Source organism: Malaya genurostris, chromosome 3 (assembly GCF_030247185.1).
Source record: "Malaya genurostris strain Urasoe2022 chromosome 3, Malgen_1.1, whole genome shotgun sequence".
Classification (NCBI taxonomy): Eukaryota; Metazoa; Arthropoda; class Insecta; order Diptera; family Culicidae; genus Malaya; species Malaya genurostris.
In genome coordinates this window covers 268,280,583-268,352,671 of record NC_080572.1, presented here as the reverse complement: position 1 = coordinate 268,352,671, position 72,089 = coordinate 268,280,583, and the positions used below count along the sequence as shown (strand labels likewise).

The following is a 72,089-nucleotide window of genomic DNA, read 5'->3' as shown; positions in this document are numbered from 1 at the left end:
ATAATTGCGATATTTTCGATGGACATCAATATGAACAACAATATTCCAAACATTGATTATATGCGACAAAAGGTTACTTTAATTCCAGCTGGTCTAAATAGTGCAGTGTAATCTATTTAGAATAAACCGAATAAAACGCTATTTAGCATGAATTCGAATTATAGAAATGACAGGAGCGCAGCATTGTCAGCATGTCTCGAACACACAGTAGCTGTAGCGTTAGAATGGCGTGAACCACGGTAGTGCTGTATAAATTTCAAATACATCACCACTATTGATTCAATTATCAACCACCCTACGCGCACTGCACAGAAAAATTAATTTTTTGTTCATCGGCAAATTTATTCATCATGTATTCTGTAAAGGGTTGAGAGATAACGGCAATGAAAATTCATTCCCCAAAAATCTCGAGAAGCACATCTGACATATTTGAAGTGCGAACTTTTTCCTCAAATATCAACGAGGAGAATGTTCGCTAGTGAACTTTTCACATCTGATTTTTTGTCATGTGGAATCAGCGTCAGTGAGAATCGCGTTGTCAAAAAATCAGTACTGAACTTTTCTGCAGTGAGTTTCTGATCGATGATTTTTTTGTCTGAAAATCATTTGTGAAGATTTCAGTTTCGTTTTTCGAAATTTTGATTTTTTTCCTAACACTGAGCATTAACTGTACGTTTACTTAGCGGTTTAAAAATGGCACAAACAAAAAATCTGTTCGCACAAAATGCATTCTTCGTTGATTAATTTTATCACTAGTGATTTTCTTATTTCTAAGGAAGTATTCTAATTAGTTCTTTAAAATTTATTTATCACCTTTTGGAATAATCTTAGTTCTCTGTGATTGATTCACTGATTCTCAAAAAAATCAAATAATTAATTTTCCCGGCGGAATATTGGTAAAAAACTTTTCATTATTACTTGTTTGTTGGGTGCTTACTTTTTTGGTTATTTCGATTCATCTGTGTCAAATTAATAATTCATAACTGCATGAAAAGACTGTGTTTAAATATCAGCCTCACCATAAATTTTCACAATTAAAGGCGGGAATGAAATTGTCGGATTTTCCTAGTTCAAAATTTCGATTGTTTTTTTCAAAGTTATAAGAGTTATATAAATGTATATTCATTTTTGTCATTTCGCAAAACTATAGGGAACTTCGAATCGAAGATATAGATAAAAACGTGCTTAATCCACCTATCAGTGAGATGATACCTTTTTTTATCAATCCGCATGTGTTTTTTTCATGAATATTCTTCGGTTTTCATGACATTATTTTAATGACCGTCGTTTTAAGCAGCAATTTAACATTTTAATCACTCATTACTCTATCTAAAAAGGTTACAATCGATTAAACTTTTCATGATATGTCGAAGTGAGTTCCACTTTAGAATTTATGGTAATTTAAGATACTTCCAGAGCCGGTATTCAGGAACCAGCATAAACCAAACCGTTTCGTATGGCCATATGACGAATAAATTGCAATAGTTTTAAGTCCAACTTTCAAGCTTTTCGGGATTATCATCTTCTATATCGGTTTAAATTTTAAAAATTCATCCTCCTGTAATTCTAGAATCGGAAGTAAGCATTGAATAAAATTAATTAATTTTGTGTGGGACTATAAGTTTATTTTAATTTGCATTTTTTTCTGAAATTTGATTTGGCTTTATTTGAGAAAACGATTAAGCTTTGAGAAACGATTCGATACTGGAGCCGGAATTCGAAAATCGGTGTAGCCGAAGTCAGACAAATTCACCTGATTAGTTTACATTTGTTTCAATATGTTTAAAAATCAGTATAGACATCTTTGAGAAATCGTAGTACTAGTTAAATTGTTGGGTGCCTTCCGAATCGAAAACTGAATACCACTAAAACTGAAATAAGTTTATTTGGTTGTCGACTATTCAAATCAGCAAATCTTAGATGATTCTTAGATATCATTTGAATCTTAGATCGGTTCAGCCATCTACGAGGAAAATAAGTTACACAATTTTAATTTCGTTTCACATATCATCCTGTAGTTCCGGAACCAGAAGTCGGATTCAAACATAATTCAGGAGCCTTGTTTAGGAGCATACGAATTTTCATATGAATCTGAGTTTGTAGAAAACGGTTGAGTCATCTTCGAAAATAAGGTAAAAAATTGAGTGAAATTATTTGTCACATACGCATTTGCTGATCTCGACGAACTGATTCAAATGGTATATGGGTGTTTTGTTCTTCCAGCATTTATTGCTGTAAGCAGTTTAAATCAATATAATTATGAAATGTTCAGAATTCGGAAGTACTGCCATCTTTCCAATATGTCATATTCGAACGAACGAACGTGCTAAAATTGGTCCGAGGCAAAATGTCATGAAAAATAATGCTGTTCACAGTCTTTTTGGTACTTAGAAACTATTGTATGTAACAGTATAAAAAATCGTGTTTTACGTTGCTCCCAAGTCTTTCTTTGCCATACAGCGCTCAGAACTTCTACTGCTGGAATATGGGGGAAAAGTCGCTTACACAAAAAATTCGATATCTCCGTTAAAAATGGACGGATTTTAACAATCTATGGCTTGTTGGATAGCTATTACCGTGCGGAATCTAAGCCTGAAAACATATTCTGTTTTCAAGGTCAATTGTGACAGATACTGTCAAAAAACCGAAAATTTTGACATAAAACTTCGTATAACTCAAAAAGTGAACATCCGATCTCAAAACCATTCAATAGCGTTCTGGGTGACGGGGAGACCTTTCATTTGCGACTAGTTCGATCAAAATCGGTCCAGCCATCTCTGAGATCTCGACCTCTTAGTTGACAACTCACATACAGACACACAAACACCCACACACACACACACACACACACACACACACACACGCGCGCACACACACACACACACACACACACACACACACACACACACACACACACACACACACACACACACACACACACACACACACACACACACACACACACACACACACACACACACACACACACACACACACACACACACACACACACACACACACACACACACACACACACACACACACACACACACAGACATTTGCTCAGTTCGTCGAGCTGAATCGATTGGTATATGACATTCGGCCCTCCGGGCCTCGGAAAATTTTTCGAAAGTTTGAGCGAATTTTATACCTATTTTATATATATATATAAAAAAGGTAAAAAGGTAAAAATTGATTGATGTTTTTTCGGAGCCGCAGTTTCGGATTGATCATGTTTTTATATGCAACCCGGCGGTATATTGGCAATGATTTATCAAACAATACATCCAAAACTACTTGATACTATCCATAATAAATTGTTAATTTGCAAGCAAAATGATTTAGGAGCATAGAAATATATTGAAGATACACAAATACAAATATACCTAGTGGTTCAATATTCCCCACAAGCTATATTCTATGCAAATGACATGCAAACAATTTTTGTGTTGAGTGTAAATAGTATGATTTTACGTTCGAAAACCAATGTAGTTTTTCAAACACAAAAACACTTTTGGAATCTCAAAGATCACTTGGTTATCGTTGAGAGCGCAAAAAAATGCCTAATCGGCTGAACTGCTAATGAAAAAATGAGATGAAGCTAATTTAATACGACGACAAAAGTTTCGTATAGATCGATGTCGGATAACGACAGATAAGATTAGCGGTTCGGAATATCCCATGGTTCGTAATTCCTTACTTTCCTCTAAATAAAGCCATTCCTATTGACCAAATTTCTGAGTTTAATTAAACAGCGCTTGTTGTTGCCGTAGAAGATAAAAATAGATTCACAACATTCGAATCCCGGCTTCAAAAAAATATAATCATCAAGCTTTCAAATCTACCTACAGTTTCGATGTTTTATATAGGTTCTTTCTTTAAGCGTGTTGAGATAAGTTAAAAATCATTGGTCTTTTGTATTAAGTCTTAAGAATGAAAGCGATCCTGGCGGTATATTCTCGTTCACCTAAAGAGATTAACATCATGCATTCAAACCCTACAGCAACAGAAATTTCAAAAAGACTTGAATCATAACATCGATTTGGTTAAGATCACATTTAGCTATTACTAAAGCAAATCCGCCCAATTGGCAAGTTCATTTTCACACTCGGGATGATTCGATGTGTGAAATTTTCCTGTCCAATGACGATCGTTGAATAGCACCGATGGTCACTAAATTATTCGGCTGACGATGGCCAGCTGCAAAAGTGCATCACTGGAGGACACTCGGATCCGATTAATTGGTGCCGGTTTGTCGATGACAGCAATTGTTTACTGTTGATTAACAAACGGACGCGGAAAATGAGTTACGTTTCGACAGCTAGTAGTGTGAACGAAGTAATTACTTGCTGCGATTTATTTTTTATTTTTTAGTTTGATGGTGACAGAAGGTAATCCGAAATTAGTTATATATAGCGCGACTGCTGTTTGTATGAAGGCGGGCGTTTACCGTGCAGAAAGATGCAAGATTGAGTGAAATTATATATTGCAAGTTGATTACTGATACAAGCCATCACGGATCGTAAAGTTTTTGGGACAATCACGAACAAAAAATGAAATCAGTGTCGTATATGTTTTTGTTCCATGAGAAATGAAGGTACAGGTAATCGTAATAACCTCATGGCGATTACCCGCAGGTTCGGAGCTTCCAGAATTCCTAAAGTCAACTGTCAGCTTCTGCTAGCTGCCGACAGAATTTTGGCGAAAGTCAATAACAATGTAACAACCGTTTTCGGCAGAAAATTTAGCATAACGATTATTAAAGGTTTTATCTCTGTCAGCCTGTAGAATTGTTTTGAATCGGATCAACATTTATCGTCTATTTTGCTTCGATTACCATTTCCCCCATTAAAAAACTTTGTGGAAGGTGATACAACACATTGAGGTGGGTTGCGAGTTCAGCTCCATCAAGCTTTTTGTGCTCCTTTTAGGTCCCATATATTTTCGCGACTTAAAGTAGTAGTTTAGTAAGGGGAAAAAAAGTATGGAATTTAGTAAGGGGAAACTACAAAGTAAAGCCTTGGTATTACATTCCTGTAGTGGAATTTTACCTTCTGTTTCAACAGACGTCGCAGCCGATTCAGGGTGTACAGAACACCATTGCATGGCTGGTGCTACGATTCTACTGACACTACAAATCCTCCCAGGTCGGGGCTGATTTGTAAGACCAGTGCCCTATGCATTGAGCCGCCAACCCGGGACAACTAGGGGGAACTGACTTATCACAAAATGTACTATTTTTGTAGAAAACCTTCGAAGACCGCAAAAGAATCATTAGTCCACTAAAGTCACTGCACGGTTTTTTCCGCTCGGTTTTTTACACAGGGCTTTTTTACACGATTTTAGGAATTAACGCGATTTTCTTTCACACGGTTTTCGCAATTAACACGGTCTCAGAGAAGAACTGAGAAATTACACAATTTCATAAAACGACTTTTAGGAAAAGGCTTTTTCTTGGATCGATTATATAAAAGTGGTGACATATCAGATTAAAACAATAAAACTATAATTAGAGCTAATAAAAACACTTATTTGAATCAAAATCCAGGATGATTTTATTTTTTTTTATTGTGCTATAGCGGTTGATCTGAGTTGTTTACACTTCCTGGGAATCTCTCAACGGGTGAGCGTTACTTTTGGGTAAGTTATAAGCGTTACGGCGTTATTTTTTTGTAAGTTATAGGCGTTACAAAATGTTATATGCGTTGCTTTTCTGTGAATTGTGACGTTACGAAGCGTTACAAGCGTTACTCGTTTTAAAATTACAAGTGTTACCTGCGTAACTTTTTATAAGTTGTGGACGTTACATGCGTTACTTTTATGCGAGCTATAGATGTTTCGAAGTGTTGGATGCGTTTCTTTTTATGAGTTATGTAGTTACGAAACGTTACTCGTTTGTATGTTACAAGTGTAAGTTTTACACGATACGAAGAGTTATCTTTTGTAAGTTACAGGCGTTACGAAGCGTTACTTTTTGTAATTTACTGGCGTTACGAAACGTGACATGTGCTAGTCTGTATAAGTTTTTGGCGTTACGAAGCGTTACATGTGTTTTTTTGTGAGCTGTGGGCACAACGTGCGTCATTCTTTTGTGAATTACAGGCGTTACGAAGTGTTACATTCGACACGTATTTTTTTATTTCAATGTGGTACGTGGAATTTTCGAGATATGATTTTTTGAAGCTTCGCGTTTACAAAAAAGAGCCTTTTTTCAACAGCCTATACTGTAAAATCTAACAAAGATGAAAAAATTCGTTAAAGACATGAAATGTGTGTCTTTTCCTTAGCTTTCAAATAAGCTATTCCATAAAACAACCTTTAAAGTTAATTTAATGAAAAAATTTAAAAATTGATAAACACATAAAAAAAATCAAACTTGGGCCTAATTTCTTTTCTTTTTTTAGTTGAAAAAAGAAGCCTTAGGGGTTTAACTCAATCTTGGCAAAGTTTCAGAGTGGAAAAATTAATACTTTCGAAGCAGTGAATTTTTCAATCACGAACCGCACGCGCGGAACGTATCGCAGCGTAACTCGCTCGAATACGGGCTTAACTTGTCGACACATGCCGCACCACTGATTGAATTCTAACTTTGACAGTTTATTGTTAGCAACATTTCAGTTAAGATCGTGGTTTAAAAATGAAAAACCGTTGCTGCAATCCGTTTAACTTTAAGACTCATGCTGGCAAAAATTAAAAACATTCGTTGTGTCGAGTTTCTTCTTCCCTTCTTGATTTTTTGCAACTAAATGATGTTTTGTGTGCAAGTTTGATTCTTTCATTTGTTTATCAATTGTTAACTTTTTTCATTAAATTAACTTTGAAGGTTGTTTTATGGAATCGCTTATTTGAAAGCTAAGGAAAAGACACACATTTCATGTCTTTAACGAATTTTTTCATCTTTGTTAGATTTTACAGTATAGGCTGTTGAAAAAAGGCTCTTTTTTGTGAACGCGAAACTTCAAAAAATCATATCTCGAAAATTCCACGTACAATATTGAAATAAAAAAATACGTGTCGAACATATTCGAGTTCTTTACCGAAAAAAATAGATGAAAATAAAAATTTTGGGTGGCTGATTTTGCGTGGAATGCCCCATATGTTTCATTTTTAAAAGATACAAGCATTACGAGGCGTTACATTCGTTACTCTTTTGTAAGTTTTGGATGTAATGAACTAGAAATGTCAAAATTATGAAATGATTAGAAATGATCCTACAACGACATGTAATACACTAATCAAAATTAGTACGATGACATATCCGATCAAAAACAAAAAAAAAGTTTGAGAAAACTTATGGGGCTGTTGATCCTGTAAATTACACCGTGACATAGAGGGATTGAGAGTTACGTGATGGCCAAAACTCCACTGCCGATAAAGCACACAGCGGCAGGTCCTGCGAAGCAGAACAGAGTGAAAACTACATAAAATGGAGGATGAAACTGGAGTAAACATAACAAGGTGCGCGAGCATGTCTTAGTTAAGCAAGATTCTGCAGATGAGAAAGATATCCTGCCGCTAGATCCCGCATAAACTTATTAAGGGCTAGAAAGATGAACGCAAGCGCACTTTGAGTACATGTTTGGCTGAATCCATTTTTATACACCAAAGAACAGAATGATTACCAGACAATAGACTGAAGTCAGCACGAGTGTTTTGAAGCGGCACGTGTGGGGCGTCATAATAGGACGAAAAGTTCACAATGTCGGTGTTCTGGGAAAAAAGTAAGTATTAGCGTGCTTTAATAAAGCGATTGAAGACCGAAATCGCTGTGAAATATCCTTACATGAAGCACATGAGCATCACTACCATGGTTAAAATCAGCGGTTTAGGTTTCCATTACTTGGGCATCACCCTCGTCCACCTGATTCGACTTCCTCGAACTATTATCTGTGCTCAAACGTCAATTTATCCCTGAAAATTTTATGTAAGTTTCGCTTTGGTATTTCAGACCACTACTTTCAGAACCTCAATCCGAAACCTGTATGGCCAAAGTAAATTTGTATGACCATCTACTAATATGACCTATAAATTTAGAAGATGTTTTCCACTCTTCGTGAATCGGCTGTGCTACTCTATGCAGTGAATTGTCGTCATTTAATGTAGGAATGTAAATGGGGAGCGGGCCATTTTGCCGAAAGCTATTTCGCTGAAAGTCGTTTCGCCGAAAGAGTCATTTTGCCGAAAGGGTTATTTCGGTTTAGTTAGTTTCGAACGAGCGGTAGCGATGTCGGACAGCACATGAACCAAAACGATGTGGCGTAGCCGCATTAGATTTTTTTTTCTTTTTCACCAAATAAACGGAAAATACCACATATATGCAATTGCTTTGATGCTTAGTAGCTAAAAGTCAACAAGTTTTCTTGGAAATTCCTTTCTGAGGTTCATGAATCAATCTTTATTCAAGAGTACAAGAATCAATCTTTATTCAAGAAGTACAATTGTAGGTCAACAAAACGGACGATAACCCTTTTGGCAAAATGGCTTTCGGTGAAATGGCTTTCGGCGAAATGACCCTGATCCATGTAAATGATCTCAGAATATATGCCATCATCACAAATCTTCTGGATTGTTGTGCTTGTTAGAAGGTCTTAGACATGTGTTACAGAAATAACATGACAGTAAACGTAAAGAAATGTACTACAATAACCTTCTCTCGAACACAGTCACAAATTTTATTTGAATACTCCATAATGACAGTTCCAGTGGAAAAGTTTAAAGTGTCGGTTAAAAACGCCGGTAATTAGTTACATAAGTAATCTTCAGTCACATTATTTTTTTATCTGAATGCCCCTCTCGAAACGAAATCCTGGGTACGGGCCTGGTATCTATGGAACCTAAAAACGATATTCTTATCAATTTGAATGCTGGAAGTTTCTGATACATACATATACTTGTAAATTTACGTCTCCCAATGTGGTACAAACAGGTGGGGCAAACACAATTCTTTTGTGTTAGTGAAATTAACTTTGCTTCAGCAAGCCAAGTAAAATTAAAAACCACGTGCTTGCTTTCGTCACATCTTTCGGACTAGTTGGCATTGAATCAAAGCATGTTTATTTTTCATGTATGTCGTCATACCGAACTATTTACAAAATTTTAATTACCAACGCAAGCAAGCCATGTGCTCTGCCACACCTGTTTATATCACATTGTACGTCTCCATAGATGTACATAAAATAGGCGTCACCATTCACTCAAATTTGAATTCACGGAAGTTGACATCAAAATTGATGCTAAATTTAATTTTATATGGTAATATAGAGTGCCTAGAACCAATGTAACGACATCTCATTCGTAGTGTTGGCAAAAACTCGAAACACTATTTGAAAGAGATTTTTGCTCGTTTGGAACGGTACTGTCAAAAAGATGAATACATATTTCGGTAATAGTTCGCTTTTTCCGCTACTGTGATGATTGAGCCATGTTACTATTGAATCACATACACGGATTACATTACGAACTATTCATCTAGAATGGAATATTGCATTTTTTGTCATTCATTTATAAAAATTTGGTTACGCAACAAGATGGGACCCATATGCGAGTACTTTTGTTAACGAACGAAAATATACTCGCATACCGGTCCCATCTTAGCATGCTATGCTTCTCTCACATGTGGCAAAATTTCATGTTTGATTTTTCATTCGTGTTAAACCTTAAATCGTTCCATATAATTAAGTTTGTGATATCATGTCAGACTCTTCCGCGGAAGACAGCTCACACAGTGGCTTTGTAGGTATCAATGCCACTAACACCCGAGAGAAATGTTCTGAAATCTCTCATTAAGCACAGTACGTTCGAGATAATTCCAATTTGAAATATTCGCATATGTCTACATCTGATTTTGGTCAAAGTCTTGATAAAAGAGCTTAATTTTTCCCAATATTGGTGCTTCGGAGGATGAAATTGTGTGTATGAATGGGAGCAATACGCTTGATTCTGAAGGACGCAATTTAGGCGAGAAACTGAGATCGGAAAGCAAAATATCCAAGAAGAATTATCCAAAGATCGGTTCAAAGACAGTTTATCTCACATTATCTAAATTTCTGCATGCATTGCCAGCGCTAAATATTGATACAGTGGCCAGAAGAAAAACCTGTACGTTTTCAGTTACTAAAACGTGATTTTTTTATGCGTGGGACAGATATGCAGGGCCATCGAGAGGGGAGGAGGGAAGGGAGGAATTCCTCCGGGCCCGGACTTTTTTGAAAAATCAAAACTGTTTTGAATTCTTCATAACAAATTTAGCTTGCGAATTATTTTGTTGTATTTAAAAATCTCTTAATTCGATGATATTCCTATGCTCATAATGATTTTTAATTCTCATGTTTAGGGGCCCGGAATATTGCTCGAATTGTCTTTTGGCGGTCCTGCAGATATGCGAGTACTTTCCATATGGGTCAGACCCGACTTGATATGTTTTTTTAAATTCTACTGAATGCAAGTAACGTAAAAATAGAAAAGGGGAACCGCAGAGAAAAAAATATCTCGAATCTGTCAATGCTAGTTTCACAGCTCAAAACTAATTGCTGCCAGCATGCAAATTGGCCAATATTCAAATCTCACTTTCAAGGCAAATTGCAAATAATACGGTGTTGGCTCTAGAGAATGTTGATATAATATTAAATGGCAACCTATGGCACAATCACATATCAAAAAGCATAAATTACCGTAACCTATGCAGCTGAAGTCATCATTTGACAGGATAATGATAGTAAGATAAACATTGCATCATGCTATTCTGAACCGGAGCATTCTGGTCACCAAAGCACACTTTTCACTTGTTTGTATGACCAAAGCTTTTTTTTTACCAACTTAAAATTGACCATTGAATAAGATGACTGGGTGAGGTGCTTCAGGTTGAACGTTGGTAAAGAATAACAAATTCAGTAGTAGTAGTAATAATAATAATAATAATTTCAGAAACCGAAAGATGTTTGATTTGCCTGCGATTGAAAGGCATCGATCGTGTGATTTTTACCGATGAAAATTCGGGGGGACCAACCCGGCGGAGCGTTATGTGAGCACTCGCACAGAAAGTGAGAAAAACGTACATACATACTACACGATCAGAGGGTGGATGCTTTGGGTGCCATCATACCCTATACAAAGTGTCGTTGGATGTATTAGTAGCCGAGCCGTAAGAAAACAATTAATTCGTCCGAATGCAACATTGCCCGTATAAATAGTAAGGCTGTCGATGGAAACTGTATCAGTTAAGTTTTTACCATCCAATTCGTCTCAGTTCACCTGATTTCTAAGCCTAGCTGCAAAAATGAAACTTGTGAGTGTGAAACAAAAAAAAAATCGCGTTTAGCAAAAAAAAAATAGCGTTACAAGTGTTTTCATTATACTGTTGTGTGTTTTCAGTTCATCACATTGTCCGCCCTGTTGGCCGTGGCTGTAGCTATCGACTATCACCATGTAGAACACAAACATATTCCGATTGTCCACAGTGAATCGTACCACGGACATGATGGAAGCTTCAAGCACGGTTACGAATCGGCCAACGGAATATCCGTTCAAGAACAGGGCTACGTTAAGAACTCGGGAGCAGGCAAGGATCACGAAGCGAACGTTGTTCATGGATCATACTCGTACGTTGACCCACATGGTGTTCCAGTATCCGTGAGCTACACCGCCGATGAAAATGGATTCCAAGCCCATGGATCGCACATCCCAACACCTCCTCCGCTACCCAAAGCATTGGTTGAAGCTTATGCTAAAGCCGGTAGCCACCCGGAGGATCACAGCGAAGTACATTACAGCAAACCAGAGGTCTACAAACATTACTAAGCCCGAGTAGATCACGGCTCAAATCTGCGATTAGTGCTGTAGTTATAATTGAAAACGTTTGGCCCTAAAATAGTGCATCATAGTCAAAACATCAAAGTGTAAAAGACTGCCGAAACTCCGTCAGTTCTCAATGTGATATCTTTTCGTTCAGCCCCGTGGACCGTTCGAAAAGATTTGATTTGTTTTATTTTTGTAGAAAATACACAGTCAGCTAATGACGAATATTAGTTACAATTAAAAGCAAACGTGTATTCTGTCCCTGTGGCACGTGTTCACACTTGCAACAGGTTCCCTACGCACCACCAATCCATAAAACCATAATCCCCTTCTTCAGGCTACGGAACAAACCGGACACCCATAAACCACAGCGCGCAACCTGATGACACCACCGATGCGGCTAGTAGCACAAGTCTGCACAGCCCACGTGACAAATTGTCTATCTCGCTAGACTTGTTCGATGTTCTGTACAGCATAATCTAAATCTAATCGCATCACAATAGATCACATCACCCTACCCTGCCTCCCGTTTTTTTTTTCTTCAACCGACAATCAAACAACAAGTGCAAAAACTCTCAATCATAGCCACTGCCACGATAGCCACACCGATCCACCCCATCGGTTTGTGCGTTTAGTGAAGTTAATAATCGTCAAACAGGATCTACCCTTGTGTCCCTGGTGCACACGTAAGAGCATATTCAGCATCACCCCTCAACGACCGAGAAGAGCTCGAATGAACTTGCTTTCCATTATAAAGCCAATACATCAATTCAATTTTCCATACGCAACAATGCAATTACAAGCGGCGAAACGAGCTGGCAGTGCAGTTGATACCTACCGAATAAATCTCCCAGCAGGGTACGGACGTCTCAAGTAATCGTAATCTTTTCAATCGTACGGGAGATTCGGTTTTTAATTGGCTGGATACTTTGCATTGGAGAATTTATTCAGATAAAGTATCACAGAACTGAAATTTTTTTACTAACATTTGTTTCGAAAACAATGTTTAGGTTATAAATACTATTATTCTTTCGAAGTATGTTTGGGTTCTAACCTGGAATCATAAAGCAAATAAACCTAAAGACCCAAGTGTAACACTTTTGTAATATGTACTGCTATTCTACCCATACTCGCACATCAGTCCCATATGGGTGTGGGCCACTTTTGAGTTAGCCAGACGGATAACGTCTATTTTTACTCTAGTATATTGGGGATAGATATCATTCTTCAAGCTAACTCAAAATTGGTGAAAATCGATATGGGATTGATATGCGAGTATGGGCAGAAAACGTACAGGTAATAAAAGTCATTTTCATAAACGAAAATGACAACAAATTACTGTCACTCTCAGCTTCGTTTGCAAACTAAAGACTGTCCCAGAAAGTATGGACGCACTTTGATTTCGCTGTAAATAATTCACAAGTGTTAGATATTCAAATTTTATTAGATATACTGATAATATTAGACTACAACAACAGAATATTACTCTCAACATTTGCTACTTAGCCATTGTAGACTAGCTGGCGGACCTTCTTGCGAACGTTCCTCATTAAATTCCGTACAGACTTCTTGGCGACAAGTTTTGACACTTTTTTCCAATCTTTTTCGAACTGTTGAATGGTTTCGGCTGCCGAGAGATGTTTCCTAAGATGTGCCTTCGTTAATGCCCAAAATTCCTCAATTGGTCGAAGTTGTGGGCAATTTGGTGGATTCATGTCTTTTGGGACGAAAGTGACATTTTTGGTAGTATACCATTCTACCGTTGATTTCGAGTAGTGGCAAGAAGCAAGATCTGGCCAGGAGACAACAGGATCCTTGTGGCTTCGAATCATCATCTTCGAATGATCATCGAACCGCCAAGGATTTGTAATCGAGTTGCACGTAGTTTTTGTCGTCCATGGTTATGCAGTTCGAATTTCCAGCAAGAATCGTATTATACAGATTTCGAACCCTTGGCCTGATCGATGCTTCTTGTTTCGGAATACGTTTTGGTTGTTTATGCTTCTTATAGGTTCGAAGATTCAAACGTTCTTTAGCACGAAGAACATTTGACTTCGAAGTGCTCACTTTTTAGCCACATCCCGAACTGAAACCTCCTTTCTTTTGCTCGAACGCCTTCAGTATACGTTTATCCAACTGAAGGTTTTCCATAAATACGTTTATTTCTTAAGGCAGTTTACATAAGTTTTTCTTCGCCGTAGCATCACTTTTACATAATATTCTTATCCTAATTTAATTCTAACATAGTCACAACGTTTTGAATTTATTAAAACATATTCTCTTATAGCTTAAATATCATCTTAGGTAACTCGTCATTAATTATGAAATCTACTCGGAAATATTATTTGAACCAAACGATTAACTTCTATAAATTATAAAATAAGCTGTTATTTTCAGACATTTTGTTGATAATTTCATAAACTGTTTCGAGTTTGTTTGTATCATTACATAATTTTTATTCTAATTTAGCTATTGGTTGAACTCATGGACGCAGCTGGGATCAGAACTAAGTCTTAAAAGGGGCCTTTATTAAATTGAAACTCCAATTTTCTTTATGAAATGATAAATAAGTTTCATGTATGAAAGGTCACGACAAGCAAGAATGTCTCGAACTGGGATATTGGATAGTTTACCTTGGGTACGCAAAGAATTTATTAGTTGAGATCTGACATCACGATACTCCACGCATGTCCAAACGACATGATCAATATCCCGATAACCTTCTCCGCAAGCACAATGATTAGTCTCGGAGAGCCCAATTCGAAGGAGATGTGCATCTAACGTGTAGTGATTGGACATGAGTCTGGACATCACACGAATGAAATCCCTACTCACATCCAGTCCCCTGAACCATGCCTTTGTCGATATTTTCGGAATAATTGAGTGCATCCACCGACCCAGATCATCTCTATCCCAAGATGCTTGCCAGCTGGCAAGTGTTCTTTGGCGAGACGAACTATAGAATTCGTTGAAAGCAATCGGTCGCTCATAAATTTCACCCTCAATAGCACCACGTTTGGCTAAATTATCGGCTCTTTCATTGCCTGGAATGGAGCAATGAGCCGGGACCCAGACTATAGTGATTAGATAATTATTATTCAATATGTCGTTCAGACACTGTTTTATTTTACCCAAGAAAAACGGTTCATTTTTGCCAGCAGCGATTGAGCGAATGGCTTCAATTGCACTCAGACTATCTGTGAAGAGGAAATAATGGTTTGGAGATAATGTGTCGATTACACTCAAACTATAATGAACTGCTGCTAGCTCTGCTATATAAACAGATGCAGGTTCTTGAAGCCTAAATGAGGCCGAAACATTATTGTTGAACATACCAAACCCTGTCGCTTCTTCAATTCGCGATCCGTCCGTGTAAAACATTTTCTCAGAGTCAATATGCCTGAACTTACTTGAAAATATTTTTGGGATTTCCGTCGAGCGTAGATGATCCGGGATTCCACGCACTTCACGCTGCATGGATGTATCGAAAAATAAAGTTGAGTCAGGGGCACTTAGGATGCTGACACGGATAGGAATATATCTTGAAGGGTTGATTTCCTGTGACATATGGTTAAAATATACTGTCATAAATTTTGTTTGAGATCGAAGCTCGACTAGTCGTTCGAAATTATTAATTACCATGGGATTCAGCACCTCACATCTTATTAGCAGGCGTGATGAAAGCTCCCAAAATCGATCTTTTAATGGAAGAACTCCCGCGAGAACTTCAAGACTCATTGTATGTGTCGAGTGCATGCAGCCTAAGGCAATTCGCAAACAACGGTACTGAATTCGCTCAAGTTTGATAAAATGAGAGTTTGCAGCGGAACGAAAACAAACGCATCCATATTCCATCACTGAAAGTATCGTTGTTTGATACAATTTTATTAGATCTTGCGGATGAGAACCCCACCAAGATCCTGTTATTGTTCGAAGAAAATTTACTCTTTGTTGGCATTTCGTTATCAGATACCTAATGTGTCCTCCCCACGTGCATTTGGAATCGAACCACACCCCGAGGTATTTAAAAGTTAAAACCTGTTGGATCATTCTTCCCATCATATGGAGCTGAAGCTGCGCGGGATCATGCTTTCTTGAAAAGACGACTAACTCTGTTTTCTCCGCAGAGAATTCGATACCAAGATGAACAGCCCAAACGGACAAGTTATCTAAGGTATCTTGCAATGGTTTATGCAGATCAATAGCTTTGGGCCCAGTAACTGAAACCACGCCATCATCTGCCAATTGCCTTAGTGTACATGGGGTTACTAGACAGCTGTCAATGTCATTCACGTAAAAATTATAGAGGAGCGGACTGAGGCATGAGCCTTGCGGGAGACCCATGTAGCTAATTCTGAATGTTGCCAAATCGCCATGTGAAAAATACATGCACTTCTCTGACAAAAGGTTGTGCAAATAATTATTTATAACCGCTGGAAGTCCATGTTGGTGGAGCTTGTCTGAAAGAACATCAATGGAAACTGAATCAAATGCTCCTTTAATGTCTAAAAATACAGATGCCATTTGTTGCTTTTGAGCGAAGGCAATTTGGATGTCAGACGAAAGTAATGCAAGGCAATCATTCGTCCCTTTATTTCTACGGAAGCCAAACTGAGTATCTGACAACAAACCGTTCGTCTCGACCCAAGTGTCGAGACGTCGTAGAATAATTTTTTCGAACAATTTTCTGATGCAGGACAACATCGCAATGGGTCTATATGAGTTGTGATTGGAAGCTGGTTTCCCCGGCTTTTGAATGGCGATAACTTTCACTTGTCTCCAGTCAGGCGGAACAATATTTTGCTCAAGAAACTTGTTGAACAATTCCAACAAACGTCTTTTTGCGAGGTCGGGCAGATTCTTCACCAAGTTGAATTTAATTCTGTCCAACCCAGGGGCGTTATTGTTACAAGACAAGAGTGCTATAGAAAATTCCATCATTGAAAATGGGTTATTAATAAAACCATTATTTGGAGGAGATTCCCGTATAATGCTTTGCGTAGGAACAGAATCTGGGCAAACTTTCCTAGCAAAGTCAAATATCCATCGGTTCGAGTATTCATCACTCTCATTGCCCACGTTACGATTCCTCATTCGTCTGGCCGTATTCCAAAGAGTGCTCATTGAGGTATCTCTTGACAAACCTTCGACAAAATGTCTCCAATAGCTACATTTTTTGGCTCGAAGTATGCTCTTGTACTTGGTTTCTAAAACCATAAGTTTTTCAAAATTCTGAGGAGTTCCTCCTCCCCGTTTTAGAAACGTCTTGCAAGCATTTTGTTTTGCGAGTTTAGCCTCTGAGCACTCTTTGTCCCACCAGGGGTTGGGAGGCCTTCTGTTAGTCGTTGGCCCAGGAAAGCGTTTAGTTTGGGATTGTTCTGCTGCCTCCAGAATCGAACAAATGAGGAAGTCATATTCTTCAAGTGGAGGGAGCTCTTCCATTGAATTCAAAATACTAGAGATATTACTTTGGTATTTAATCCAGTCGATATTTTTTGTCAAATCATATGGAATACTAGCGGAAGTAGCAATGCAATTGCTACTGCTAATTGAGATGATGATTGGTAAATGATCGCTACCGTGTAAATCAGGCAGTATTTTCCAGGTGCAATCTAGTCGAATTGATGTTGAGCAAAGAGATAGATCTAATGCACTTGGGCGTGCCGGAGGTCTTGGGATCCGTGTCATGCTACCCATATTTAATACCGTCATGCTAAAATTGTCACAAATGTTTTGTATTAAAGATGATCTGCTATCATTGTAAACGGAACCCCACATAATACCGTGCGAATTTAAATCCCCCAGAATCAATCGTGGTGCAGGAAGGGCTTCAACCATTTCATTAAGCTGTTGCTGTCCAACTTGTGCTTTTGGAGGAATATAAACCGAAGCTATGCAAATATCTTTGCCTTTAATGTTTATTTAGCAAGCAACAACTTCTATACTAGAAGTTGAAGGGATGTTTAATCTATAAAAGGAATAGCATTTCTTAATTCCCAAAAGCACTCCACCATACGGAGAGTCTCTATCGAGACGTATAATGTTAAAATCATTAAAATTTAAAGCTATGTTTGAAGTAAGCCATGTTTCGCATAAAGCAAATACATCACATTTTTGACTATGCAATAAAATTTTAAATGAATCAAGTTTTGGCATGATGCTTCGACAATTCCACTGCAGGACAGTGATTGTATCATTTGCGGCGGGTGATAAATTATCCATCAAAAGATACAAAACCTGAGACAATTGGCCATTGAGCTGATAACTGCTTCAAAAAATTTCTAGCTATTGGAAGGAATGCCATTATGAGGGTCTTTAAGGGTTCAGATATATTGAATGCTGAGAAAATCCATTCAACAATTTCCGAAAACTTCAGTAATCCTGTTGGTGGCTGTGAAATGGAGCCCACAGGATTATTACCTTTTTCTGTGCTAGATCCTGGATTGGTTTGTGAATTTGACAAACCAGGAGGCACAGTCTTTGGTTTTGACTTTTTTTGTTTAACACGGGGATCTTTTTTTGAAGATGAAACTTTAGGTGTCTTTTTTGGTAATTTGGAAGAAGACTTCTTTCTCTTAACTGACCCTTGGGTAGTGATAAACGAATTACCTTCACTATTTTCGTCAGATTCAGAGTCCTCTGTTTCCTCTAGATTTGAAAACCCGTTTTCGGTTTCCAAAGGGGGGACATCAATGACCGTTTTAAGCATTTCTGCATATGTGCGCTTAGACCGTGCTTTCAAAGAAAGCTTAATTTTGTCTTTGTGCACTTTAAATGCAGTGCATACTGAAATATCCTCATGAGGACTTTCTTCACAATAAATACATTTTTCAATTTCCTTGTTGCAATCATTATCTTTATGAGGTCCTTCACACTTAATACATTTTGGTTTATTGCTACAGTAAGTAGCTGTGTGTCCGAATTTTTTGCAGTTCGTACAATTCATTACATTTGGAACAAAAAGCCGAACAGGGAGGCGAATTTTATCGACATAGACATGGGACGGCAACGCAGATCCGGCAAATGTCACTCGAAACGAGTCTGATGGGCGATAAACATTTTTTCCCTCTTCATAAACTACTGAGTACAGTTGTTTGCACTCCAGTATTTTCACACCCTCAAGCATAGAGTTCTTGAAACGACCAACACCATGCTTGAGTAAATCATCTACCGAAAGACTCGCTTCGGTAACAACACCGTCAATTTCGACATCTTTGGAGGGTATGTAAACTTTATACTCTTTAATGAAATGTTCCGAAGAGACAATATCATTCGCGTGTTTCAAATTATTTACCACAACACGAATTTTATCGTTATTTACTTTTATGATCTCTTTGATTGAAGAGTATCGTGATGTCAAACCTTTAGAAATTTGGTAAATGTTTAATGGCTTTGATATACGTCTAAAAAAGACTATCCAAGGCCCAGAAGAGCTCTCCTGATATTTTTTCGTTCGTGGGGGTATCGGATTCATGCTAGGATTTACGTCCATGGATTCATCCATTACATTAAAATTTTTAACTAAACTTTAAAATAAAATTTGAAACCAACACTACACAGTACTCAATCAAAAGGAAAAGAAAAAACTTCTACCTTGAAATTGTTGTCTATCTCCGTTGCACTGCCGTGTAGATCCTCGTTGCTCTAGATGTTCTTGTTGGATGTATCTGGACGTTGATACAATGCTGAAGCTCACTGTAGCGATAGAATACGATGTGATGCTACTGCTACCTGACATCCAGCACCACTCGATCTCCGATTTACTTTTGTCTTCGCCAGCTGTAACCAGCGCAGGTCACCGGTGTATACCTGCGTGTTGTATGGCAGTGGAAAGACCGAGTTGTCTTGTCTCCTTCTTCCTTGTGCTCCGCACCGATATGCTTCTGCACCGAAGTGCCTTCGCACCGGTGTGCTTTTGCACTCTCCTGCTTCTGTGTGCCTTTGCACTCTTCTTCTTCAATGTGCCTTTGCACTCTCCTGCTCAGCACTTGTGGCTGTATATTGTGGCCTGGGTAGAGCTTGGGAAACGCCCTTTGTTGTTTCCTTCACCAGCTTGGCCCAGCACTAGGGCTCTCTTATGCAGCACGATTTTACGTTTTAACGGCTGCTGCCAACAGGTCTCTACCTGTAGTTCAACCGTTGTCGTATTTAACGCGTGTAAACTAACCAGCGTTATTAAACTGTACGCTTCTATACACAACCTTCTCGGTTGAACGGCTATTACTGAATGAACTGAAGGTTAGCAGGACCCTTTTTTCGACCCGTTTTTGGTTTATTCTCAAAGGTGTTATTCTCACCGAACTTCCTGATTGCATTTCGCACGGCTTTTTCACTTACTCCTTCCATTTTTGCTATCTTTCTCAATGACAGTCCGCGTTCTGTGCACCATATGTACATAATTTTTCGACGTTGTTCTGCTGAAAATCCACGCATTTCGAAACAAACTAATGAAAACGAATATTCAACTGCACAAGTGGTTAGAAAAGAGTGTAAACAATAGCACGCATGGCAGCGGTTTTTGGTTGCGTCCATACTTTCTGGGACAGTCTTTACCAAGTGCCGTTGTATAAGTTTATATGTATTATTTATTCATTAAGCAGATATGGGCTAGATAAATGTCAAAACTTGTCGCCAAGAAGTCTGTACGGAATTTAATGAGGAACGTTCGTAAGAAGCTGCGCCAGCTAGTCTACAATGGCTAAGTAGCAAATGTTGAGAATAATATTCTGTTGTTGTAGTTTAATCTTATCAGTATATCGAATAACATTTGAATATCTAACACTTGTGAATTATTTACAGCGAAATCAAAGTGCGTCCATACTTTCTGGGACAGTCTTTAAACTGTTATTATATAATGATTCCAACAACTACACCTCGTAACATATAACGCTCTACAGGGGCTACCACGTTTGGCATAAAGCCGTTTGGCATAATACCGTTTGGCATAACGACATTTGGCATAATGGTTATTTGGCATAATGGTTATTTGGCATAATAGTTATTTGGCATAATGGTCATTTGGCATAACAGTCATCTGGCATAACAGATGAACAAACTGCTTAATAGAAATTGTTCTAATTTACTACAATTTTGCAAGGTCTAATGCGGCTACGCCTCATCGTTTTTAATGACCTGCTGTCCGACCTCGCTGCCGCTCGTTCGGACTTAACTAAGGGATAGCTCCTAGCTTTGGGTAATCCGGGCAAACGCCCGCAACTAGACAGAGGTGATTTCTGCGGGGGCGCTGCCCCCCCCCCCCCCCCCCCCGCAGTGGCCGGCGCTTCCGACGGCGGGTCGCCGGCGCACTCGCGGCCTTCGGCCGTCTCGACCTGAATCATCTATGACGAACAGAATATTGTGCTAGCACTAAGTGAGTTGCTTGTATAAAATGATAGTGTGCCATTTACTACAGAATTTTTAATATAAAAGAAATATGTAATAATGCTATATCACCTAATATTATCGAACTATTTGGACCGAATATAAAATTCACATATTTCGTTCGAGTTTTCTTTGAACAACATAACTCGATCGAAACGCAAACGAAAATTTACAAATGCAATTATTATTATGACAAATGGCATTATGCCAAATGACCATTATGCCAAAAGACCATTATGCCAAATAACCGTTATGCCAAATAACCATTATGCCAAATAGCGTTATGCCAAACGGTATTATGCCAAATGACCTTATGCCAAACGGGCCGCCCCCCCGCTCTACAGATGATAAGATATGATTCTGAATCATTTCATTTACTTCAACAGTCGCCTTCTCTTGAACATGCGTTTCCGTTTTGGAATATGAATGAAAATAATGCGGTAACAGTGGTCAAATGTTGTGGTTTGTACCCTTTCAGGACTGACGTACGAATTTATAATATTTGTTCATTATGAGCAAATGCTGAAATTAGCATTGGTTAAGGTTTGGCGGTTCAATGTATAAGACGCTGCTCTTACAAGCCAGTTGTCGTATGTTCGAGCCTCGACCTGGAAGGATTCGTAGTGTCAGTAGAATCGTAGCACCAGCCATGCAATGGTTCTGTACGGCTGCGAAGTCTGTTAAAACAGAAGGTCAAATTCCACCACAGGAATGTAATACCAAGGCTTTGCTTTGCTTTGAGGCTGTGAACCATTTCGCGGTTAATTTTAACTTTTGGTTAAAGCCTGACACTCGAGCGGTTATTTTGATGTTGTCAAAAATAACCCTGCTCGGAAGCATGGTTATTTTTGATAGATCGATGATTATTTTCCGACACTGAAAAAAATATTGCAAAGAAAATTCCAATGTCAATTCTTTAGTTAAAATTATTTCCAGTGCAAAATAAACCCAAATAAAGTCAAACTTTGAAATGGGCCTCAGTTTCAGTTAAATTTAACAACTCGATATAAAATAACCGCTTAAGTGTCAAATTTCAACCAAAAGTTAAAATTAACCGCGAAATGGTTTACAGCCTTAGAATAATTTCATTAGGTAATGGGTTGTAGTGATCAATACCTGGAAGATCCAGCCTTCAGATGGGTAGGTGGGTTGAATATTACATGAAAGTCGGCCGCATCCTTCGGTGAGTGTGGGTCCGCGATTAGTTCATGTTTTGGTTTAGTTTCATGAATAGAGTGAAGAGATGAACATAAAGAAAGATTAATCGACAGTGAACATAACATATACACGGAGAACCCTTTGATCATAAAATTGCTATATCGCAGTTTTTGATTTTTGCGATAGTTGATTTAACTAATTTATATTTGATTCAACCAATATGGTTTTTGATTTGCATATATTCACGTAGTTGAAAAATATGTTGTTTTGAATGCTGTCAAATGCCGGAGACAGTTGAAAGCAAAACAATAATCGCAATGCAAAATCAACAACTTTTTTAGTTGAAATCTGTTCGCGTCGCTTCAAAATGTCAATGAAAACAACATCGATGATTAAAGCGTTTGGTGAAATTGTGTTCATTCGATTTGAGAAATTTATGATAACAAGTGTTTATCTAACAGCGGTGTTGTGATAAAGTTAACCTTGTTTAAGATGAAAAAGATTTGGTGACAAATTAGAAAATGTTAAAGAATGATCATCTCGTAATCTTTCAGGTATGGGCAAAAATTTTATGCATCAAATTAGATCATTGATTTACTTCCAGCAGACTGTTTTACTTCCAGCTGTTTGATACCGATGATGATGTTCATGCATTAGCAATAAAACACTTTTTGACATGAATTTAATTTATAAAAGTAACAGGAGCGAACGGTTCCAAACACACAGAACGCGCAGCGTTTGAATGGCGCGTTTGAATTGCCGTCGCAAAATTCTAATTCCCAGCGGTTGATGCACCCAAGCTCATATAAATTAACTAAAACTATCAGTGCATAACTTTAGTGCAACGGTTTGAAGGCATCGTCTTTCAATAATTATTTTAGGTAAATTTAATAATTTCGCTAATTTACTCGCCCCCCGGGCACTTTTGCTGATTAAAAACGTTTTTCTACATCAATCATTTCCGATCGAATCAGAAGTATTTTTTTATAATTTAGATCTTTACTGATCTCGACTTGACTTGACTTGACATACAAAAATCAAAATCACTTAGAGATCAGATCAGTTCTGATTTCGTAATGATAATTTATTCCTTGGTTAAGATCACTTGAAATCAGCAGTGATCGGTGGTTTTCCCAGCCCTAATGATATCACATGTCAATATAAAATACTGTTTATATTTTAACAACGATATTTATTTCATGAATCTCAACATACCGAACTTATTTCAAATAGATCATGACGTGTATCAGTAAGTATATTTTGATTATTTTCGCAAATCAATAACATTGTTCGAGTTGATTCAACTATTGGCAATGTCTAAAACAAATAAAACCGATTTATTTTTCAACTAACAAAATTTTGTTTCAATAACAACACCAGTTATTTCAACTAAAATATTTGTTGAAATTGAAAGGTATGTGTCCTCACTAATTGACAGTATTTTTTTTTCAAACAGTTAAATTAGTTGTTTCAACAATCGTTTCTGCTAATCGATAAACAAAAATGACAGTTTAGTTAAAACAACAATGTTTTTCTGAATTTGATTGGTTAAAATTTGGTACAACTAATCGATTGTTGTTTTTCCTAAACTGTCATTTTTGTTTTTCGATCAACAGAAACGATGGTTGAAATAACAAAAAATTTGGTTGAAAAAAAGATGCTGTCAGTTAGTCAAGAGACACACACCTTTCAATTTCAATGAAGATTTTAGTTACAACAACCGACCTTGTTTTTAATTTAACAGTTATGTGAGTTGAAAAACAAATCGGTTTTAGTTGTTTTAGGTATTACGATTAGTTATTTCAACTTAAGCAAAATTATTGATTTTGAATGACAATAAAACGTTCTGATATTTTAAATGAAAATTCGGTATGTTAAGATATGTAAAAAATATATTATGACGTTATAAATAAAATTATATTATGACGTTATAAATATAAGTTAATGTTGTTGTAGTTCTGCGCGTTGTGCTTCTACGCACTGAAACCGGCTGTTATGTACAGAAGTAACGCATCAAATTAATTGATTTCTATGATTGGTAATTGATTTGCGAAAAAACTAGTATATCAATTCAAAATCTAATGAGATCCTATGTTCCTAAAATTTATTTTTAATTTTTAGTTTTCGGTAAAGGATCACACTCATATCCTTTATTTTTAATAAAGCTGAAAAATGATATTATCTTCCATCTATCGCTATGATAAAACCTTTCTCAGCCCTTACTTTACATTAAATGAATTATTCACTGAAACCATTTTTATTTTTGTTTTTAATATACTGTCTTTTAGTAGTGCTGGTGTCAACGAAATTTTCTGATTGTAACCACTATATTACTTACGAACAAAAAGTCGAACCGAATGCACTGATTTTTATTGTTTGAGCCATTGCAACTTACAGTTTCAACAGATGATATGAATGAATATTAAACAATTTCAATTTAATCACTTTGTTCATACCATTTTTGTACATGACTTGAAGATAACATGATACTTAACATGAATTTCACGATGAAGAATCAAGTTGATTTTAAGACCAAAATTCAAACGCATACAATTCACTGGGTTCTAGTTTTGGTTAAACACGTTTTGTCAATTGAAATATCTCTAACGGCTATCAATTCTGTGCATAGCACTTTTATATCAATCGTTTCTTCTTGTAACACCAGAGAAGTAAAGATGTAGATAATTTATCATCACATTAATATTCTGACAACTAGTGTTATGATGAAGATTAATTTACTATCATTCAAAAGTTACTCTTTACGAGTTTTACAAACGTATAATAAGCGAATTTCGTTTGAATAAAAATGTTTAAGAAACGCGTTTGAATTTCAACTAATGTAATGGTTGATTTTCCATTGCGATTTTATTTTGCTTTGTGCTGTTTTTGACATAAGACAGCATTAAAAACAACATATTTTTCAACTACTTCAATATGTGTAAATCAAATAGCAAATTGGTTGAATCAACTAATTATTAGTTAAAACAACAACTGCAAAAATAAAAAATTGCGAGATCGTAATTTTTTGATTGGAAGGTTTGCGGTAAAATTTTGTCCGGTTTCTGCGCTCAATGTTTTGTTCCGGTAATTACATTCAAAAATATTCAATCGGGTTTTTCAAACTGTGTTGCATTTATCCGATTTCTACATTCTACCGTTCAATTGCTGGTCAATGAACTTGAATCAAACAACTTTCAGTCCCGAAAGGGCGAAAGAAGCTTTCCGGTCAGCATCCCGCTGCGTCAGCTTTGATTTCTATTCAATCGCAATTATGTAGGTAAGCACCATGTATATACAAACAAAGTAAGTAAGTAAGGACACGCGACAAGCATCGAAAAACATATGATTCTAATTCCTGCCTTCCCCTATGGGCTAGACCGAATGATGGCGAAGACGGGGAAGGACGCAGGGCCATACACTGCATAAACCATGAGCCACCACGTGGTGCATGCTACACGACTAGCAGCTTTACCGGCCCCTACCAAACAGCACGTCGCACCCTCTTGCAGCGAACCTGAACCAAAAACATGATTGCGGTGATGACGATTTATGCGGCAGGGTAGCGATGAATTCTGACATGTAGCATGCATTTAGGAGAAACAACCTGATGCCGTGATACATCCGACGCCACGCACTGGGTAGGACAATAGGTTTTGTTGAAACTGTTGAATCCTGTGTAAGAAATCGGTCAAATTAAAAAAAATGTTTTGAATAGTTCGGAATAACTCTGTGATGACATGAATAGTTTCGTTCCTGAGACTCGAAAGTTGTACCTCATCATAAATGGATGCCAGGAGTTGTGCCTATTTCCTGCGCAGTGCGTCCCGGCATGGTGACATCCTGTGACGTGCGAGCTGATGCACATGCGGCGATTTAACGCACCTCATCTATTGACTACCGCAGGAGGGTGACGGCAAGTGCTGGGCGTGTGCTTAGACTATACACAGCATCACCCAGAGGGGTCGGAACAGGATCCGTGTTGATCTTTATCAATTCATTTAAAAACTATTATGTGTTTTTTCGGCTCTCGTCCATCAGCTACGGCGGTGGTGGCAGAGGAATGTCGTGAGATTTTTTGCACTTGTTACAGCAGCCAGGATCAATTAGAGTCGCTTTGCACATACACTGCCGAGCTCTCCCTGCCCATTCACCAAATCCAACCGGAATCCTTGCCAGACTGGAGGGAGGGTTCGGCTCGACCTAGTTGCCAAAAAGTCGACGATTAGGGAGAAGCTATAAAGTATCCTTAAACCTACAACAGGAACATCAGAACCGCACTGATCGAGTAAGTGAAAGGATCCTTCCGGAGCAATGTATCCGGCTACATCTTCACCGCCAGTCCTACTTCCGAGAAGTGGTCTTGCGGCCCAAATAGTTCCGTTTGCGCAAAAGTGTGACTTAGAATTGAGTTTGAATTTTGCTCAGCACATCGAGAGCGACGTTTGTGTCAGTGCCTTAGGATACCTACCTGCCGAATCAGTTTCAAAAGCATATTCCGGGGAAGAAATTTGTCAGAAAAGTGCCCTACCTCCCGGTCGAAGGATTACGATCCGTAAGTCCAGCTCGACCGGTCTGTTGACTCCGAACGAAGCCGATAGTGTGATGAAAAGTTGTAATTGGATTCGATCCATCAAGCTGGCCAGTGATGTGAGAAGTTATAATGCCATGCTCGAACTGACCCCCGGTCAACTTATACGGCTCCGATTGACGAAGGACGTTTGTGCCGAAGAAGAACTGAGCATGTGGTTTTCCGAGGATATCAGTGCACATATGCAGATGCCGTTCCTAACACCAGCCAATATTCAACGTAAGTAAAATTTAGAGAGTTTGGAAAAAACGACTTAAAACCACAAACAAAACGTAAAATCTTAAAACTACGTTCTGTTGGACTTCTGCTTCGCTAGACTCCGCAAATGATTCCTTAGTTTATAGAACCTTAATTGAATGGCCAGTGCTGCAATCTTACTGATTCTAAGAATCAAGTCAGGACGAGATTCGAACATTCGATATCTGACTTATGAGTACAGTTCCTTCCTTTCCCAATCATCATAGAGACTAAAACATTTTTTACTCTAAATGTTATGAGTAATTTACGACAGGTTTCGAACTCAGCGGCAGAACGGGAAACTGTCAACAATAAAGTATGTTTAACACTCCGAAAAACGGAAAATTTTAATTTTCATACTCTCTTTATTATTTTACCTTTCTCATATAGAAAGGTTATGTAATCACTGTGAAACCCGACTTATTAACCGAGACGGACTTCGGAAAATGTCTGTGTGTGGATTTCTTCGAAATTGTGAAAAAAATATTCCAATTTGAGAATATTTTTGGTTCCTATGAAACTATGGAATGAAAAAAAAGTAAAGCCTTGGCTTTATATACTTTTGATAGAATTTGTCCTTTCTGTTTCCACAGACTTCGCAGCCGACTCATAGCGGACAGAATCATTGCTTGGCTGGTACTACGATTCTACTGACACTATGAACCCTTCCAGATCGGGGCTCGAACATACGACTACTGGTTTTTAAGACCAGAGCTCTATACATTGAACCGTCCACCCGAAACAATTTGAAAGGAAACTTACTTTAATTCCTCTGAAATTATGGAACCGAGTTTCTCAAAATTAGGTTTAAATATATGAGCTTAAAGTCTTGTTCAACTTCATCTGAATCCGACTTTCGGTTCCGATGTTATAGAGTGATGAAGAAAAAATATTTCAAACCTTCATGGATAATAGTGATTCAAAAAACATAAAAAATCTTTAAAACTGTTTCAATACATTGAGCTTGCTATTTGGTGGTCGAAAAAAGTGGTACCGAGCTCCATTTTCGGAAATACTGGAAATAGGGGTCAAAGATTTTAAAATGGAACCTGCATAAATTTCTCATAGTCAACGAAAAGGTGAATAGCATAATTACAACACTAGATGGATGAAAACTGCTTTTTTGCTTTACACGGAAACATTACAAATATACATTGCAAATAAAATCTGTACTATTTCAAGCAAAGTATGAGAAAATAAACGCGCAGTTCTGTCGTTTTATGAAACTAAAAGTGCTCATTTCATAGCAATATTTTCTAGTTTTGAAAGCAAGTTTCCGTAATTAGCGAATTTCCGTTTCAACCGTCCGTTTTTTTAAATGAAATATTAGTGTTCTAATATCGATGAGATTGTTGAACATAAACATTATTATTTTTACGTTTCGTCTTTGACTCATCAGTGCAGAGCAGTTCAAATTGAACTGCTCAGTGCTAAACTAAACGAAAACGTAAAAATAATAAAAAACGGTTATGTGCCCTAGCGCAAAATTTGGCTAACCCCCCTAAATGGTTATTAAAATTAGTTAATCTTCAAAATTATGGAACCATGTTAATAAGGATAAAATGAGCCAAATCATGTGGGGCAGTGTGCCTCGGAATTGGTTTTAATAATAAATAATTGAGAACAATCTACCATTTGATGCATGTCGCGTCAACTCGAATCAATGTTGGCAGCACCCTCTCAAATTTTAATGTAAATTTATTTGCACATAAAATTTATTGCAAAAAGCTTTCTGTTGAAAGGGGTCAAATTTTGTACCATTTTTTCAATAATTTCAGGCGAAAAATGACAAATTGTACATAAAAAGTTTTTACTAGTAATTTTCTCAAAATAAGCCAGATTTTTTAAAGAAGTTTTGAAAAAATCATATTCGAGTACTTAACTAAAAATTAGAAACAACTACCGCTTTCGGTTTGGATGAAATTATGTCCCAAGATAGAAAATTTGGTTCCCTACCAACCGGTCTGCTGCTTTGATAAAAGGCGAGTGAATAATATCAGAGGCATAACTGGGTGACGTGCAACAAATAGAACTAACACGCTTGTTTCGCTTATCCGAAATATCGAAAATCGTTCTCATAAGTTAATTCATCGTGTGAATTCGTTCCAACGACTTCCATAATTGTAACGGTGCATCTTAATAAACGTTGGACTTATTCACGACAAACATAGTCCAATACAATCTTTTCAATGGAATAATATTTGAAAAATAATACTTTGGGATCTAGTTTGTGTTCTTAACAGAACTGAAGAGCTTCTGTTGTTAAATATTGTTGAAAATAAAAGCTACTTTTTCGATGTGACTGGCGATGTTATCTGGCGAACGCAAGACAATAAAATGTTCCCGACAGAGAAATTCTATACGGTGTTAATTAAACTAACACTAACTGACCAGAGCAACAAATGCTGCAAATATCATAGTTAGTTCTTTGTCATCAACACACCAATTCTGAAAAGAAAACGAAAAATTAAATCACTCCGATGTTTCACGATAATAGTGGACTTTTCCAAAAATGCAAATTCCTGGAATCTAGATATAATGTTTGAAACTGGAACTGAATTCTAAAGCACTACTATTTCTATTAGGTGAAGCTCACTACATCAAAGCCGTCGGTCTAGCTCGAGTCATGGGTGTTCCTGTTTGATGCTCATTGATATCATACATTTAAGAAAACTGCAATTTTGAGATATTTACTGAAAATGCTATCATATGCTGCTGATCATATTTTCGAAAGCATGAATTTAATACATTGTTGTACGAAGCAATCAAAAACTTATCACTCTCTCGCATTATACTAGAACGTGTTCATGTCAACAACTGGGGTTTTCCGTTAAGTTGACCATAACATTTTAGAATCGAATTTTTCAGTGTAGAACTGCAAATTGAAAAACATATTTTTACTCAAAAATTTTAATAATTAAAGTGCCCCTAATAACACTTGTTCAGAAGAATTTCTTTGCAGTTTGAGAAGGTGTTATCAACAACTGTTTTTCCTTGAAAGTGTCTATCTTGAAAGATATAACCATTTGGTAAGAAACAAAATTACCTATCTAGGGATAAAATTTCATCCAAATCAATGATGGTATTTTTTCGCAAATCGACATTAAAGTCGACATCTTCTTATAGTGCAGGATTCGATTAGCGGATTTTTGAATTATTTCATTCATTAATTTTACTAATTTACTGATTTTACTGATTTTCACCAAAACAATACAATTTTTTAGGATTTGTCATTTTTCGGCTATATCTATTTGAAAATAAAATGTAGTTTTGTCATATTATTCTGCTAAAATTAGTCTGTGGTAGAATAATGATTCAAGTCAATGTCAATTCCATCATTTGCTGTCGGTAGCGGTTAATATTTCCATTTTTGCTTGTTTTGAAGAGTTCGTGGAACAAGACAACATTTTGATCCCACCGTTCACTCTCTAAAACGATTAAGTTTTGCAGTTGTTGTTGATGGTTAGCCAAGTTCAACACATGATTTTCTGCGCTTTGGATTCTCGAAATAGAAATTAAAAAAGAAATTCTCGAGATTTCCCATGTCTCGTTACAAACCGGTGCAAAAATCCCTTATTTAATGCCGAGAAAGCAAAACATCGCTCACCGTTATTCACTTTTCCTACTGTATACCATTCAGCTCATAAGGAACCCATTTTTTCACATGCTGAGTCTCGTGTAGACGATTAGTAATGGCTTGGGAACCTTTCCGACATTTGTTTTTGAGATTGGGCATTGTCTTCTTTGAACAATCCTTGCAATTCGGGATCTGTTTTTTTTTTCAGAAGCACTTTTCTGAATAACAAAGTGATAAATGCCAACTTTGCTAATAAATTATGAGCTACCTGATTTTGCATTGACTGTATATATATATACTTATGCCGTAAACCAATGGCTTACCCCCTAACAGACGGCTTACTGGCCGTTTACAGATTGTAATTGTTCCAAGAATTTGGTTTCAAAAAAAGTAACATCATTCACCATTCTTACAGGCCAAAATTGCTACGTTTGTCACATATGCCGGAAGTCCTACGAGTATCCGAACCCCCTGAAGATTCACATAGCCACCGGTTGTGGGCAGCAATCAACGAACGTCCTTTGGCAGCGTCTGTTGCACAGCATCACTCGCTTCAGCTTCAACCCGGAATGTGATTTCCAACCGTGGAGAAGTTCGGCTTTTCGACCCGTCCTAAGTTCCAACGCGATGAAAGTGGAACTGTCTCCAACTCATCCGTTACCACCGCTAAACAAATCACCTCCCTTGGAACAGCCCCTTCATCATCATAATCATCACCATCAGAGTCATCTTCGCCATCATCACCATCACCACCCGTTGGTCGACGATTCCACCATGGTAACGGCAGCTCATCTGGAAACTATCGTCAGCAACATGGGATCCTCGAAACAGGGTCACATCTGTATCTACTGCGGGAAACTGTACTCCCGGAAGTACGGATTGAAAATTCACATACGAACCCACACGGGATTCAAACCGCTCAAGTGCCAGTACTGCTTTCGTCCATTCGGTGATCCCAGCAATTTGAACAAACACATTCGTCTGCATCGACAGCACGACAGTTCACTGTACGAGTGTAATTTATGTGGAAAAAAATTGGCACGCAGAAGGGACCTTCAGCGACACCTTCAATCGAGACATAACAGTAGTCAGGTAATCGAAAGTTCCACTTCCGAAGAAGAAGATGAAGAAGTTGTTTGAAGTGTTTTATATTAAAATAAGTACGGGTACGAGTTCAACAAAGAAAAGATTATTTTACCAAAGATACGAGTTTTTACACTTAATTACGGAGATGAAGATTATTGTTATTTAATATACGATTTAAACTTTATAGAACCATTTTTCATTGTTGTTAATATTTTTTTTTTGTTTATCACAATCATTCAATATTTGATTCGCATGAATGTGTTTGACTATGCGCCAGGAGTATTTGTGGAAGTTAGCTGGTCTGATTGTTAGATGTCGCTAGCAGTATTGGGAAAATCATGATCAGAAAAGTTTTCTTATAAAACTCAGTGACTGAAAAAATCACTTCCGAGATTCTCATTCATGAAACAAGCATCCACAAAACTAATTATTATATTTCCATCAAAAAAAAAATTCTCTGCTGAATAAATTCACAACTGAGAAATGACGACTGCAATATCTTTGATGCAAGTAGGGTAATTCATATGAACAACAATATTTTTTCCGCATTCCAAATAATTATAAGAACGACAAAAACTGTTTTAATTATGCAATGATTCTGTACGCCAAGAATCGGCTGCGAAGTCTGTTGAAACAGAAAGGCCAAATTCCACGAAAGGAATGTGTAATGCCAAGACTTCGCTGTTTTGGTTGACACTGAACTATTTAGATTAAACCCAATAAAACGCTATTTAGCATGGGTTTGATTTATAGAAGTAACCAAAGCGCAGCATTGTGCATGTCTCAAACTCGCAACAGGAGCGGCGTTTGAATGGCGCGTTTGATTTGGCATAGCGATAGCTTGCGCTCCTGTTACTTTTGCCTATGATATTTAAGCTAAATTGGCTAATATATTCTAGTCAGTTGCATAACGTGATTGTTTTCTATTAATGTTTTTATTATCATTATTACTATTATTAATCACCATGGTATTGCTGAATAAATACATCGAATACTTCACCCAACCCATACACAACCTGACAGAAATGAGCCTGTTTCATATGTGTTCCACTGAATTCAGGACGGCGCTAGTGTACCTAAACAATACGGGTGCAATGAATTACGAAACAAAAAGATTACAAGAGAAAAAAGTACTTCATTACGTTATTTACGGTCACGGCAATATATTTAAAAGGAGCGTAATTTTCATATTGTGACTCACGCAAGAACTGAATGAAATGAAAACATTGCGAATTTATCTAGAAGCGCTGTATAGCAACAAACTCATCAATAACACACGTCATAAATCTCCAAACATTACAACCAAATGTAATCTTTCTATCTTTTAATTCACTCTGCCCAACTTCTTCTCTTTGGTCTAAAAAGATAACTATTAATAGTAATTGATGGAGTTGGAATGAACTAGTGATGGGCAATACTGCTCATTTCAATGAGCGGTTCTGAACCGAACGCTCTTTCGTAAGAGTCGGTTCAATTGAACGGTTCATTGGCTCTCTCTCAGTAAACGTCAATATGGATAAGCGGTTCGAGAGAGTGAATGTGAGAGCCACGGAAATACATGAGCGGTATGGGCAATCTAACGTTGTGTCTCACGACTAGAGGTGTACGTGTTCGAGGAAGCAGAATATTGAAATAAATTAGTTGAAATTTCAATTGGAAAACATCCATGTTTCTCCTTCTATTCCAACCGAATATTCTTCGAAAATTAACTGGAGAATAAATATTTCTATGTATTTTTGACAGCTTCATTAGAAAACATCATCGTTTCAACAACAACGCAATCTACATGTCGAACTATTGTTAGAAGGTCACGGTTGAACCACGGTTCGTAGCTTGGCTATCTTTTAATGTTGAGTGCCGAGGCTCTTCTTGAGAGCCGCGCTTCAATTTTGAAGAGCCGTGGTTCGTTCGCTCATTGCTATGAGTCGGTTCGAATGAACGGCTCGTGAGCGCTCGCCCATCACTATCTGATTATCATCATTTTGCATCAAGATCTATCACCAATATTGAAGAAAACGGCAAATGATTCGTCGAAAATTAGGTCGTTATGTACTCAAACTTTGATTTGATCGTAAAAAGCAGAGATGTCTGTCTCCTCTGTGTGACGAAGAGCAAGCAAAATTTTTCCCCTCGCACTGACAACTTCAACGAGAGCTCTTCTCTTTCACATTTATACAGCACTGTTGTATAAAGTGTGCACGCATCATGAGTGCGTTTGTTTATTTCCTTTTACCTCTTCCACTGAATCGCACCAAAGTGCTAGAGCATTAGCTAATAAATTCTCTGAGGTGGATGCAGATACTTTCACAGAGGTGTACACGCCGGTGAGCACTCTGCTGTATGGTTTGCGTAGAAGAAGCGTGGACACGCAAAATCAGCAAAATAAAACAATTTTTCGTACAATTTTCGGTTTTTCTTGCAAATTTTTCATAGCAAGGCCAGATCTACTCTCTATTGATTGAAGTTCGCAGAAGTGTTCGCTCACCATCACGCGACAGTGGTCACTTGGGTGTATTTAGACGAGAGCGCGTGAGAGCGATTCATGCGAAGAGAATGTGTTTCACTCGTACCAGCTGCTTAAACCACAAGCACACACTCAAATGCTGTCTATTCGACACTGAGAAGAAGTGCGCTTTTCTCTTTGTGCGATGCTTCGTTTTTTGCATCCTCGGTGTGGACAAGAATCTGACTCCAGCGTGTATCACTCTGGTGAAATGCCATCTTAAAATGTGGGCAGCGAGCTTGCCAAAGTTTCCATGACAACACTTTGGGCAAACTTACATTTATCTTAATTTTGAAATTATCTCTCCTTATCTTATACTGGGGAAATGCACTTTAGTTGATTTTCGGTAAGTTCAACCCAAAATTAGGTAGCGGCTGGTAAGAGTGTCCCGCTGGACGTATATGAAATGGTTTCGATAAAATAGAAAATTTTAACACTAAAAATATTCAACAGCTGTTCAAACGTATTCGTATTTCGTAAAACGTCAACGTTTTCCTTCAAAATTGTAGAAATTAGCATCAAACTTCGATAATTTCAAGATGTTTTTATGTATTATTTGAATAAATGTAATCTGCTGGTACAAAGTTGGGAAGGTTTTATTGCTGTTCTCCATCTCAGCTCCACTGGGCTTTTCGCTTGCTCCTAAATAAATAAATAATTGAATAAATAAAGAAATTCAAAAATAAATGTACAAATATGGTAATCGTTTCGTAAATAAATGAATTACTAAACAAATAAATAAATAAATAAATAAATAAATAAATAAATAAACAAATAAATAAATAAATAAATTAATAAGTAAATAAATAAATAAACAAATAAATAAATAAGCAAATAAAAGTTTTCTATGGAACTTTTACCAGAAAATATCAAAGTTCTTTTTGAGTTTTGGATACCTCGAGAACACGAACTATTCTAAAAATCTTCAAGATCAAAAGATTTTTGATGAAACCGAAAGAGAATTGTTCGTAGCAGCCAATCGCTTACCAAATCAGATGAGTTCAAGTAAATTTATCAACAAGAATTAATTCACATCAGTTGTAATATCTTCTCGAATTGTGGTCGCATAAAAGTTTTAGCCAATTTTAGTAGATTTCAGCTCTGTGTCAGAGTCCGGCTTTCACTCAGATGAATAATACGAATAGTGATTTTATTCGAACTATATTTCATGATAATGTCATGTTCCAAAACAGTTCCCGAAATTCTGAACACGGTAGATTTATTCTCGTTTCAGTTTAAAACTGGAAAATAGTTCTTTAAAAAGGAATTTCGATGGATTCAGTGCTTGCCAACAGTTTCTTATGGTAGAAAACGATAAAGAAAAGTTTTCTCTTCCATTTGGTTAAAAAAATTACACTTCATTGGTCAAAGTTTTCCTGCCATACCTTTTCAAAGTAAAGGACACACTGTACACAAAATAAAGGGTGATTCTTCAATAGGTGCAGGATTTGATTTAAAAACAACACGAAAAAGACAATTGATCGAATCTTTATTGGCATCGATTGAACGATCAATATAATTTTTGAAGATGATTTCATGCAAATATTGGCCACGGCTCCACTTTAGATGGCCCTTCCAATTTTGGCAATAATGCCACCGGCCCATAAACATTCTTGGGATGCATTGGTAGCTTTTGCAATCCTTTGGGTGGTCTTCACTCCATATGTCGCAATTTTGAACTTCGTCGCTGAATACAATTTTTCGAAGTGGAACTTCCTCCAACTTTGCTAGCGCTCATTTACGATTAAATTATATGTAGACCAAACGACGATTCATGTTTCAATTGTAGACCAAACTAAACAAGTTTGATAATGATACTAGACACGATTCACGCGTGATCTATCAAAAGTAGTGTTGCAAAAAAGATACCATAAAAAAATCATCCTTTATATCATCAGAAGCGACTCAGCGAAGTTATTTTCATGTGTAAACATAAAAACGTGCAAAATCTATTTTCTGTAAACCGCTATAAAAGAGTGGTGTTTGGGAGAGGTGAAACACAAACATTAATTGATTTTTTATCCAACCAAAGGGATGTGATATAAAAAGGAACCAAATACACCGATTGAAAAAATTAACAGGTTTCTATATAATTTCGAGCAAACACTATCACCACCTTAAACTATCGTCTTAATAACTAGAAAACATACATTCATTTAGCAGTTAGTACGAAATGTTTCTATCATAAATAGTAAGTTCAGTTTTCAATCGGTTTATCCCACATACAAACAACGGTGGTCTCTCTGAACTGGACGGAATGATTGCACTTTTTTTTTCTAGCGGTTTACTTCACTCATACTTTCTTTAACTACCAAAGAAAACTGAAGAATGGTCTCCGTTGTACCTGTCACTTGTAGGTACTTGACTGTCCTCACAAATCCTGCATAGCTAGAATGATATTCTGCAACGCGGTCCGAGCATCCGACGGTGGCAACTCATTTAAAACTGCCATCGCCGCCAAACTATGCTTCTTCTGCAGATTACGCGTCTTGTCCAGTCCGGGTCCCTTGATCACTTCGCTATGAATTTTCGCATAGTCTATATTGTCTACCGAATCGCGACCCTTTTTAATTTCCTCGTACAACCCCGGATCATGTTCTAAATGAAAAAGTACCGGAGCCGAAATGAGACTGAAACGTGTGCCTAAAAATATAAAAAGAATTATCTTGTACGAAGTATAAATTTAAGTAATCAAAAACCCATACCCGGCGGTAAATTAGTACTACTGAACGGCTCCAGATCGATGCAAGCTTGCCACGCTAGAGATAGATGCTTTCCGAAAAGATAGCCCTGTTTTTGCAGTTTGACTGGCTGTCCTGCTAGAATTAAGGTTCCCTGACAACTCTTGCCGAGTAAACTACCGGCACCTAAAATGTGCCGCAAGGACCATTCCTTCTCTGGATTTCCCAGCACATCTTTGATATTCATCGGTTGAGTATTATCTTCCAAGTCTCCGAGTCCTAAATCGTCACCGAGCTGTTCGGGACTGGCCGTCCGCTGTTCCGGTTTCGACGGCAGTGGATTGTTCTGTTGATCACGATCACCGATAAAATTGGACTCGGCCAAGTCCCGGACCGATGACGAAATAAGCTCAATCAATTCCTGATTTCTCAATCCGGCCAACTGCAAACAAGCATTTCCAAGCAGATAATCACCACTCAGCAAAGCTATCTTATTGCCAAATATCATCTCACTGTCTCCACTCAGTTCATTACCAGCATTGGCCAGTGGTTGCAAATTAACCAAACCCTGGTGCACCAAATGCGAGGTTCGTATCATTTCCGTCACCTCGGCTAGCGCACGCTGCGAGTGCAGAACGCCGGCGCTCTTGTCCTGCTCCAAATCCGGAACCGAGGCCGCATGACCAGCCGCTTTCGAAATAAGCAGCACGATGAGACCCCAGGCTTGCATGTTGTTCTTTCCATTGTAGATGAGAATTCTGGAATCGAAAACAAAACAGTAAAGGTTGATATAAATGGAATACTTCACAGAATAGAATTGTTATTTTGAATCGTTAACGGTGCCAATGAAAATAAAGCAATAATGATTTTTGCAAATTTCTATATTTTGATATAAAAAGTGTATATTCTGTACAGAATTACAAAGTCATATCATCATTTTTCATTCAAAGCTATGTAATTGTATTATATATTAAAATTTCAATTCCTTTTACAATCACAGCACAGTTCACGATTTTCAATTCCAAATATTCACAATTGACGTCAATAACACCATTCCTAAATATGAATCATTCCAGTCCGACCCGCTTCAGGAATAACTTGGTTTAACAAATACGTCACAACTTGTATTTTCAAATTTCCCAAGAGACCACCTCTCAAGGCCGACCGATATCTTCACGATGTTGATACGGTGGGTACCATATGTGCGAACAAAAGAAACATTCTTCAAACCGGTTTTACTTACTTGGCCGTTTTCAGTAGTGGATGGTTGCTTCCGACCAACTTCCGGAGGTGCAGTGCCACATTGGCAATTTCGTCACTGAGCAACCACCGTAGACTTAGGAATGAAGTCGGATATCCGACAATCTTTTCCGCTTCGCTCACGGCTCGATTCCAATCGTGCTGTTTTTGGACAGGTTTAGCTGCCGTTGCCGCTTGCTGCTTGTCGCGAACCAACGAGCTGGAACTGAATGCGCGGGCATTGACTGCTAAGCTGCGAGGTGATCGTGAAAACTGGAAGCCACCTTTGGCAACCGTTCGGAGCTGTAACTGCGCGGTGCAGATTCTGCTAAGGGACATTGTTTCGGAATGAATGTCCGATTACTGGCCTCGATAAAACCGATGACAAACGAAGCTGTATTCAGCAACGTGCAAACGAATGTGGCACAGTTTCGAGTGCGTGTGCGGCTAAAGTTACAGTTTGACTGCCGCTGATATTGCCGCGACTGCTGCGCAAGAAACAATGTGCGGGACGAAATTCCTTTTCGTTTACCGTTCGCGAACGATTACCGATGCTCACTGAAAATGAACAAAATAAAATATGAAAATAAATTCGAGTACGTCATTTAATGAATGCTGTCATTTAACAAATAATTAAAATATAAAATGATTCAAGTAGAACAAATATTCTATACTAATTATCGTTGAAGTAGATCAAGATTATTAAACATAACTCAACACAAGGGTTTGATAGATTCAGGTGGTGCAGACCACATTGCTTACTTGCGTTGGTAACCAAAAATTTGTGAATAGTTCGGTATGACGACATACATGAAAAACAAACATGCTTTGATTCAAGGCCAACTAGTCCGAACAGTCTGACGAAAGCAAGCACGTGGTATTTAGTTTTACTTGGCTTGCCGAAGCAAAGTTAATTTCACTAACACAAAAGAGTTGTGTTTGCCCCATCTGTTTCTATCACATTGATCTCTTTTAACAATTAGGAGAACGTAGGTTCAAATTCGTAGGTTAATCTAGTCATCAATGTTGCTCAAGAAAAATGAAAAAAAAACGACTTATTATTTAATTGTAATAATTGTAAGTTATTCGTCACTCGTTACTCGTAATAATTTTAAGTTCGAAATAATTATCCTTATGCACTAACACTGGGGATTTATTTGGTAATCGAAAATTAAATATTATTAGTTTTGATTTTTTTTTTTGAGTTATAAGAGTTAAGAGTAAGGAGTGATGTGCAAAGAGTGACGACCAACGAGTGACGAGTAACGAGTGGCGAGTGACGAGTAACGAGTGACGGGGTACGAGTGACGAGGTACGAGTGACGAGTAACGAGTGACGAGTAACGTGTGACGAGTAACGAGTGACGAGTAACGAGTGACGAGTAACAAGTGACGAGTAACAAGTGACGAGTAACGAGTGACGAGTGACGAGTGAAGAGTGACGAGTAACGAGTAACGAGTGACGAGTGACGAGTAACGAGTGACGAGTAACGAGTGACGAGTAACGAGTGACGAGTAACGAGTGACGAGTGACTAGTAACGAGTGACGAGTAACGAGTGACGAGTAACGAGTGACCAATAACGAGTGACGAGTAACGAGGAACGAATGACGAGTAACAGTAACGAGTGACGAGTGACGAGTAACGAGTAACGAGTGACGAGTAACAGTAACGAGTGACGAGTGACGAGTAACGAGTGACGAGTAACGAGTGACGAGTAACGAGTGACGAGTAACGAGTAACGAATGACGAGTAACGAGTGACCAATAACGAGGAACGGGTAACAGTAACGAGTGACGAGTAACGAGTGACGAGTAACGAGTGACGAGTAACGAGTGACGAGTAACGAGTGACGAGTAACGAGTGACGAGTAACGAGTGACGAGTAACGAGTAACGAGAAACGAATGACGAGTAACGAGTGACGAGTAACGAGTGACGAGTAACAAGTGACGAGTAACGAGTGACGAGTAACGAGTGACGAGTAACGAGTAACGAGTGACGAGTAACGAGTGACGAGTAACGAGTGACGAGCCAAAATAGAATAACGTCAAATAGCTTTCTTCAAAATTATACTATACCACAAGGTATTATGCCAAACAGTACATCCCATTAGAAAAAACATAACCAAACTTTCTTATTTAAGGCCACTATGATTTCTATTAGGTTTGAAGCAAAGGTATGCTTGAGATGTTACAACTGATTTCACTGTTGAAATGACCGCGATGTTTGAGAAGTTCACATAACGTGTTCCAAGAATTGGTCGAATTAATTTTCTTTCGTTTCAAGATTTAAACTTCTGTTTAATTTTCAGGAATACAACGGAACAGAAAAATCAAATTGCAGGTTCTATAAAGCGAAGCATCGATTTTTCTTGTTCTCCGATAATCTCTAGTGCAATTTCTATTCTAAATCTCCGGTTATTATTAACTTTCCAACACTCTTGGTTTTTTTTAGTTTGCAATTAATGCATTAATCAATTTCTGGTTCCGTGTACTTTTAAAAACAGTACCCACCCTGAAATCATTCTGATATTGAGCCTAACTTCACTACACCAACTCAGCGAAATATATAGCACGTCCTGAGCTGTTCGATTTGTTTATGAATGAATCCACGTCAAACTATTTACCTACCTTCTATTTAAACTCCAATGGAAATACAAACAACGGTACTCGTCCAAACTTTTATTTACATTCCAAACTTTTTAGTTAGAGTACTGCTCACAAAATTATCCTTCTTTCGTTGACCAGCCGTCACAGTACATTCGTTGCTTTCAGTCAATGATTAATAAATTATTTTCACTCCTCGATAACGATACACTTTTATATTTTAGCAAGAACTATATGCAACGTAGCTCGATCCGACTTTCCCTTCGAGAGATGTGATGTAAGTTCACCAGATGCGATTCATTCATGATAATTTTGACGTTTCATTTCTCACGCACACAATTTCATTTTCTATCTCGTTTGTTTACACCAGAGATGCCAGGTAAAAATTTCAAATGTCTGCAGACAGGGTCTGTAAATCTGAAAAAAAATCTGCAGTCAGCAAGTATGGCTTGCTGGCAGCAATTTCTCTATAAAGTATGACATGCAAAACTGACTTGGCGAGCAAAAAAAAAAAAAAGGTCGCGGAAATTTCAAATTTTTCTGTAAATATAGATGAAAGTCAGCGAGAATTTCAAAAGTCTGTAAAAATCTGCGAGAATTTCAAAAGTCTGCAAAAGTCTGCACAACAAAAAATGTCTGCAGCACTATACCCCAAATCTGCAGATTTACAGACAAATCTGCAGACCTGGCATCTCTGGTTTACACTTTCAATCCAGCAACACTCTAAATTTATTATGTTCAATCATACGCCTTCCAACTTTTCGCAGCGACATCTGACACATTTAAGCTGCACATTGTTCACTCGAATCGACCGTTACAACTCCTGCATGGCCAGGATGATATTCTGCAGGGCGGTTCGGGCGTCCGAAGGCTGAAGTCGATCCAAAACCTGCATCGCGGCGCGGCTGTGCTTTCTCATGAGATTATTTGTTTTCTCCAGTCCTGGGCCGGTTCCGATTGCCCGGTGCAGCTCCCGATAGTCAATTTCTTCGACCGAACTGAGGCCTCTTTCGATCTGCTCGTAAATATACGGGTCGTATTCCAAATGGAACAGAACGGGAGCGGAAACCAAACTGAACTGTGCACCTGGTGGGAGTATAGAAAATGATTGAAGCGTTAGAAGTTATAGGGGTAGATGGGGTAAAATGCACCCCCTAAGGAAATGTAGCTATATCTTAACTATAGAGAATAACACGGAAGAGTTTCATGCATGACTGTTTTCCGTAATCATTATTTCTCAAAATTATGTACAAATACTCGCTGAATACATTAAAAAATACATGAAATATCTTATTTTCTAAAACCCTTAAAAATTGTCAATTAAAATATATGCGGGGCATGACGCCCGATCGTGAAAAAATGAAAAATATACATTATAAACTACGCGAAGTGACGATTATCTGAACATAGTGGCAGGATGATCATAAACAACGGGTAAACATTCATCAAAACAACGGATTAAAGCTCATGACAACCACGGGGCAATATGCACCCTCATAAAGCTTATAGATAATTGTTGTAAGCGAATTCTTGAGCATTTTGTCTCACACCATTCGGGTCGTTTAGCCCCCAAAAATATGAGACGATAAATTTGACGATTTTTCTTTAAAATTGCAAATACATCGTCTGTATTAGAACTAATTTTAGAAACCCGAATGATTGGCAAAGAAGTTCACTGGTTACAAAATTAAAATCGTCTTCCTCACCTTAGAGAATTACTATGGAACGAACAACAAAAATTACTTATAACAGAGACATAATTGTTTTTTTTTAATTTTCCAGATATTATTGAACCATCGCTACCAAAATTTTATAGTAATCTGTTGTTATGGCGGACTTTCAGTTTCCTTAAAATTTCAGTGAAAAAAATTGGTAACTTTTGAGAAAAGCAAAAGGTGCATTATGCCTCGGGGGTGCGTTGTACCCATTTCTTCCCCTACTGTTATTGTCTTTTCTTTAAAAACTAGCTTATTTGACTAACTTAGTTGTGTTTGTTATAAGCATGGAGGTAGTTGCTAAATAATTTGTTAGCGTAAAATTGATCTTTCGTTGAAATATTTATCCAAAAAATCAATTGAATAACATTTTTTAAACATCTTTGTAAATTTGTACTCAAATATAGCATACATTTATCCGCAAACCGAAAGTATTATAAGTGCTTTTCTCAAGTAGTACTGCAAAAAGTGTCAAAATCGATAGTCCCAAAACAAAACGGTCCTAACTGCAAATGAGAGCCTCTCTTTGCTTACTTTCTCTTTTGATTATTACGGAGCCCTTACTAGAATTTCTCGAAAGTTTCCAATATAAATCGAAAGCTTATGGCTTTACCTCGAAAGTTTTGCGAAGAATAAGGCGTCGAATATAAAATCAGTGCGGTAAATCGTGAAAGAAAAAGTAAACAGAGAGAAACTGTCGTTTGCAGTTAGGTCCTTTTTTCGTGTGACAGTCGAAATCATTCATTTATCCCCAACTGGGTCCGTGTTGAATGATTTCTTGGACGTTTAGTGATTGAAAAATGAAGTGTTCCGTGAGGTGTTAAAAAGTAATTTATCTAACACAACTAAATTATCCTACAAATTTAATACTAACCTTGCGGTAACGAGCTCAATAGAAACGGTTGCAAATCTATGCAAGCCTGCCACGCAAGCGACAAGTGTTTTCCAAACAGATATCCTTGTTTCTGGAGTTCCTCCGGCTGTCCGGCCAGAATCAGAGCGCCCTGACAGCTTTTACCGAGCAGGCTTCCACCGCCTAGCACATGTCTCAGTGACCACTCCTTCTCAGGATTGCCCAGTACTTTCTCCACATTCATCGGTTGAGTATTATCTTCCAGATCTCCGAAGCCTAGATCATCCAGACTGCAGTCCGGCGACGATTTCCCTTTTACTGTTGATTTCGGTTTCGAAGGCAAAGGATTGTTCTGTTCGTCACGGTCGCCAATGAAATTCGACTCGGCTAAGTCTCGATAAGCGGATGAAATGAGCATGTTAAGATCTTGATTTCTGAAATGTATAAAATTTATGTCATTATATCACATGTTTTGTGTTTAGTTCTGATTTGAAATTACCTCAAATTGGCAACTTGTTGACTTGCGTTGGCCAACAAATAATCCCCTCCGAGTAGTGCAATCTTGTTCCCGAATATCATCTCACTGTCTCCACTGAGATTGTTTCCAGCATTGTCCATCGACTGCAGGTTGATCATTCCCTGGTGAATGAGATGAGAGGTACGAATCATTTCCGTAACTTCTGCCAGTGCACGCTGAGAGTGCAGAACTCCGGCACTTTTGTCCTGGTCCATTTCCGGTATTGAAGCTGCATGTCCAGCGGCTTTCGACACTAGCAGTACGATCAGACCCCATGCTTGCTGGTTTTTGTCGTTGTAAACTAATGTTCTGGAAATGTGAAAAAAGAAACAATCGATTAGTACAACTCACACTGGCTATGCACAACTTTAATTTCATTCGAAGTATTGTCCAAAGAAAACGATAACAGTTTACGACCTTCCTTGCAAAAATAATTAGATCATTACCTCAACTGAACTCAAAATGTTCAGCACCGATCGAAACAATTAATTATCGGATGTTGCCAAGTCTAAACAAAAAGGTGAGTGAGGTAGACTTTCTCATACACTATCCACAATTTGGATAGCTCGCTGGGTTTGCGGTCGAAAACAACTTTTGTATGCTGCTTCAGTAACATTCCGAACCTGTAACATAGCCCTTCGATATTTTTATGCATAAACTCACACGGATCCCAATTTCCAACTTTTTTTGAGATGCTTTCAAGAACATAAAATTGGATTTAATTGGCACGTCCGATTGTGCAATTAGTTCTTTCGTTTGTATTTGTATACACGTGCATAAAAATCTCCAGTTCCTCGTTATTGAAACAGTTCAGTCGTCGGTTCAGTCTTCTGAATCATTCTAGAATTAACATTAAAAAGACTATTTTCGAACCACTCAAGACGATTCGACTCTACAATTAATTAAGTTTAACAAGTCTCAGCGGCACTATAATGGATCTATATTTGTAGTAATGAAATTGTATCATTTTCATAATTTCATAAAATCTTTTTTCCAGTCCGATAACGAATGGTTTTTTTTTTAATTTCTTTTTGTTAGAAGTCTTGACATTATAAGGTTCCAAGTTTCAGTCTTTTGAAACAAAACAACAAGCTTCTGATTGCTATAGAAGCGATGTAACTATGACAATGATTGTTTCCCGATCAACAGAGCATAACATGATTCTATCAAAATTATATATGATCTTAATATTTATATCTCATTATGTTATAAATATGATTCCAAATCAGAAACAAACATTCAGATTTTATTAGCAAGTCCAGATACTATATTAAGGGCCGCTATATTTCAGATAAAACTATACTAGAGAATTGAGAAAAAAAGAGTTCAATCACTTTTGTCGATCTTGTTTTTGACTTACAACCTGAGTAATGTTATGCTTCAATAAAGAGCATTAACAAACATGTTTTCCAATTTCACATACCTGAATTAATTAATAATTTGGTATTTGATTTTGAAAAGACGGAAAAAAATAAATTTGAGAACGTTCCTAAGTAATTCCTACTTAAACTGAGTAAAGTTTTTATTCAAATATTAATTTTAAATTGAACATAAATATTTTTTAAGATGATTTTGCGCTTTTTTTCCTTCGAACAAAAAAGGGTAAGGCAAAAGCTTTGAAATTCGATTCATAAATATTGGATAAAGTGATATAGCATTCGATTCAGTTCATTGAATTCTGCAATGTTTGCTCAGAGATGATTTTCATAAGCTTGGAGTCAAATTAATGCTTGAATTCTTTAATTTTATTGGTGACCGATTGTTTAAAAAAAAACAGAGTTAGAAGTGTTAAAAATTTCAAAACGTCTTGAAAAGTGACGCTCCAATAAATGATAAAACAAAATCTAAACTTCGCTCAAATCAGAATCTACACTCAGCTCAAAACTTTTTCGATGTCTAGGAGCTTTAGTTGTAGATTGAAAATAGCGACTTTAGTTTTACCGGACCCCGGATATACTGGAATTAGAGAAAAAAATTCGTAAAAAAACTCGTATGGTTTTATCTTAAGTTCTTGTTGTATTTTATACTATGTTAATTTGATGATTCTTTACGTAGTTGCGGTGGGTCAAGGATATTGATTTTAAACTTTAGATGAATAATATTCTCTATTTGTGATATGCCGATTTTGTAGAGATGCATATTAGATGCTTGTCACTTCCATTCATAAATTCTTCACATCTACTTAGAAGGTAACAAGGGTTTTGCTAATAAGATAGCTGTTTTACTCAACCTTTGATTGGAATGATTTGTGGATTGAATCTAAATAAAAAGTTTCGCTAATATTACATTGAAAAATGTTCACTGGGGGCGCTGATGATATCATCATGGCCTAAAGCAAACTAAAGTCATATCGAATCACTTTCACAATTTTTGGATTTAAAACCAGTAAAATCGAAATAAGTTGGTTAGGTCATCAATTAATAAGATCTACGAATTGTAGATCATTTTTACATACATGATTCAGACAAAAACGATTTATCGCACCTTCGATTTGAAAAGTTCAATCTATTCATATCTGATAAATTTATGATAATCTCATTTCGTAGTATTTTGATTATTTCCGATCCGGTACCGTGAGCTGGGATTTAAAAATTTCAATGTTGAGTTTAAAACAACAGACCCTGAGACCTTCCATTTGAATCATTTTTCTGTGAGTCAATCATCTACCTAGATCAAACAATTAAACCGGAATAAAAGTTCAATTTCGATGGTGTTTGAACATCACATGCGGGGCTTCTGGTAGCGGATGTCGTAAACTAATCTGACTAATAGGCAATTGATTGATCATCAATCATAAAATAGCATGTTATATATATACACTTCTTCAGATTTTGCACTGTCTTTCCAACGAATTTTTATTCTAATCTAAATTTAAGAAATTCGATTCAGCCATCTCCGAGAAAATTAAGTGCACATTTCAATCAAATATGCCCGCCAATCGACATACATACACGTACAGACAATTCACTACTTCAACTGAACGAGCGAACTGATTCGAATGTTATATGAAAGTCGGCCCTTTTGATACAAAAAAGAAAAAAAAACTGAAAAGAAAAACTGTCATTCATTAGTAAACAGCCTCATATTCTGTAAGGTAGTAAGAAATTTGTTTCACTGAATTTAGTCATTTCCGTTCATTTATCACTATTCTTCAGTACCAAAAAAAGCTTACTCATAGTTCTAAAATAGCCCCTTTGTCATTCATATGCCGTTTGGAAGGAAACGACGAAAGAGGTGGGGAGCGATATAGACTTACACTAGTTATTATATGATGCCAATATATCCTGCTATCCTCAGTGGGTTCTCATGCCCCAATGCAATCGTAGCGTATGTTAGCAACTCAAAACTTCCCGGCTGGAAACCACAAGTCGCGAACTGCATACTTTTTTATGGCAAGTCAAAACGCCTAAAGGTATGCAATTTACGTCGCGAATCTATTTTTAGATTTGCACGGTAAAGCCTTTCCCCCCCAAAAATGGGTAATAATAGCTGAAAAGTCGTACTAAATTTGTAACAAATTTAGATATAATATTGATATTTACATATCAAGGTTTGTAACAATTTTGTTACCACCTAGGTATGAGTTATAATTTCTGTTATTTTAACTATTAACGAGACCAAGATTATGATTAATTTAGATTGAAAAAACGAAGCAACCCCAGATACAATTTTGTTCTCCCTTGTTGATCGGTACAACCGTTAGTTTGACTTTCCTTCGAATAAGGTTGTTCGCAACGCTGTTTTATTACGTATGGGTTGATCATTATTAGATCTATGACTAAACCATATCAATCACAACGCTGAGATCTAGTTCTATTTTTCGAGCACCAATTTGAAACAGATTCAAAACTGCTCGACGAATTTGTTTCAAATTGATGAATATTTGAAACACGAATAGAACACTGTGTTAAATTTCTTACGTTAGTGTGGGTAGCGAGATTTGACAGGCAAAATGTCAAAGCGTCGAATGACATATTACAAATTGTCAATATAAGCATGAAATGTTTTGCACTGAATAATACAGTATCATTTAAAAGCACTGTAGCTCACTATCATCGAGAAATTTTCTCTAGAAGTTCGTGACAAAACTTTATATCGTTTATTTTGTTTGTTTGTTTCGGATTTGGAACATCACAGTGAGTTGACATAACACCAATACATTAACAGACAAATGTAGAACAGATTTTAAATCATCGCGTCGAGAAGATCAAGCTCGAGATTTGTTTTTGACAGTTTTAAATTATACGACATCGACCTAAGAAGCGAAATCCTGTTTTTTATGGTTCGTTTATATTCTTACAAAACAGTTTACTTGTTTTGTGCTAGCCGAAGAGCACGCAATTTTGGCTTTTAACCAATTGTATGAAGATGACAATCGTGCTACCGAGGTGCTCGAAAACAATGATCCAGTGTGTAAACTGAAGAGGCACTAGTACGATATAATTCATCCAACTTTACTTTTCTTCGCCGAGTTCCCTCTCTTTGGCGACGTATATATTTGAAAACGATAATAATCCCATACAATTCAACTATGTTCTGGTTTACATGGTAGCACACATTGACCTTATGATAATTCTTTATCACTAATTTCATCAGAAAGCAAAAAAAATGATAAACTAAATCAAAAACCTAACGGCTTATCTATAATTCGTTGTGAACAAAAATATCGATAACGATATCAATGTTGATTATTTGTTATTGCAATCCACCTTTGATCGCTATTTTTGCATGTCATATTGACTATAATAACAAAAAAGGCTTTTAGACTAATATACTTAAGTTGTTCGTCGCCTAAAAATCATATATTTTGTTGGGGCATTCATTCTAGAAGTTAGTTGCCAGTGTTTGGTCGTAACATTTTTGGTATTATTGAGAATATATTTATTTTTTTAAGTAAGTACTTCCTGATGAAAGTACAGTTTCTTTTGACTTTCTAGGCATTCATGAATATCGGATCAACGAATTTCCATCTTTTGAGTCCAAGAAGAAATCCAGCCGAATTTTGATGCATTCTACATCGATCAAATAAGTGATTGTCGAATAGAGCCTAGTCAGGACGCAAAATGAACGACTGAATGCAAAAGTCGGATACGTGCAACTTAGTTTAGAATAACCGTTAAAGTATTATTTGCAAGGCAAAGACCGGATAAAGCCATTGAGTGTGAAAGCCGGACATAGCCGTAGCAGAAAAAAATGGATGGTGGTGACATAGGAGCGGTCGGATAGGCCTAATCAGTGCTGTAAAACTTCATTCAATTCAATTGAAACTGAATGTGGAACACATTGACGATCTCTCTAATGCAGTAAACTTCACTCTCTGACACCCACAATGTTTGCTGACGGCCCGAACGGGCAGCATTCAGTCATCAATCGTTTCTCTTCAATCGAGGCTCAGTTTAACCACCGTCAGTTGACCTCTTGAAGTAACAAAATATCTCTTTCAATAGTGTGAGAGCGGCCTTCAAATGAGGTTCATGTAAACATTCCAATTGGTTCAAGATAATAGATGAAAGACAAACCAGATTGCTGAAATATCAATCACAGAATACACATAAATTAATTGTTTCCTCCTTCAGTTTTCATTTTTAATACTTTACTCCATTTATAATTCTATTCGTTCGAATTTGCTTACTACCAAGAGCGAAGGCAATGAAGGAGCTACACTACTCCGCACTTGAAACTGAGCAAGCAAAACTTCAAATGACTATCAACGATTATTCAACTGACGATGAATTCCGGGAGCTTCACTTGAAAATGGCAGCAAAAGTCAAATGAATTAGTGGGGATATGCTGACGGTCAGCGGCCATAAATTTCGTTTTCATCTTATATTATTCGATTGAAAATGAAATTTTACCGCACTGGGCCTAATGCGGATAGACTTTTATCTGGTTCGTTCGAACAAATATGTTTAACCACCCACTTAGAAAAAAACGTTCAACGGTGGTCCTTCATTGGTCCAATACGTTGGATCACTGGTCCAATGAAAGTCCAATCAATCGTTCAACGGGAGGCCAACACGGGACCTTCGTTTGCCGATTTTGAAACAGACCGTTGAACCGAATGCCATTTTTTTCGTTCAACAAACCCGGCAGACAGAGGTCCATTGTTGAGCCATTTTTAACATGAGGAATTGGAGCCCCGTTGGACTAGTTTTACTACAGAATTTCTGAAGTTTTTTCCACTTATTTGTTCAAACTCACAATACATACCTGCACAATACTTCTACTTCACGTAGAATAACAACAAATTTTCTTTCTATGGAAAGGTAACACTTAATTTTCACACTATTTTTGCAAGAGAAAAAACAACAACAAACCGTTCCAGCAAATTGAACGAATATTTCGTGCAATATATCGTTCAACAAGCGCTCAAAAATCAACAAAGTTGAACGGCATGCTGAGAGGGCAGTTCTTGCATTTAAAGTTATTCTACCGCCAGCCGCTCTGGTACGTAGCATGAATCTGGTGGATAGGCCGGCCAGAATACATGTCCGTAGATTTTTACCACAAAAACGTTTGGCCAAATATTACGGTTCCAGAAAAAAACTATTAGAAGAAAGGATTGATTGCAAAAGCCAGACACACAAAATAAAACGAAAAAAAATAACGGAAAATGAAACGATAAAAAATAACAGCTGATTCAAAAGCACGATGGTGAGAGTTTCTTTTGACCTAATTAGGCGACATTGTTTTGCCAAGTTCGTTTGCTTGAAAAGATAGGATTTAAACTTAGTTGAGAAAGCTTATTTGTAAACCCACACGCGTTGTTCCTAAGCTGTGTAACCCATCTAAAAACGAATAAGTCATAAAATTATTTATCAAAATACCGATTCACGATGACTCCTAACGCAGTGATAGTGTAATGATGTAATATTTCCATTTAGGTGTGACAAGTATCAGGTACAGCTCAAATTCTCAGGACGGTAGACAAACAAATTGAAACCAACCGAATCCTCAATCGTCCCTCAGAACGCGATATCAAGAATAATTATTTTTTTAGAAAAAAATGGAAATGCCAACTTTGTCAGGCGTCTGATTTATAATAGCGGAAATTGATTGGTAAATTTCTTAAGAAAAACCTCACTAAAACCTCAATTTATGAGAATTTAACTTCTACTTAATTTACACGATTTTGCATGATGAAAGAAATTTTTATTTTCTTTACAAAACAATCCACCATGCTTCAGTGAATTGAATTTTATGAAATGTATATTGCGGAATTGTTTGGTTTTATAGAATTTAGTTAAGATTGGGGGCATCCAAGAATTCTCTGGAAATAAAAAAAATCAGTATATGAACGCGTAGTACTATATTCAGCAAATTGACTGTGGTCTGTGGAAGTTCTTGTTCATCCAAAAACCTCCTTGGAATGTTGGCCTTGAGGTCTACCACCGAAACCGATGACATTAGTGAGTTTATTTTTTGTTGTCCATACTAGTGGAATCACGTTTAAATAATTGGATCTTTGTGGTGAGCTATGAGGTAGTGCTTGTTCATTCAAAAACTACTTGGAGTATAAGTAACGCTCGTATCGACTCTAAAGAAACAGTACATTTTACAGTACGCATTTTTCTTGAAATAGTGAATAAAAAATAAAAGCAAATGAATTTGATCAGCATCTCATGACGAAAACAGATTGAAAACATGACATGCGAATACAACTATGTAATGAAAACTGCGAAAAAGCCACCGCAGAGACAGGACTCGAATCCGTAGCTAGCTCCTATCCGGGTAAATCGTTTTTCTAATTAAACTATCCTGCATTTGAAACACACGAAGAAACAGCCTAATTGAACAAAAGAACTGAAAATAATCAGCTGTGCACGGGCGCTTCTATAGCAACCCCTCCGCCAGTTGTTTCAGCTCTCAATTAGTCTTTTTTTTTTCTTGTGTATCACATACAGAGTAGCTTAATTGTCAAAACGATTTCCCCGGATAGGAGCTAGATATGGGTTCGTATCCCTTCTCAGCGGTAGCTTTTTCGCGGTTTTCATCACACAGTTGTATTCGAATATCATTTTTAATATGTTTTCCTCGGTAGAAACAGTTGTCGTATGTTCGATCCCCGACCTGGAAGGATTCATAGTGTCAGTAGAATCGTAGCACCAGCCATGCAATGATTCTGTACACACTGAATCGGCTGCGAAGTCTGTTGAAACAGAAGGTCAAATTCCACTACAGGAATGTAATACCAAGGCTTTGCTCGGTAGGTACTGATCAAACATAAAACTAGCTCAATACGGATCTAATACTAAACAAATCGTTAAAGGCAAATAATAATCAAATGATTTATTTTCATTATCTCAATTTTTTTTATTTCCTTTTAAGAGCATTTTTAGGTTCGACAAGAACTAAAAAAATGCACGAATTATTCATCAAACATTTTTAAAGGCGGATATTTTTGATGATGGTTTTTATTTGGTGTATATTTTCTTTTTGGTTGAGACATTTTTCTTTTTTTTTATCATCAAAATTTCGCTAAATTGTTAAAACACGCTCTGAACGGGAATGAATAATGCAAAAATGGTTGTTTGCATGTACTTACATTCACATTCATATTCGCTACGTGTTTTCACTGTTCTTTCTGACGTTTTGTACTACCACAAATCGAAACTCGATTAGTTAAAGTTTAAAATTCTGTATTAATTAATTTAGTACATATCAAAATACAGTACATTTGAGGGTAAAAAACAGTACGCAGTATTTGGGTCTAAAATACAGTACAATACATATGATATACAGTACGGATACAAGCGTTAAGTATAGGTCTTAAGATCTACCAGCGTAAATATCATTAGCTTATTGTGTTAAAGCCTCTATAATTCGAACAAAAAAAAAACTGTTTTGTCCTCAGCCCATACTCGTGATACCACATGCAATTAATAGGCCTATTGTGAATGAACTACACCATCCAAAAACTACCTGCAATTCAGACCGTAAGAACTGCCAGAAGAACAAGGATATTAAAATACTTAATCTTCACGCTACATATTCGCGATTCACTGAAGTTTTTGGGTGACTGAATACATTCCTGAAACAGATCAGAATAGACAAGTAAGCAATATGTAGATCCATGACTATGAGTTGCATTGAAAAATTATGTCATAACTTTCGGATTGTTTGTGCAGATCTTAAGATCTGTTTTCACTTAACTGAACTCCATAACTATGAACAGCATTGAAAAAATTGTTCATAAGCTCCTGATTGCTCGTGAAGATCATAAGACCTGTTTTCACTGAAGTTCTTGAACTACTGAAAACCAGTGGCGTACCGAGAAAATTTGGCGCCCGGGCCAAAATAACATTTGCCGCTCTTATCGTTGGTTCAGTGAACGACAAAATGATGAACACCATCTCCGGAAAGATGACTTGGACGAATAAAAAAAGGTCCCAAGCTATAAATAGATAAGTAAACAATGTGCAGCTCTAAAAATATGAACTGCAAACAAAAAATAGATACTAGCGGTTGTAGTTCTTGCAGTGGTATAGTGTAGTCTCTAAGGACAATATTCCCAGTAGTTCTTGGATCTTGGAATATCTCTTACGCATTTCAGAAGTCTCAAAATATACTCCGATGATTCTAGATGCTTTTGCGTTTTAATCGTAGTTAAATTTTTTGTGTTATTTACACTAAAATCGAATGAAAATAAAATAAAAAATATGTGGTATTGGGGGACGGGTGTAGCGTGATGGAATAGTCGATGCCTTTCACGCAGCCCGCCTGGGTTCGATTCCCAACCCCGCACATAGGGTCAGAAAGATTTTCTGGTCCGAAGAGGCGAATGACCTAAGATGTTAAAGCCTCTATAATTGAAACAAAAAAAAAAAAAATATGTGGTATTCTTCAAAATAATTTTCTTTGAATCTTAAAAATCAAAAAGGTTCGTCCATAAACCTACATAACCTACAGAGTGAAACAGTAAAGCTAGAATTGGAACAAAGACAATTGCCTGTATTTCAGTTATTTATTATTGAATTTAAGATCTTTTTTTATACAACTGTAGCGTTTCTTCATACTTTTAAGAAAAAATACGGATAAAATTATTCGTCACGGTTTCGAAGGAATTCTCGAATTTATCCTGCAACACGGCTCATTAGGCGGCGCACACCTTTTTCCGTCCATCGTTTTAGCTATCTTATTCCACCAGGTCGTCATCTGATTGATGTCTTTGACAACCTTTCCCTTTGCCTTGAGTCTCCCCTTCATGATTGCCCAGTATTTCTTAATACTGGGCGGAACTGGGGGCAGTTGGGTGGGTTAAGGTTTTTCGCAACAAACTGGTCCTCTTTCTCTGCATACCATTCTTGAACGACTTTGCTATAATGACAGCTTGCCAAATCTGGCCAAAACATTACGAAATGCTCGTGGGATCGAATGAACGGCAAAATTCTTTTTTGGAGACACTCTTTTTTGTATAGTTCCGATGTCATTGTCTTATTTGTAACGCAAACTTTCGTTTTTTGCTACAGCTGCAAATGCCCTGCCAAATCATAAATTTTTTTGAAAATTTGTCGTCAAAAACAAATTTAAATTTGGCTGGAACATCCTCTCGAGCCGTTGTCAAGTAATATTTATGACCTGGGATTTGCCCGAAGTCAGCCTTGACATAGGTTTCATCGTCCATCAGAAGACACCCGTCGAACTTGGTTAGCACCTGGTCATATAGTTTCCGAGCACGAATTTTAACCACACTTTTCTGTTTTATGGTATGATTTGGCTGTTTGCTAGCTCGATACGACTTGATTTCTTCCCGGAGTCGAGTTCTCCTCACGGTACTATGGGCAGCACCAAATTTTCTGGCCAAATCACGGTGCGACAGATTAGGATTCCTCTTAATCGTCTTCAAAATCTTACCACTCAGTTTCCGGTTGAAAGTTCCACTCCGACGATTAGCTTGAGGCTTCCGAATCGTCGTCAATGTTTCCTTATACCGTTTGATAACGCGCCATATGGTATTTCTGGGCAATTTCAGCTGTTTAGCTAGCCTAGACGCAGACCACAATGGATTTTCCAAATAACTGTGCACAATGTTTTCCCTTCTTTCGGCTTCCATGTTGATTGTTTACAAAGTACAGTCGATTTGTGGAATGTCAAAAATCATACGTGAAGCTGACAAAATTCCCGACACGTGGGCGCCAAGAACTTCCAAATCCGTCCACCAGAAGTGCCACACTATGGGCAAAAGTTTGTTCCAATTCTAAACGAAGCAAGCTTTACTCTGGTCGGTTAGGCCATATCTGAGGAAACGAAAAGAGGTACTTCCGAAATCGAAATCTGGGAACCGGTATAATCGAATTTGGTGCGAGAAAAGTGACTGGGATCCATTTTTGAGTCTATGGCTACAATCTTCGGTCGTTCATCAAAAACCCAAGAACAAGGAAAGCCAAATTAATGTTTGGCTGTCTACTGACAATGACTACCGATTGTAATAGTTTTGGGGCAAGTTTAGAAATTATTTTACTTTTTATTTCCGGTGATTTCGGAATCAGAAACCGAGAATCAGGCTAGCCGGAATCGTGTTGTTTGGTTTTCTATCAACAATGGCTACCAATTGGAATAGTTTCGAGGCAAGTTAAGAAATGTTTTACGTGTTTCGCCGCTTCAAGTGACGGTATCCAATTTTTAACTCACTTCACCCTATAATTCCGGAACCGGAAGTCGGATCCGGATGAAATTCGGAAGTTTGGAATGAGGCCATGAGACCTTTCATTTAAATCTAAGTTTGTTGAAATCACGCCATCTCTGAGAAAAGTGAGGAAGTAACTTGAAATAAGAATTTTTTCACTAATTACACTGTAATTCAGGAACCGGAAGTTGGATCCAATGAAACTCAAGAACTTTGAATAAGACATTTATATCTTTCATTTGAATCTAAGTTTGTGAGAATCGGTTCAGCTCGTTTGAATCTAAGTTTGTAAGAGTCGGTCTCTGAGAAAAGCACTTATTTTTTTTGCACATGTCATCCTGTAATTCCGGAACCGGAAGCCGGATTCAAATTAAATTCAGGAGCTTTGTATGGGAATACGAGACCTTTCATTTCATTTCTAAGTTCATGAAAATCGGTTCAGCCATCTCCTAGAAAAGTGAGTACAAAAGAATGTTACATACATCCACACACATACAGACATTTTGCGTAATCGACGAACTGAGTCGTATGGTATGTGACACTCGAACCTCCGAGCCTCGGTTTAAGAGTAGGTTTTCACAGTGATTGCATAACCTTTCTATATTAGAAAGGCAAATAGCATTTAGGCTGTGATACTAAAGTTATTCGTCATCTAAAAATCGAAAATTTGTTTGAGTTACTCATTCTAGAAGTTAGTTGATAGTGTTTGGTCCTAATATTTTGGGTGTTATTGAAACAACCTGTTTATATGCAAGCATTTAGTTTTTTTTTCAAAATAATAATTATCAAAAAGTCAAAAGAAACGACTTTTTAGGAATTCAGTGTACCGGATCGAAAAATTTCCATCTTTTGAGCCCAATAAAAAATCCAGCTAAGTTTTTATTCGTTCGACTTCTACATCGATACCTAGGAAGACCAAGACATCTGAACCAATTCGAATTTGGCCATTCGAAGGATCGTATTTGTGGCTTTTTACGACATGTAAGCAGGAATGAAGTGGATTTACTTTTGGCTACCTTTTGTTTTTACCACCGGATTCCACAAAGCCTTTAGGCGCCCAACTAACCAAAAGTTCGGATAAAAGGGACTGATTTGGCTAAGTGAGTTCTGTGAGCTAAGTTAATCAATAGCATTCTGAGCAGCCCATTTTTTAAGTAATTATCCACACTTGAAAGTTCGCGCGACGCAGCGGAACGAACTTCTAAGCTGCTTCTAGAATACATTGTTCAGCTTCTAAGCAGCGAGAAAGTTCACGCGGAACTTATTCTGTACTTCGAGCTGTCAAAAATTGCCACGTGTTTTCTTAAGCAGTTACAAAGTTCACGCGGAACTTGATCTGTACTTTCAAGTTCTCAAAAGTTCCGTGTGTACTTTTAAGCAGCAAGAAAGTGGACTTTTTAAGTAATTGTGGAACTTCTGGTTGCTTGGGCGGGTCCTGCCCGGAGAATGATAATAGGTACTATAGATCTTCTGTTGGACTCCAGCCCCTAGAAACCTATAAGGAAAGATCAGTAGAAAAATGATCAGCTCCATCGAAACCGGAACTGAAGAAGAGACAAAAAAAAACTTAAAATGAATTTCTAAAAAAGAGTGAATAAAACTATCGATGGAACGAATATTTAAAATTTTTAAAAAAGAGCATCAAGAAAAGAATGAACTAGTTATATGTAACTGTATTCCATCCGTTTCACTCTGATAGTCAACCAAAGGATCGACCTTTCGTATTCTTATTCTACACTTACTCCACACGAATTAACGATCAGCGCGTCGATTTTTTTTCTCAAGAAACATAATGATTAACAGTCGTCCAAGCTCTATCCAAAACTGCTCCTACGCTTTTGAGGCCTAGATTCCAGACTAGCCTAACCTATTTCGTGCGCTTGCTAAAACTTGATTTCAACACAATTTGCATTCATGGCCGATATGGATATTTTCTGATCTTTCGTAATTTGGTTGTCAACTTCGTCGTAGATTTCGTTCGATTCTTTTCTTCGTCGTTCGAACTATCTTAGATGCTGATAATTTTTGTAAATCCGCGTTTGTCTCTCCCTGTTTGAGCTAAGAGGTGACTGAACTCACGAATAAGAGGAAAACTTTTTATATTTGGATAGCTTACGGGCACTAAACAGAATATAGTTCGTTCCACTCGTTCTAGCCACTCAATCATTCACTGGACTTACAAATAAATAAGTTCTTTTATTTTGATTTATTTGAATTTAACCTAACACTAGGTATATCATCTACAATGGACGGAAAATGGTAAAGTTAAAGAGAACCGATGTGTTTGAATTATCCCACTTATTCCAAAAAGACACAGAGCGTAGTAAATAAAATAGCTGTATGAATTCTTGGCGACTTTCAATAATTTAGATACGGATTATTTAGCAGATAAAATGGATATTTGTTTTGCTCGTTTATAGGACCATTACGTACAGGACAAGTTTCTGGTTAACGAATTCTTACTATGGACTTAAAGTAGCCCACCAAGGTTTCAATCAGTCAACCACTGTTACCGTTACACGTTTCGCTACACAAAACCATTCGAGCAAAGCGTTGATATTAATTATAGATTACAACTGGCGAAGAAGCCGACAAGAAGCAGGACAAAAATTTGGCCAACACCAACGTTCGTCGAAATCAGGAAAGCACTTCTTGCTTCCATTACATGTTACAGGTATCCCAAATTCCAACAGCCGGGGAAGTGAGGAAAAGATTTGACTGGAACCTCTTGCTCATTTTATTGCCCCGGTCAGGCGCGTACACAGGGGGGGGTTTTAGGGGTTCAAACCCCCCCCCCCCCCCCCCCCGAAACAAAAAATTATAACCCATGGGAAACATTGTGATATAAATTGTACATGTGTTGATTTATCACCATGTTCTAAAACCCCCCCCGAAAATTTTCTCTGGCTACGCGCCTGGCCCCGGTGATTATGCGACCATGACCGTATAAGCGGCGAACCCAAAAAAAAACTTTTTTTTATCGTTATAATGACACTAAGACGAAGCAGTGAGCAGAGATAACCAACGTTGACCAGCGGATGACTGAAGGTAATGGAATTCGGTACATTAATATATCGGTTTCCACCGGTCATCCGCAGTTGTGTTTGTTTGGGTCACTTTTGTGCGGTGCGTGTTATAAAAAAAATGTAAACCATGGACCAGGAACTTTCTAAATAGCATTGTTTCTGAAATCCGATTCGCTCGAAAAGACGAATTCCGCTGAATTGGCTGCAAATTTCAATTTCGTATGAACAAACTAAAATACCAGAAAGCAACTGTTTCGCAGCCATCAAAAGCTTATATCATTTCAGTGTTCATTTTATTTCCAACTTGAAGCACTCCAACCAGCTGATGAATGGATACTTGAAAAAAAGTGAACTCACTTTGCAGTTTTGAGCAGCGGATGATTACTACCGACCAGTTTTCGCAGGTGTAGTGCTACATTGGCAATCTCGTCACTGAGCAACCAGCGAAGACTGAGAAACGACGTCGGATAACCCACGATCTTCTCCGCCTCACTGACGGCTCGATTCCAGTCATGCTTCTGAACTGCTTTGGCAGGGGCCAGTTTTTCTCCTGCCGCCGAGCTAGAACTAATTTGTCGGATTTCACACCATTTCCTGTAAGCACTGATGCCACTTCCGGCCACGATCGCCGATCGCGGGGGGCTGATTTGCTGTCGAAAACAAGCCCGACTGATTCTATACAGGGCCATTTTTATTGCGACGAAACTTTCTAAAAAAAAATTTCACTTCTACTTATACTCAGCACCCTTCACTAGCGGACACATCGAAAAGTAACGAATCACACGCACCGCATTTACATGCGTATCGATCAATTGATCGCCTGCGGCAGAAAAACCTCTACGCGCCCCAATGTGTCACTGCCGACCGAACTTTTTAGTGGCTTTTAACGAATGCTTGCACACCGTCCACGAGGACTATCACGGATAGACTACGCGAGGCGCGCTCACACCGTCCATTTAGGCGCACTGCGAATCACGCTTTCGGCAGTGCTTCCAGACTGACTGCTGAAATCAAAACGGTTGTTCACATCGACTAGTGAACTTTAAAGTTTTTTAAATGGTTTTAGTCAAGCTCACGCGTAGAGCCGACTTGAGCTAGTTTTTTATTTTTTTGTTTTTTAACTGCGAAATGAACATCTGCGAGAAAGATACTGTAGAGACGTGGAACCCAAACCCGTAGTCCAAGTGCCTCAAAGCCTTAATATTAAAAATTCTTGTTGTGGAATTTATCTTTCTGTTTCAACAGACTTCGCAGCCGATTCATAGCTCACAGAAACATTGCATGGCTACGATACTATTGAACACTAAGAATTTTTCCGTGTCTCTAACATATGATAATTGGCTTCTAAGACCAGCGCCCTATGCATTGAGCCACTATTCTGGACTTCTCGTGCACCATTCAATTCAATAATGTTAATTTAATTTTTTATCACGTAATTTATTTTTGTTCTTTACTTTGGTTTGCACGTATAGCTTATTAACCATTTCAGTGACGCATCGACAGATAACACTAATTAAGTGATTTTAAGCACGAGATACACTGTAATTTACATTTATATTCTTGTTTCTTTTTTGTTCATTAATTAAGAACATTAGAAGGTATTAAAACTTCTTTCTCGATTGTTTTACCAAGAATTCTAAACTTAAACTAACCTACTGTCTGTTCTACGTACATAACAGATCGGCTGAAAAGTTCGTATCGTTTCTATGAGAGGGCGCCACTAGAATTAAATCCATACCATTTTCAGTTAGTACCAACCTTCAAAAGATACGTGTATAAATTTGATAGCTGTCTGATTATTAGTTTGTGAGATATTGCATTTTGAGTGAAGCTACTTTTGTTATTGTGAAAAAAATGGAAAAGAAGGAATTTCGTGTGTTGATGAAACACTACTTTTTGATGAAAAAAAGTGCCGCCGATACCAAAAAATGGCTTGATGAGTGTTATCCAGACTCTGCACCGGGCGAAGCAACAATTCGTAAGTGGTTTGCAAAATTTCGTACTGGTCATATGACCACCGAAGACGATGAACGCAGTGGACGTCCAAAAGAGGCTGTTACCGATGAAAACGTGAAAAAAATCCACAAAATGATTTTCAATGACCGTAAAGTGAAGTTGATCGAGATAGCTGACACCCTAAAGATATCAAAGGAACGTGTTGGACATATTATCCACGAATATTTGGATATGAGAAAGCTTTGTGCAAAATGGGTGCCGCGTGAGCTCACAATCGATCAAAAACAACAACGAATTGATGATTCTGAGCAGTGTTTGGAGCTGTTATATCGAAATAAAACCGATTTTTTTCGTCGATATATAACAATGGACGAAACATGGCTCCATCACTTCACTCCGGAGTCCAATCGACAGTCAGCTGAGTTGACTGCACGCGATGAACCGAACCCAAAGCGTGGAAAGACTCAACAATCGGCCTGTAAGGTTATGGCGTCTGTATTTTGGGATTCGCATGGTATAATTTCCATCGACTACCTTGAAAAGGGAAAAACCATCAACAGTGACTATTATATAGCGTTATTAGAGCGTTTGAAGGACGAAATTTCAAAAAAACGGCCTCATTTGAAGAAGAAAAAGTTTTGTTTCATCAAGACAATGCACCGTGTCACAAGTCGATGAAAACCATGCTGAAATTGAACGAATTGGGCTTCGAATTGTTCCCTCATCCACCGTATTCTCCAGATTTGCCCCCAGTGACTTTTTCCTGTTCTCAGACCCCAAAAGAATGCTCGCTGGTAAAAAATTTAGAAGCAATGAAGAGGTAATCGCTGAAACTGAGGCCTATTTTGAGGCAAAGGACAAATCGTACTACAAAAATGGTATCGAAAAGTTGGAAGATCGCTATAATCGCTGTATTGCCTCTGATGGCAATTATGTTGAATAATAAAAACGAATTTTGGCAAAAAAAATGTGTGTTTCTATTAAACGATACGAACTTTTCAGCCGAACTGTTACATCTCTATATTGACTAAAGAATTTCTCTAGTTAGCAGATCATTATTGTTTGTAATCAAGTAAACCATTGATAATACCATATCAGATTTGCTGTATTTTATTCAAGTCTGACTACCGATGTCCAGCTTTCGGTTCCGGAAGTACCGACAATAATAATGAAATGTAATAAAATAGAGCTCACTTCACTTTCTCACGTATGATTGAATATATTTTCAATAACTTAAATTCAGCTGTAGTATATCAATGTAGTAGTAGTGTGCAATAGAAATCAAACTCTGTTCTAATTTTTTTTTTAATTTTAGTATTTCGGGGAATTTCTGCTGTAATATACAGGAAAAAATGAAAATGATAAAGGCAGCATTACACCACTAGGTGGATTCAAACTGGTTCTTTTTTCTTAATTTTAGATAGTTTCCAATTTTTTAATTACTAGAAAATAATTAATGAGACAATAAAATACCCGAAGATTTGCCTTAATTGCAAAAACCAGTTAACACAAAACACTCGCGGGCGCAACTTAATTCACACAAGGAGCGTAGAAATAAATACATGTGTAAAACACTTATTTTGTTGATTTATTCGGTTTGTAATACACGGTAACCTGGATGCACCTAGAAATAAATACTAATGAGGTATTGCGAAAATTAGTACAAAAACCTGTTCTAATCCACCTAGTGGCGTAATGATGCCTTTCTCATATTCATTTTCTCATGTATATTACAGCAGAAATTCCCCGAAATACTACAATTTGAAAAGTTCACAAAATAGTTTTGAAGATTTCAATAATACTACTACATTGATACACTACATTTGAATTTAAGTTAGTGAAAGTCTATTCAATCATATGTGAGAAAGTGAAGTAAGCTCCATTTTATCAGATTTGATTAGTATTGCCGGTACTCCCGGACATCGGCATAGTGACATTCGATTCATTCAACCATACACTAACATGAACTACAAATTTATTTACGGTTCTCTATGACGATTAGAATGCGGGAAAATAATGTATGGTAGTCGGACTTGGATAAAATTTAGCAAATCATTTATGGGACTATCAATGGTTTATTTGGTTACAGAGTCTCATGGTCTGCAAACTAGAGAAAATCACTAGCCAATATAAAAAGGTAGCTTATGAAAAAAGTATTCCTGAAACTGATGTTTTCATACTAAGCACCCTATCTCCGAAACCAGGGTTTGATCCGAATGAAAGTTAGGATATTCTTATGACATCTTAAGAACTTCCATCTCCAAGGAAAGTGAGTGACATTATTTTCGCATTTTTTGTTCATTATTTTCACATTTTTATGCATATTACCCTGTAATTCCGGAACCGGAAGTAAGATCCAAATGAAATTCCGGAACCGAAAGTCGGATCCAAATGAAATTCAGGAACTTTGTATGGGACCATGAGTCCTTTCATTTGAATCTAAGGTTGTGGAAATCGGTTCAGCCATCTGGGAAAAAAGTTAGTGACATTATTTTCACATTTTGGTGCATATCACCCTGTAATTCCGGAACCGGAAGTCGAATCCAAATGAAATTCAGGAACTTTGTATGGGACTGTGAGACCTATAATTTGAATCTAAGTTTGTGAAAATCGGTTCAGCCAGTGAGTGAGTGATAATATTTGTCACACACACAGACATTTGATCGTCGAGCTGAGTCGAGTGGTTTATGACATTCGGCTATTCGGGCTTCGGTTCAAAAATCGGTTTTTGCAGGGATTGTATAGCCTTTCTATACGAGAAAGCAAAACAATCTAGAATTTGGTGAAATTTACTGGAAGATATTTTTTAACCAGATGTGAGTAGAAGAGATTAACAAGAAAGTTATTCACTTCTATTTTCCGGTAAACTTCACCATATTCTAGATAATTTTTCTACTAACTTTCAGAGTACCACAGAAGTATTTATTTCTAGGTGCATCTATTTTACCGTGCAAAAAGGAAAGTAAAAATATACATACGTTTTAAAGAAAATTAATCATCTCTTCAAAAATTGATCGGAGAATATACGTTTATTCTTGTCATAAAGGTAAAGAGTATTAAATTATGTGGTATTTAAGAAATTTAACAAAAATTTCTTATCAAGCGTTTCATAATGAATTTGATCCCAAAATTAATTACCGAAGCTGAATTTAAAAAAAATCGGTGTGTAGGGTTCTGGCTTTGCTCGTATGTTACTTAACTAAGGGGGATTCGAAGTGTCAATAAGGTTTGTAGAACTACCCATATTGCACACAAAAAATCGGCTTCGAAGTCTGTTGAAACAGATTGGTAAAATTCCACAGAAGAAATGCAATACAAATGCTTTGTTTAGAAACAACATGGACACGAAAGGGTTACCTAACGCCAAATGAAACACACCTCTCAAAATTGCGTACAGCAGGTTCAAGGTCATTCTCAGCAACTCCGGTCGTTTCAGAAGACGAGCGAATTTTGCTCATTAGCATACCGGTTTACAACATCTGTTGTCGTTGATAAGAATATGGAATTTGGTTTGGAGTTTACCTTTTAAATATTAGCAGAATGAGATACATAAGTGATTTTGATTTTAAGCGAAATGGCGAGAATATAAAGATATTATATAAGTTTAGAAATGATTGAAGTAAATATTGCAAATATGTCGTGCTCTGAGATTTGTCTCTATCGTCTTGTTTTGACCATAAAATTGCTTAAATTGGTCGATACAACGTAATGACAATTTGTTAATTTGAAATTGTGAATATAATTATTTAAATACTTGTTGAATATAATTATTGGAATACAAGCCCTAATGAAAGTCAAAAAAGTATCTTTCTTGCTTATTTCATTCAATTTGTTTCAAAAGACGATTTTATATCAGAGCTAATAATAAGCAAAAATATTTGCCTTCCTTCTCGAATGAATTGGAATATTCGGAGAATGTCATAATGATGGATCGACTACCGATCTGATGAAAAATCAAAACTCATAATTCGAGAACTAAATGTCTTCACTACTTGTCCGATTATCCATCGGATGAAAAATTGTTACCGAAACCGTATTTAGCCCAGTCAGATGAAATAATGCGCATCTCCTAAGCATCGTAGATCTTCAGGTATTTTGATTCCCTAGTAAAAATCGTACATCCCTAACAAAGTGCGAATAATATGGAGTAATGAATACTCAAGTACGGATCAGGTATTACACCACAACGATTTTATGATATTTGTAGCATAACAAGAAAAGTTGAATGAAGCAACTCTCTTCAATATCAGGATCGTTTTTCTCCAAAATTACTGTCGGTCAAGGGATGCATCCCAGAGGGTAACCCTAGAACCTTTTTACCTAAAAATAGGTTATTGGATAGTAGTTTTGCGGCTCCATGTAAACCTTTATTACGCCCTTGAATGGAAGACGTGGTGAGAAGAAAAAAGTCGATAGACCCAGAAAGTACGTATTAATTGGTTGTTATTTTAATCCATTGTTGTGCGAAAACTAAAGAAAAACACCAGTTAGAGCTCCACTCAATAAACCGCATTCGACCATAAACTGAGTGAATAAAGCGACACGTATAGCCCATTATTTAGTATAACTTACCTTTAAGCATATTTTTGTATGGATCTTATGGATACTACTTAGAGTCCATAGGCCTTAAATTATATTATTAAATGAAATTTCGTGTGTTGTGTTTTCCACTTTCGCCTTGTTCGCAACGCTTGATATAACAAGCATCGTAAAATCAATGACAATCGTAAAAAAAACGAAGAAATATGCTCAATTCAACTCAATTAATTTTTGTGAAAGAATTCCTTATCCTTCCAGAAAGTTCTTTGAACCGCTCGCGAACGAATTGTTCATCTCGATATCTGTCTGTTAACAAAATGGAAAAATATTTTCCGGAATTCTCTTTCGTGAACATTCGTAACTAGCCAAAAACTTGATTCACGATACAACGAAAACAGAGGAAAAAGTCAACAGGATCATAAAAGTTTAATATTTGTTTCTCAAATCTTGTTCAGGTTCTCAAAACGTTATGTGCATGGCTATACGCCGTTCGACCAGCACTCATAAAAGGCTGCAAAGCATTTGGTTCATGACATGCAAAGCGTTGATCTCACTGATACCGGTAAAAGGGCCAGTAACTCTAGTTTGAATAACACGAATGTTGAGAGAATAAAATTCGGCTATCAAATAAGTAATTCGCTTGTGCACCGCCTTTGTAATGAAGTTCACTCGATGAACTGCTAAAAGAAAAAAAACTGAAGTGATCATTTTATGTTCAAACCCTTAATGCATTGATATATATAAATGTGTATAATATAACAAAGCAAAATATTTTTAATCAATATTTAATCAAATATGCGTATCTCGGCTATGTATAATTTTTTCGAATCTATTTTCCGATGGGTTTACATATTATCAATACCCAACAAGAAACAAGTTAGAATAGGACAGATGAATGAAATAGCAAAAAAAAAAAACGAAATGTGCAAAAAAGTATCACCCCGAAGACGGGACTCGAATATGAAACCTGTTGGCGCTTGACGAAGTTCTAATCTTATCCTGTCGACCGGAAAATCTCATCACAAAAAAAAACATTTAGAATTATTACACTCACCCATTATTCGGTCATATAGTAGGTTGGATACGATTAGAACTTTATAGATCGTAATCAGTGTATATGCGCGGTACGCTATTTAATCGGGTATAAATAAACCGTTCTTTAGTATAATACTTATGTATAAAAAATTTCACTGATTTCACTTAAAATTATAAATCGACAATATTGAAATAATTTCCTGCAAAAATCACAATTGTTGCATAGCTAGAATAATATTCTGCAGCGCTGTCTGGGCATCCGTCGGAGGGAATCGGTCCAGAACGTTCATAGCTGCTAGACTATGCTTTTTCTGGAGGTTCCTCGTTTTTTCCAATCCCGGACCTTGACATACTTCGTGATGCAGAGCGGAATAATCAACATCCTCTATCGACTTCCGTCCTTTTTCGATAATTTTATATATACTGGGATCATATTCCATGTGAAACAGAACCGGAGCGGACACCAAGCTAAACTGGGCACCTGAAGTGAAGCATTCGATATTGAAACCGATAGAACTAGGTTGATTGATTAATGCTTACCCGGTGGTAATTGACTCATAAGGAATGGTTGCAATTCGATGAAAGCTTGCCACGCCAGGGACATGTGTTTTCCAAACAGATAGCCTTGCTTCTGCAATTCTTCCGGATGTCCAGCCAACATCAACGCACCGTGGCAGCTTTTCCCCAGTAAACTTCCTCCACCAAGGACATGTCGAAGGGACCACTCTTTCTCTGGGTGACCCATGACACCATCAATTTCCAGTGGAGCTAGGTTGTTCTGTACGTCTCCGAAGTCCAACTCTTCCAAAGTGCATTCCGGTGTGGACGACCCAGGAGGCTTTTCCGATTTAGACGGCAGAGGGTTATTCTGATCGTCACTGTCGCCTATGAAGGCCGATTCCGCCAAGTCACGATAGGCGGACGTCATAAGCATATTCAGATCTTGATTTCTGTGAAAGTGACAACTGGGTATAAACAAACAAATTGACCGTAACTAGAATACCAACCTCAAAGTCGCAATCTGCTTACTGGCGTGGGCCAGCAAATAATCGCCACCCAGAAGGGCGATCTTATTGCCAAAAATCATATCACTGTCACCGCTGAGGTCATTCCCCGCATTGTCCATCGACTGCAGATTGATGATTCCCTGGTGGATCAGCTGTGAGCTTCGAATCATTTCCGTAACTTCGGCCAGTGCCCGCTGGGAATGCAACACACCCACGCTGCGGTCTTGATCCATCTCCGGAACCGAGGCGGTGTGACCGGCCGCTTTGGAAATCAACAGTATGATCAGACCCCATGCCTGTTGACTTTTGTCGTTGTAGATGAGTGACCTGAAAGCAACGCATAGTAAGCATAGTGAGTTTTTTTTATCGTTTTGAACGAGGGGGACGACACTAAAAAACTGCACTTCGCTTCGATTAGACTTTTTCACGCTGCATACGATTATGCACACTTTGCTTCTCTTTGCTACACATAGTAACGGTTGAATATGGATCGATCGTCTTTTCATGGATTTTTGCTGGTTAAAAACATAATCATGGAGATATGATGTATCGTAATAGGCCATGAAACCTGAAAGTTGCAAATGTCACATGAAGATGCCAGATGCAGACAGTTCGGAAAGTTGTGAACTATCGTCCTGTAAAATCAGTTTTGTTATATTCTGGTGCATAGCTAACCCACACACCGAGAGCGTATGCTCCGGATTATCTGCCATATCCTATCGGAATGTTGGCCATTCTCGTTTAATATCTGCGTCATTTTCCACAGTTTCTATATTCAACTCGAACCAAAAATTATTATATTCCATCTTCATGCTCCCAGCTACCAAGAAAACAAATTTTCAATGTTGTTTAACCCTAATTTCATTTTACCAATCTGCTGACGAATCAATGTTGACACTCAGTGAATGTTAAGACCAGTAACAGAAACTTTTTAAGAGATCACATGTTCTTTGACTTTCTTTTACACGGTTAGAAACGCTTTTAAACGGATCGATCTAGATGTTTGGATAGATGTAGTTTTTTTCACTTTCCATTGACTTTTTGTATTTTATTTGAAAAAACCAGATCTGTCGTCCCCCTCGGTTTTGAAAGTTTACGCATCGGAATTTTTCCGGTCTGGTATTGGAATCGAGTCGTTTAGTTTTGACTACACAATATAACAACTTTATTTTAGCTCAAAAAACCAGTTTTATATTCAAAAATATAAGAGTGTATACATAAGAGATGGGTACAGGTTGCGCCATAAAGCAAAATCAACTTGCTTGCCAAGTAACATAGTGTCCGAACAGGTTCCTCCTGCACACGAGATTCCAAGGATCCCAAGCAGTATCGTAAGTAATTTATTGAATCACAAGAAAATAAAGAAGCAATATCCTTGTTTCAGACCTAAGAATCAATATCAGTGTAAAATGTTGGTGATAGAAGATCAATACTGTTGAAAATGTAACTAGAAAAATACTAGATACTGAAAAATGCGTTTTTGGTGACTCAAGCTATTTTCAAACATTGTCAAAAATCTCATATAGTTTAGAAGATATGGTCGATCAAATTTTATGCTATTTTAAAACCTGTTTTAATCTACCTAGTGGTGTAATGATGCCTTTCTCATGTAACTCATAATTTCATGAATATTACTAAGGGATCTTCAAAAAACTATTCTTTGAATTTGAATAAAAGCAAGAAAGTTTGTTTGAAAACGTGCTGCATAGAACACTATTCATGAGCTTAGTAAACTGATTTAACCAAGTAAGTCTCTTTTATCCTTTTTGGTTAGTTGAGCTGTTGAGCGAAATCGAAACCTTGGGTGGCATTATGTATCTCGATTCGATTCAATTTTTTTCGAATCGACCATGTTTCGTATTATGGTTCTCGATTCGAACTCGATCATCGAGCTTCGTTCGACTTCACTAGAAGAGGTATTAGATCATCGAGAAGTTTTGGTATTATGAAACCAAAACAATCGAGCTCGTAAACGACTAAACTCGGTAAGAAATGGTCGAAAGCTTTATTGCTATCGACTTTGAATTTTTGAATGCGGTTCTTTTTATTTAAAGGTAATTATCGATAGCATCATGGGTTTTCATAAACATATTAGCGTTGAAAATCTTTATTCTAATGTATCGTTATATATGTTGATTTGATATATTTTGTACGTTTGGCATATTGTTAAAAATCATATCAATTGAAAGATGCATAGCTTTTAAAAAAATAACAAGAGTAAGTCGAAACTAAACTATGTCCAGTAACTTTGGTTTGTAATGAAACTTCTGGAACCGGTGAACGGAAAACGTTACTCAAACGGATAGTGGGGAAAAGCGAAGGAAAATGGGATTTTTTTTTATTTAATTGTGTTGTGATTTTCTGCGCTATGTTCGATTTATATTAATCAATTAATCAATAATCTTAAAATGAAATATGAATTTCGGGGAGTTCGAAATTGGGTATTATTTACACATCTGGAAAACTCCTGGTTTAATTGGTTGGATTTAAAGATTAATTGCTAAATTTTGATCGAAATTGATCACATTTATCAGCTTGCACGGGTAGTATCATTCAAATAAAATTTGTAAGTATACAAACAATATAAAATTTGATCCGAAATTTTCAAATATATTAGGCATACAAAACGTGAATAATGTTTTTTATTTGTTAGGTTTCATAGCTAGTAACACCTTCAAGAGTATATGGAATATGTCAAAAGTATCACCACCCTGCAATCTCATGACAAGCACGTAAATTTGACTCTTCAATAAAAGATATAAATACTACAATGAATGATTTACTCCTGGCATACTACAACGAAAATTACAGAACCTAAAAGCTTTTGATTAAAACTACATATATGGACGACGTAAATTGTATTTGACTTGCAACAAAGCAACAATAATTTCAAAGGTTTATCTTTAGATTGTGTACAAACATCGGCGTCTCAATTGATTTCAATTACAGAAATGTGGTTAAATTGTTCCAAAAAGAAATTTCGCATGGCAAACATTACTCTTCTTTTCGGTACATGAACTAAATAAAAGTAATCAAAAATATCCAGTTTCATTTTTTTCGTGATTGCAATTATTGCAACAGCTGGGTTTGTTTATTTTTATTTGACAGTTCGAACAGCGCTAGTCGAAATCTAGTACCACCTTGTTAGGGTCTCGATCAAGCGGTCGAAAGCGATACGTAATGCCACAATTCAGTCGAATCGACTTCGAAAATAATCGTTTCGAGAAACTCGATTCGAGATGCATAATGTCAGCCCTGGGCTGACACTATGCATCTCAAATCGAGTTGCTCGAAACGATTATTTTTGAAGTCGATTCGACTGAACTGAGGCATTACGTATCGCTTTCGACCTCGTGATCGAGATCCTAACAATGTGGTACTAGATTTCGACTGACGCTGCTCGAACTTTCATAACATATACCGTTTTCGTTTTTGAAACTAGACGCGGGCTACTCTGACTCCGAGTAAAACGAACACGTGGTACGTGCCCTAAACAACAACTCAGGGAAAAAAGATAAAATAAACAAACTCGGCTGGATGCGTGGTGCGACCCGAGAAAATTTTCAGAGCGAAACTACGCGATTGGAGTCCAATCTAGAGCGACATCAGGTTGCTAAAACAAACATATCAAACGTTGTTTGGGCGACTCTGGGTCAGCTTTCGGGCTGCTCTGATCAATAAACGAAAACGGTAATACATAGGTAAACAAACTCATATACATTGCAATCATGAACAAAATTAAACTGTGAATTATTGTTTGGGTATTTTCGATTACATTTATTCAGTTCAAGTACTAAAAAGAAGCAAACTGTTTGTAATACTGCGGTTTTAAGTTGTCACGAAATTAACATGAACACATTTTTGAAATTTAAATCAAGAAGCAGATTCGTTTCCACTCCATTTGAAAACGTAAAGAATTTTTTCAAGCGTGTTCTTGTACACAATTTATCGATGAATTTTTAAATCATAATAAAAAAATTCTGTGTTTTTCATGTATTGTTTCAGGTCACATACAATTTACGTCATCCATATGTGTTGTTTTAATCAAAGGCTTTTAGGTTTTGCAGCTTTCTTTGTAGTATTTTATCATATGTATTAGGAGATATTGCTTTAGCTAATATACCAGGAGCAACCCATTCTTTGTAGTATTCATAATTTATTTAGGTACTATTGAAGAGTCAAATACACGCTAATAGCACGAGATTGTGGTGCTTTTGGCATCTTATAAATACTTTCAAGGTGTTTGGACAAATTTTTCAATTTACTTGAGTTAGATATATGGGTAAAAACATTATTTGCTCATCGTTATCGAGCGAATAAGCTTTTTCCCACAATTTTATTACAAACTACAGTTACTGGGCATAGATTAGTTTCGATTTACTTTTGTTATTTTAAATAAACACCACACAGCTTTCAATTAATATGCTTTCTAAACAGTTCGACTTGTACATAATATGCCAAACACACAAAATACATAACGATATACAAAACAATGCATTAAAATAAAGATTATCAATACTAATATGTTTATGAAAATCTAAGATGTTATCGATAACTACCTTTAAATAAAAAAGAAACGTATTCGAAAAATCATAGTCGATAGTAATAAGCCTTTGGACCATTTCTTATCGAGTTCAGTCGTTTACGAGCTCGATTGTTTTGGTTCCATAATGCCAAAACTTCTCGATAATCTAATTCTTCTTCGAGTGAAGTCGAACGAAGCTCGATGGTCGACTTCAAATCGAGAACTATAATACGAAACGTGGTCGATTCGATAAAATTTTAGTCGAATCGAGATACATAATGCCACCCCTGGCCTTCAAATAGCTAGGTCTAGTTGGAATAGTTCCATAATCTGTTTCGAAAAATGTTGTATTTTTTTGTGTTGTCAATTAGGTATATGAAAGTGTGTTTCCGGAACTGTCCCAGGTTGACGGTTCAATGCATAGGACGCTGGTCTTACAAGC

General features: G+C 37.2%; 5 protein-coding genes across 5 annotated transcripts in view; 2 read left to right on the top strand and 3 right to left on the bottom strand.

The window, feature by feature from the left end:
• Positions 1-11,229: 11,229 nt before the first annotated feature.
• LOC131438839 (endocuticle structural glycoprotein SgAbd-2-like) lies at positions 11,230-11,930 on the top strand. Its single transcript, XM_058609169.1, has 2 exons — positions 11,230-11,284; positions 11,371-11,930. The coding sequence occupies exons 1-2, from the start codon at positions 11,276-11,278 to the stop codon at positions 11,794-11,796; spliced, it is 435 nt and encodes a 144-aa protein (XP_058465152.1). The 5' UTR covers positions 11,230-11,275; the 3' UTR covers positions 11,797-11,930.
• Positions 11,931-26,643: 14,713 nt separating this feature from the next.
• Positions 26,644-31,874, top strand: LOC131434318 (zinc finger protein 572). Its single transcript, XM_058600986.1, has 2 exons — positions 26,644-27,139; positions 31,150-31,874. The coding sequence occupies exons 1-2, from the start codon at positions 26,644-26,646 to the stop codon at positions 31,872-31,874; spliced, it is 1,221 nt and encodes a 406-aa protein (XP_058456969.1).
• A 4,514-nt stretch (positions 31,875-36,388) lies between these two features.
• Positions 36,389-38,589, bottom strand: LOC131436992 (all trans-polyprenyl-diphosphate synthase PDSS2-like). Its single transcript, XM_058606012.1, has 3 exons — positions 38,248-38,589; positions 37,029-37,762; positions 36,389-36,966 (listed from the first exon to the last, which is right to left on the bottom strand). Exons 1-3 carry the CDS (start codon positions 38,580-38,582, stop codon positions 36,695-36,697), a joined length of 1,341 nt encoding a protein of 446 aa, XP_058461995.1. The 5' UTR covers positions 38,583-38,589; the 3' UTR covers positions 36,389-36,694.
• Positions 38,590-40,969: 2,380 nt separating this feature from the next.
• On the bottom strand, positions 40,970-59,497 carry LOC131436991 (all trans-polyprenyl-diphosphate synthase PDSS2-like). The gene is made up of 5 exons (XM_058606011.1): positions 58,943-59,497; positions 43,916-44,242; positions 43,438-43,850; positions 41,597-41,934; positions 40,970-41,109 (listed from the first exon to the last, which is right to left on the bottom strand). Exons 1-4 carry the CDS (start codon positions 59,272-59,274, stop codon positions 41,663-41,665), a joined length of 1,344 nt encoding a protein of 447 aa, XP_058461994.1. The 5' UTR covers positions 59,275-59,497; the 3' UTR covers positions 40,970-41,109; positions 41,597-41,662.
• Positions 59,498-66,188: 6,691 nt separating this feature from the next.
• The window catches only part of LOC131437259 (all trans-polyprenyl-diphosphate synthase PDSS2-like), a 14,605-nt gene continuing 8,704 nt past the window's right edge, over positions 66,189-72,089 (bottom strand). The window contains exons 2-4 of the mRNA XM_058606486.1: positions 67,123-67,449; positions 66,656-67,065; positions 66,189-66,596 (exon numbers count right to left, since the gene is read on the bottom strand). Coding sequence (XP_058462469.1) covers positions 66,325-66,596; positions 66,656-67,065; positions 67,123-67,449 — 1,009 coding nt within the window. The 3' untranslated portion in view covers positions 66,189-66,324. The remainder of the gene's footprint in view (positions 66,597-66,655; positions 67,066-67,122; positions 67,450-72,089) is intronic.

Excerpts from the sequence above, each read along its gene's own strand:
- LOC131434318 (XM_058600986.1), top strand. The coding sequence starts at position 26,644 with ATGTATCCGGCTACATCTTCACCGCCAGTCCTACTTCCGAGAAGTGGT. Across the intron at positions 27,140-31,149 it reads AACACCAGCCAATATTCAAC|GCCAAAATTGCTACGTTTGT; the intron begins GTAAGTAAAATT and ends CCATTCTTACAG.
- LOC131436992 (XM_058606012.1), bottom strand. The coding sequence starts at position 38,582 with ATGTCCCTTAGCAGAATCTGCACCGCGCAGTTACAGCTCCGAACGGTT. Across the intron at positions 37,763-38,247 it reads CCACTACTGAAAACGGCCAA|AATTCTCATCTACAATGGAA; the intron begins GTAAGTAAAACC and ends TTTCGATTCCAG. Across the intron at positions 36,967-37,028 it reads TAGTACTAATTTACCGCCGG|GCACACGTTTCAGTCTCATT; the intron begins GTATGGGTTTTT and ends TTATATTTTTAG.
- LOC131436991 (XM_058606011.1), bottom strand. The coding sequence starts at position 59,274 with ATGGCCCTGTATAGAATCAGTCGGGCTTGTTTTCGACAGCAAATCAGC. Across the intron at positions 43,851-43,915 it reads CAACAAGTTGCCAATTTGAG|AAATCAAGATCTTAACATGC; the intron begins GTAATTTCAAAT and ends TATACATTTCAG. Across the intron at positions 41,935-43,437 it reads ATTGAGCTCGTTACCGCAAG|GTGCACAGTTCAGTTTGGTT; the intron begins GTTAGTATTAAA and ends TACTCCCACCAG.